Source organism: Pinus tabuliformis, chromosome 6 (assembly GCF_031772625.1).
Source record: "Pinus tabuliformis cultivar Carrire ecotype Pingquan chromosome 6, CPIR1, whole genome shotgun sequence".
NCBI lineage: Eukaryota > Viridiplantae > Streptophyta > Pinopsida > Pinales > Pinaceae > Pinus > Pinus tabuliformis.
The window spans coordinates 2039268909-2039340997 of record NC_142292.1 but is presented as its reverse complement, the minus strand read 5'-3'; the positions used below and the strand labels follow the sequence as shown (position 1 = coordinate 2039340997).

General features: G+C 38.4%; 1 protein-coding gene across 3 annotated transcripts; it reads right to left on the bottom strand.

Annotated features, from left to right (window-relative positions):
• Positions 1-33111: 33111 nt before the first annotated feature.
• LOC149267433 (uncharacterized) lies at positions 33112-66241 on the bottom strand. Of its 3 annotated transcripts, none has more exons than XM_089432707.1 (6): positions 65893-66241; positions 65692-65787; positions 65427-65585; positions 62801-63061; positions 61457-62392; positions 33112-33765 (listed from the first exon to the last, which is right to left on the bottom strand). In XM_089432707.1, the coding sequence occupies exons 2-6, from the start codon at positions 65770-65772 to the stop codon at positions 33676-33678; spliced, it is 1527 nt and encodes a 508-aa protein (XP_089288833.1). In that variant the 5' UTR covers positions 65773-65787; positions 65893-66241; the 3' UTR covers positions 33112-33675. The 3 variants fall into 3 exon arrangements, with proteins under 3 accessions (XP_089288833.1, XP_089288828.1, XP_089288819.1); XM_089432702.1 differs by having other exon boundaries at positions 65921-66240; XM_089432693.1 differs by having other exon boundaries at positions 65692-66241.
• Positions 66242-72089: the final 5848 nt, after the last annotated feature.

The following is a 72089-nucleotide window of genomic DNA, read 5'->3' as shown; positions in this document are numbered from 1 at the left end:
GTTTATTTAGATTTTTTTTATTACCGGATCTATACCTTTCATTTCTGCGTATGCTCTTTGCCCTACGACTCTGTGAGATCTGGGCAAATCATAAACAGAAAGGAAGGATTTTTCTCATGCGTATGCTCTTTTCCGCTATGCCTTAGTGTGATCTCGAAAACTCAGAAACATTGAGGAAAATATTTAGTTTCCGGCTAAAGCTAACTTCGAGCCGCAAGGTTCGTTTTTGAAAATATTTAGTTTCCGGGTAAAGCTAATTTTGAGCCGCAAGGTTCGTTCTTTTTTGTATGTCCGTGTTGGGTTTTGTGTTTTTTGTTTTGTAGGGAAAAAGAGCTTTCTCAAAGCAAGCACGCAACCCAAAGCATCAACCCCCCCCCCCGCTCTCTCTCTCTCTCTCAAAATTTTTGTATAGCTCACTTGGTGCAAAGATAATTTATGAGAGTAGAGGTCTTGGGTTCAAGTCTCCATTTTGTGGGGCGGATTTTTTCATTTCCGCACATTCCCGCACTTCGTCGGCGACTTCATCAAATATTCTTCAAAAAGCCATAACTTCTTCATCCGGAAGCCGTTTTCAGAACCGTTTTTTTTTAAACAGCCTAATTTTTCGAGATCTTTCCATTGCAACACTTAGTTTCAGCATCTATAGCTTCAGTTTTTTTTTTAAACGGAAAGTCCATGCCAAGTTATTCTTGACAGCACCAACTACTTCCAATGGTGGTCCTACATTGTGGATTTACTTAGAAGTAATGGTCTTTACAGAATAGCCACAGGCCAAGAGACCAAACCAAAAGATGAAAACAAGGCAGCTAAATGGGAAAATAGACAAGACCAAGCACATGGGTTGATAGGGATGTCTATTTCTCCAGATCTTAGATTCCATATTGCAGAACTTGATACTCCTGATGAAGTAATGAAACAGATTACTAAAGTCTTTGGAATTAAAAATGAACTTAAAGCCCATCAACTTGAAAATGAATTGCTTACATTGGACCCCAATAATTTTTCTTGCATTTGTCCAATTTCAAGACCCTTAGACTTCTCTTGAAGGTGTTAAGGTTAAGAAAGAAGATAGTAGCCTTATCTACTCCATTCTTACTAAGTTGGGATCAGCCTATTCTGTGTTTGTTTCCACCTTCCATTCTACAAGAGAAGCCTTCATTTCTCAAGGACAAACCTACAAGTCCCCTTCCTTTGATTCCTTTTGTGATTCTTTAATAAGAGAACAAGAAAAACTCTTACACCTTGGTCTTCTTCATCTTGGAAACTCTTCTAAGAAAGCGTTAGCCGCCCAGCAGCAACCAAATCCAAAGAATCCTAAGAAGTTGTATCCTAAAAAGAATGGTCCTAAACCAAACAGGGGTCCTAAGCAATTTCAGCCTCAAAATGAAAAATCATTTCAACAAAATGATAAGACAAATAAAAACAAAGGGAAGAAGACTGATAGACATTGCAACTTTTGTAATCGAGATGGCCACTTAGAATCCAAATGCTTTAAGAAGATGGAAGCCTTGGAAGCAGCAATGAATAAGCATAACATCCATTTGGAGCACTCTTCAACTTCAACTTCATCTTCAAGAATGGCACTTTCTACATGTGGTTGTCAAGCATATCGGTCTGGCTATGCACTAAATGTATCTTCTTCTTCTCATTCTCATGAGTGGATCATTGATTCTGGAGCTTCTTATCACATGGCCAAAAACAAAGCCATGTTTTCTTCTTTAAATGATTGTAACACCAAAAATATATATGTTGGTGATGATAGATCTCTTAGTGTTGTAGGGAATGGAACTGTTCATATAGACAATGGTCAGTTTAATGATGTATTATGTGTTCCAACCTTATCCTGCAACCTTCTATCTGTATATCAGATAACTCATTCAGGTGAAGGTAAAATCGTTGAATTTTCACCTCACGATGTTGTAATTAAGGATCTAAGAGATCCTAGACAGATTTTAGCTACTGGCATTGTTGATGATTCTACAAGGTTGTATAAGTTTCACAACTTTGGGTCATCAAATCTTCCCTCAGTATTTGTTGCTCATAATGATGAAGTAAGCAAACTTTGGCATGAGCGATTTGGTCACTTAAACTATCGCTCTCTTCAGAATCTATGTAAAGAAAATATGGTGACACGTCTTCCAATGGTATCTTGCAGAGATGGTGTTTGTTCCGGATGTGTACTCGGAAAACATCATCGGGACAGTTTTGAAAAATGTGCCTCTTGGCACGCCTCAGCCCCTTTACAGCTCGTGCATAGTGATTTATGTGGTCCACTTCCAGTTGCTTCATTCTCTGGCTACAAGTATTTCTTAACTTTCATTGATGATTTCTCCAGACACACTTGGGTATACTTCTTAAAACTCAAGAGTGAAATATTTAACATGTTCTTGGCCTTTAAGGCCTTTGTTGAAAAACAATCTGGACATCAAATTCTTAAGCTAAGATCTGATAATGGCGGAGAATATGTTAAAAACACATTCATCAACTTTTGCACTGAGAATGGAATTTAAATGCAACATATTGTTCCATATACTCCACAACAAAATGGTGTAGCTGAAAGGAAGAATCGCACCTTAAAGGAAATGGCTAATTGTATGCTTCAATCTAAAGGACTTAGTCTTAATTATTGGGCAGAAGCAATTAACTGTGCAAATTACATAATAAATCGCACTCCTACTAAGGTTTTAAAGAATATCACTCCAGAAGAAGCATGGAGCTCAATCAAATTAGATGTAAGTCACTTTCGTGTTTTTGGAAGTGAAGCATGGGCCCATATTCCAGATGAGAAACATAAAGCTTTAGAACCTAAGAGTGAAAAATGTGTTTTTGTTGGATATTCTGAAGATGTCAAAGGATATATACTTATTCCACTTAAGTCCAAAAATGTTATCATTAGAAGAGATGTAAAGTTTGCTGAAAATATATCGGCCTGCGAGCCTAGTTCGGCGGATGTGCCACCTCTCCCTATCTCTTCTACTTTTGAAAATATTTCTTCTTCAGATGATGAAAGCAAGGATGAAAATCCTCCCCCACCTTCTCAGGATCCTTCTTCAGCTCCTCAGCTTCCAAAATGGGTCAGTGCTACTCGGGATGCAGCACGTGACCTTGCCAGTGATCCTACAGATCAGCGACGTACACGTTCTCAGTTCGAGAGAGCCTCTTCTTTACTGGCTCAAGCTTCAGTGAATTATGATCCTGACACCTTTGCAGAAGCTTCAGGCCATCCAGATTGGGAAGCAGCTATGAATGAAGAATATCATTCATTATTGGCAAATGATACATGGGATCTTGTTCCTCTACCAAAGGGACGAAATCTTGTTAGATGCAAATGGGTTTACAGAACCAAGTATGGACCAGATGGGAAAGTTGATAAACATAAAGCTCGCCTTGTTGCTAAGGGTTTTTCACAAGTTGAAGGCATTGACTATACTGAAACCTTCTCCCCTGTTGCCAAAATGAACTCTATCCGCCTTGTTCTTTCCCTTGCTGCCTCTTTCAAATGGGAAGTCCATCAGATGGATGTTAAATCCGCCTTCTTGCATGGGGACTTGCATGAAGAAATATATATGGAACAACCTATTGGCTTTATACAAACAGACTCCAGCCTTGTATGTCGGCTTAAGAAATCCCTTTATGGTCTCAAGCAAGCTCCTCGAGCTTGGTATGCCAAAATGGATAACTTTCTTTTAGAAAATGGCTTTTCTAGGTGTCATTCTGACAATACTGTCTACACCAAGAAAGTGGGCAAGTCTCTTATCATTCTTGTTCTTTATGTTGATGATCTTATCCTGACTGGTAGTGATCCCAACCTTATAAACCATGTGAAGTCTAGCCTTAAAAGGAAGTTTGAAATGACAGACTTAGGACACTTACATTATTTTCTTGGTCTTCAAGTCTTGCAATCCAAGGAAGGTATTTCCCATTCCCAATCTAAGTATGCCTGTGATATTCTATGCCATTTTCACATGGAAGACTGTAAGCCAGCCCCTTCTCCCTTTCAGTCTGGAGTTAAACTTTCAGTCACTTGTACTTCTCCTGAAGTTGATGCTACCTTATACCGTCAACTTGTAGGAAAACTTTTGTATCTAACCCATACTCGTCCTAACCTTTCCTTTGTTGTTGGCCTTGTTGCTCGGTTTATGAAAAACCCACGTGAAAGTAATTGGAAAGCAGCTAAAAGAATACTTCGTTATGTTCGACATATAGTTCAGTTTGGGATTCATTACAGTGCCGAAGCAGCTCCTCTATTGGTTGGTTTCACTGATTTCGATTGGGCTGGTGACCCTGATGATCGGAAGTCTACTGCAAGTTATGTGTTCACTCTTGGTTCAGGACCTATTACATGGGCTTGCAAGAAACAAGGTGCCATTTCTCTTTCTTCAGCAGAAGCAGAGTATCGTGGTGCCTATTGTGGCCACCAACAACCCCCCTACTTCTTTTCAGTATTAGCAATAACGCTAAAGAAGTGGGGACCCTTAGTAATAAAAAATCCAAAAAAGATTTTATAAAAAAAAAAAATTGTATTATAGTCCTCAAAGATACATCGCACGGAGAAGAGTCAAGCATTCCTTGATGAGCACATTAAAGCAACTGCGAAGAAGCGGCGTGAAATTCATCACATCGCATACATTGAGAAGCGCCCATAAATGACTAATCTTAAGAAAATCTCTGATGGGCGATATGCGATATCGCCTATCACAGCGTCGCATAAGCAGCACATGAATAACTTGACAAATTGCAGCAATCTGCGATCTGCGATGCCGCGACACTGCGATAACTACGATCAATGCGATCTGCAATCTGCGAGTCGCAGAAATCACCCATCGCAAATTTCCTCGGCTCAGCACCCGAGAAAAGCTGTCCCTAAACCAAAAATTGAGCGCACGGCTTAAAGAAAATTAATGAATGTACGCCAAGATATTCATGGAGAACAGTTTTGTGTTTTTCAAAGAGTCAGTTCACTGTGGGTGTCATAATTTTACACATTCGTAGAACTTGAATCTTTCATGTCAAAATTTATTATCATTACTTTTTCCTTTGCGTGAACTGCAGGAAACATCTAAGGAAAAAGGGGAAAGCGTCAATGCTCGGAGAACAGAGAAGAGATGCTCTCATACACGGGGTCCGCATACAACAGAAACGCAGATTTCAAAGCGTTACTGAACAGATATTGATATCAATAGGCGATTCGACACTCAAGGTCAAGAAACTCACAAAATCAGCATGTTTACAAAATTCTGAAGCTCATGCCCAGTAAAGGAAAAAGTGCTAAACACGGAAAACGCACCAGAAAGGCCCGGATCAAAGAACGGAGGCAGTTTTTGATGCGCGATTAGCGCCTAGTGCTAATCGCGCATCGCTAAGAAAATTGTTCAAAAAGCAAAGTCCCTAACTTGCTTAGTCATCCACGAGTCCGGAAAACCTAAATAGCAAAAGCAGAGGCAGCTAAGAGGAATCTGGTTTGTTACCAAGCATACACGCAGTAAATTCGCTCAGCCAGGAGATAATTCTCAAAAAATATCTTCCAGTTTATTAAAAAGAGGTTCCAGCGCTTGTCATTTCTATTTTCGTAGCTCAAACAAAAGCAGAAGACGACCAGCCGACTCTTCCCAGGCAAATGTTGCATACTCACAGCACTAAGGAGCGAATGCAGAAAGAGTTAGAAATTAGATTCAATTTTTAGAAATAAGTTTACTTAGATAAAGGGCGGTCATTTTGAACCGTATCCGAAATTCATGTAATTAAGTTATTTAGTTAGCAGTATTTAAACCCTTCTCATGCATTTGGAGAAGGGTCCAGAAATTTGTCAAAAACTTGTCCTCAGAACATGCACTTCTGCACCCTCAGAGGAGGTTTTGATGAATGGATGGATCGAGGTTTATTAATGTTTGCATTTGATGTCTGCTACTGATGTTGCACTTTTGTACTCTTAGTAGATGTTAGAACAAGTAGAGATAAATCATTTTTGCTTGAAGCTTATGAGTAGGACCAGTCATAAATGGTACTTTTATCTCTTGGCCATTTCTGCTTATATTCTTGAAGTGATATACAGTTTTTAGTTGTTTATATGTTATTGCATGAATGTGTGAGTTACCATTTGGCACTTTTGTACAGTGGAGTCATTTATTTATGTTTGATATATGAATAACTTATTATGCGATATGTTGTTCACAACTGTTTTGCCTAACTTTTTATGCAAAGTGGTTCATCTTAATTGATTTCCATTCTTATGATGACTGAATGATCTTTATTACCAGTTATTGTTTGAAATATCTTTAGATCGCATAATAGAAGAAATACACCCGGGTTAGCATAGATTAGATGTGTTGTTTTCATTAGATTACAATAGCATAGAATTAGATTAAAGTAGCTTAGATCAGAACTCTTAGATCAGCATAATCCAACTCTGCACACACACACCCTTAGATTGGGAAACTGGTCCCATTATCCCCAGTCAGACCCGCTATACCAAACGGATAAGGAGCTGCCAACCAAGGTCCGGACCGGGTGGTTATCCCCCTTGTTGTCGACCCGATTTTCGGGGCCTCAACATATTTGGCACTAGAAGTAGGGCCTGAACTATGAATGGCACTTAAATCAAAATCTAAATACCATTCTGAGAGTAAATCGCCCTTATCATCTCCCCCAACTTCTCCAGTATATTTAAATCCAGAGTCGAAAGTCACTCGAACATCAATCGTTGCTGCACACCTTGATATTTCAGACCAATTTACCATAAAACCTCCCGAAGTCGAATCTCTGATTCACAAACTTCAGGGATTTTCCATTTCTCCTCAGAGGTCTGATAAATCTCAAAGCAGTGTGACTTCGTAATACAATCCTGCTCATCCCCTAACCAGATTGAAAAGCGAAAAATTTGGCATCCAGCCAACTGAGTTGCCTCTTCCCACCAGGAAAAGAGCGAGGAAATCACCACAAGAGTCTGACAGTGAGACTCTTTCGTCTACATCACCCATTTCAACTACTCCACTGCGAAGTCAACCACCCACACCTCCATTCCCAACCATCATTCATCCGTCTACCATAATCCTTGTTCAATCATCCACGATCATAGTATCCTCATCTTCCCAATCACAGAGATCATCTCCTGCACTTTTCTCTACTAGCAGCTCAACAATGGCCCAATCTCCATGGAACAACCCTGGGGCAGTCTTGATGCCTGCACCCTTGAGCCCAATACCGGCCCATCCTGAGAAATGGCTGCCTAAATTCAATCCAGAAACAGGCATGCTAGCAGAAGAACACATAAACAATTTCATGCTTTCTATCAATCTCAACGGAGTTACTAATGAAGATGTTGTCGTTGGGCTTTTCCCCTACACACTGCAAGGAGCAGCCGGGTCATGGTATTTTTCATTACCTTCCGGGTCTATCACAAGTTGGGATATCTTCCACAATCAATTCCTTATCAAGTTTGGTGATGACAGATCAACAGCAACATTAATCAATGACTTATCCAATCTCAAGGCCCAAGCTAAAGAACCTATCAAAGATTTCGATTTACGGTTCAATAAAATTATCAACAAAATTCCTACTGCTTCCCAACCCAGCGAAGAAGTACGATGTGAATGGTATATTACTGTTTTACCATCAAACATAGCAATCTTCGTGGATAAAGCAAATAAAATAACTTTAGTTGAAAACATGACAGAGGAAATAGCAGTAGAGAAACGCATAATAGCCCTGGAAAAGAGATCCGCGATAGAGGAACGAAAGTCTAAAAAGGTCACCTTCAAGGAAGATCCCAAGAAGAAACAAACAAAAGACCCTTTCGATTTGAGAAGGATTGCAGAAAGTATTAAAGACCATGTCTAATGAGATGATTGACATACAAAAAACAAGTAGCAGAAACTTCTTTAAAAAAGCCCTACAGAACTTTTAAAAGAGGTCCTTCAACGAATACAAAACCACCCAATACCATCTCCAATGCTGAAACTGAGGAAGAGGAAGAAGAAGAAAGTGCCACTGAAGGGCAAACCGATGACGAAGAAGTTGTGGAATTACAAGGAATGTGGGATTTCATCCTCCCACAAGAAGAGGATCAAGAAATATTTCCGGTTAGCACACGAAGCAAAAATCAGCTTGATCCTCCCCAAACTACCCCTAAGCAGAAGGGCGCAAGCCCTACAACAAAAGATAAAGTCGCAACAAAGAAAGCAACAACTAAAGCGACGCAGCCTAGCCCAGTCCGAGCATATCAAACAACTCCATCAAAAACACTGATAGTGTCAGATGAAATGGAGTACAATATTGTTGATGACATGAAAAATACTAGGGCTAATATTACCCTTTATGAATTGAGCAAATTGAAGCATCAACAGAAGATAATGATGAAAGAATTACACGCTATGCCTATTGTACCTTTGCCTGCCGATGTACTATCTCAAGCTTCCCATAACATGGGAAGACCTCCAACTAACGCGATCAATAAGATTGATCCAAATGATATCGCCTTAATTGGAGGAAGATAAAGATCTCACACTCCCCCGTTTCTTCTTACTTACGAGATTTTCAACAAAAATGTGCACAATTGTTTGGTAGATTCCGGTGCTTTTTCGAATATTTTACCCAGATCAATATGTGCTAAGCTAAATGTTCAACCACAAAAATCCGCAGTGCGTATAGTTCAGCTTGATCGATCTCAAGTCGAAGTGATTGGTGAAATTAATCAAGTAACCATAAGATTGTCATCTAACCCGAAGGTATGTCAGGTTATTGACATTCTAGTGGCCGATATCTCAGAATTCTATGGATTAATTCTTAGCAGGGATTGGTCCGAGAAACTCCATGGATACTTTGCAACCGACTGGTCGCACATGTGGTTACCCTATAGCGGTAAACTGAATCAGATAAAGGTTGAACAAGAATTACACCAGAAGTACATAGTAACGGAATTAGAGGGAGAAAATGAAGCAGTATCATATAACAGCAGTATCATAGGCAATTACTCGGTAGCTTCTTTTCTCGGTAATTTCAATGCTCACCCATCACCTTACTTAGAAAATTCAGTTTTGTCCCAAGTCGAAAATTTTTCCCAAACTGATAGTTCAAAGTGTGTTAATTTTGTAGATGAACCTGTAAATACATATTTGTTTTGGAAATTATATTTCATGGTTGTCAGGCGAAGGGATTCGGACCCGTGTTTTCTAATTCACGATTCAGAGTAAAGCGGATCTATATTTTACGGTCGATTGCGGGATGGAGCCCGTGTTTGTTGGTTAGTTGGTGGAACCAACCGAAGAACTGTCTAACGCCCACTACGTTCGTCGGTGAAACCAACGATGATGTATGAGCAACCTCACAAACTTAATATCAATGAAAGAACCATCCCTTACTATCAAACTTATATGTCGCTCAGGGCTGCTTGGAAGAGAGAAGGAAAAGAAAGGCCCTACAGCGCTTCTAGGGGGTGGGGGTTAGGGGGGGTTTACATACAATCGCAACCGAGGAGCAAAGTGGTTTATGATTTCGTCTCAGAGAGGAGTAGATAAAGGGTGAGGTCTCGCTAACGCTTCAGACTGGGCTCCTATTGGAGAGTAAGACTGGGTGTTCCTTATCTGTACGAATACGAAGTCTTGCCTTACTTTACAAACTCTTAGCTAAGGCTTTCCTTACCAGTCAAAGCTCAAGGATATTGAGATGCGGATCTAGTCACCAAGCGCGAATATTTAGTTTCATGCCCAGATTCATATGCAAAGGTGAAGATACCTCGTTTTTATGGAGTTTCCGAGCGCTAGCTCGGGAGGGCTTTTATAACACCCGCTTTGAGAATGCCTGTTCGTTTCACCCGATCCGCTTGCTTTGATGGGATAGAATTTCCTGTTCCCCTGCCCTGCAATTGAATTTTGCTAAGGGTCAAAATGGTGCCTTGACAGCGTTGCTTGGCCTAGTGAATGTCAAGAGCCTAAATGGGCGTTAATGAATGTGCTTCGTTCCATTGAATGTCAGAGGTGAGTTAGATGATGGGGACGGGCTTCAGATTGATAGGATATGATGTCCAAACAGCCAGGAGACGCCTTTTATAACTAATACTTTCCTTTAGGAATCTGCCGGAGGTATGGCATCTATATGAATGCACTTAGTTAGTCGGGAATGCTATTAACTCTTTACTGCCTTGCCTTATCAATTCTTCCGGGTACCACTCTTCTTCTGGGTATAATGTTCCCACCGACGGAGCGATGGCGGCCTTTTAGTTCTTCGAGTTTCATTTTACTTATTGGGTGGCCCCTATCAAATAAGTAACTAAAAAAGTCACTAACGTACCTCTCCTCTCCTCTCCTCTCCTTATCAGTCGAGCCCCGTTGCCGGTCCTTATCAGTCGAGCCTGCTTACGCATCCTTTCAGACGAGATTCCACTCTCGATGCATGCCTCTGGAAAACTACCGCAACATAGGCTGGCTAAAGAGAGATAGATCGAGTAAGTGAATCGGTCTACATTGAATTATATATGTCATTACGATCTGAATCTCTATTTTATGAAGCCGCAACTACCATATGCTCATATATAACTACCACCATTTCACCATCAATTAGGCGGTTTATAGGTACGATTCGCTCGAATCGATGGCTCTAAATCTAACGAAGGAGGAGGAGCAGGATGCGTTCTGATTAGTCCAGAAGGAAACAAGACCATGCTTACATGCAGGCTCGAATTCAATTGCACAAACAACACAGCAGAATATGAGGCCTTGGTGCAAGGCCTATACAAAGCAATTGGGTTAAACGTCAAGTATCTTCAGGTCTTTGGGGACTCTGAGATTATCGTCAAACAGGTATGTAACACTATACATTGCCTATCAGGTCATTTAAAACACTATCAATCTTTAGTACAAGATCTGACTGAGCATTTCATAGCATTTAATATCTCTTCAATCCCGAGACTCCAAAACGCGAGTGCAGACCTTTTGGCTAACGTAGCCTCTAGGCTTATTCCCTTCGAAGATTTTAGTCCAGCTAGATTCTCAATAGAATTAATCTTTAGACCATCCATCCCTGACAACATTACAAATTGGAGAGTATTCAATGATGATCCTGATATTGTAAATTTCCTCACTTCTGAAGGATCCTACTCCAATCAGATAATTGACGAAGACCATCACGATCGACAAACACAACAAAATAGCACTGATAATGTTATACCTAAATCGGTGGTTAAGTTAGAAGACTTGTACGATTTGAAAAATCGGTTTAAAAGGTCTACCAATTCAAAGCTCTACAGTTCAACTCTGAACTACGAATTAGTAAACCTAGGAACCAATGATAAACCACAAAACATTAATCTAGGCATAGGCCTGGCCCCTGAAGAAAAACTAGCGTATATTCATCTTTTGAGACAATATAAAAATGTTTTTTCCTGGAATTACGATGAGCTGAAGACATACGACACTTCTATCATTCAACACACTATTCCTATGATTGACAACGAAAAACCTGTCCAACAGAAACTGAGGAAGATCCACCCCAATTTAGAAAATCAGATAAAGACTGAGCTAAATAAGTTATTAAAAGCCAGAATAATTTTCCCCGTCAGACATTCCAAATGGGTCTCCAATATGGTACCTGTTAGAAAGAAAAATGGAGATATCAGAATCTGTATCGATTTTCGGAATCTTAACAAAGCCTGTCAAAAAGACAATTTTCCTCTTCCACCTATGGAACAGATATTACAGGCAGTAGCAGACTCAGAACTAATGTCTTTCTTGGATGGATTTTCAGGATATAATCAAGTGCTGGTGCATCCCAATGATCAGTTGAAAACCAAATTCAGAACTAAATGGGGCACATACGCATATCGGAAAATGCCATTTGGTTTGATTAATGCCGGCGCTACATTTCAAAGAGCCATGGACATCGCATTTAAGGGTTTAGTCAACAAATCTGTAGTGATTTATTTGGACGATGTAACAGTGTATTCCAAGAAGCGAAGCGACCATCTCCGAGATTTAAAGCAAATTTTTCAACGATGTTTAAGGTATGGGATTTCACTTAACCCGAAGAAATCTTTTTTCGCATTAAGTGAAGGAAAACTTCTAGGATTCATAGTGTCAAAGTCTGGTAGTCACATTGATCCTGACAGAATCAAAGAAATCTCAGAAATATCCCTACCTCATAATAAAAAATCCATGCAATCTTTCATTGGTCAAATCAATTTTGTAAAAAGATTTGTCACAGATTTTTCACGAATTGTGTCTCCTTTGCAAACCATGATTAAAAAGAATTCAGCTTTCAAATGGGGTCAAGATGAACATGAAGCATTCAACCTGATCAAACAAGCTATTATTAATGCTCCATCTTTAGCAACCCCGAATTTTTCAAAATCTTTTGTTTTATACACATTTGCCATAGAAAAATCATATGTTGCGATTCTAACCCAAGCCAATCAAGAAAAAACGGAAGCTCCAATTGCGTTTTTTAGCTCGAATCTATAAGGTGTTGAACTCAATTATTCAGACGTATAGAAACAGGCCTATGCTATTTTTAAAACAGTTAAATATTTCAGACCTTTCTTACTCAAAACCCATATTAAGATCATATTACCATTTCTAGCGGTAAGAAATCTTCTAGTACAGAAGGATATGGGTGAGAAAAGAGCGAATTGGATCACTGCTTTACAGGAATTTGATCTTGAGATCAAACCTGCAAAAATTGTAAGAGGTCAAGGCTTCTGCAAGATGTTAGCTGGAGCATCGCAAATCCCTGAAATGCCATCCGAAGAGGTACAAATGTATGAGATAAGCCTGAACGATGCAGAACCATTGTATGCTGATATCATTTATTATCTTAAGAACGGGTATGCTCCATCACACCTGGATCACACTAAGAAAAGAGCTCTGAGATTGAAAGCTAAACAATATCAGCTCATAAATGATATTCTCTTTAGAAAGAATTATGATTTTGTTCTTCTTAGATGTCTTGAAAAAACTGAAGCTGAAAAAGTTTTGCAGGAACTCCACGATGGACCAACAGGCCGACACTATGCTGGAGATGCTACTGCACATAAAATTTTATGTGCAGGATATTACTGGCCTACGTTGTTCAAATATTCACACGGTTACGTGAGGAAATGTCAAGTCTACCAAACTACTGCTGGAAAACAAAAGAAGTCGTCCCTGCCACTACAACCGGTAAACATCGAGCAACCATTCAGCCAGTGGGGCTTGGACATAATAGGTGAGATCGTTCCTCACTCTTCTAAGCAGCATAGGTACATCCTCACGGCAACAAATTATTTTACTAAATGGGTAGAGGCAGTTCCTCTCAAGACAACTAATTCTGAAAATATTATCGAATTCATAGATCAATTTATAATCACTAGGTTTGGATTACCAACGGCTTTAATATTTGATAATGCATCATACTTTTCTGGAAATGCAATGACTAAGTTCGCACTTAAAAGGGGATTCAAACTAAAATATTCGGCCAATTATTATCCGCAAGGTAATGGGTTAGCTGAATCAACAAATAAAAACCTAATCAGGATTATTAAAAGAACAGTTGACCAGAACCAAAAGAATTGGCATAAAGCTTTAATAAACGCTTTATGGGCAAATAGAATAACAAAAAAAGCTTCGATCTGCACTTCCCCCTTTAATTTAGTTTATGGGAAAGAAGCGGTTCTTCCAACTCACTTAGTCATTCCCTCTTTGTCTTTAATACAGTACATTGATGAAGTACCTACTTCATACAGCTAAGACAAATGGAAATAATCAAATTAGAAGAACAGCGAGAACAAGCTAAAAGAACCCATGCTCATCATCAAGCGCTAATAAAATCCTCTTTTAATTCAAACAAAATGACCAGAAAAAATTTTCAGATGGGAGATTTAGTTTTAAAATGGGATAAAGCTCATGAAGAAAATGGCAAACATACAAAATTTCAAAAGATGTGGCTTGGTCCTTTTCAGATTGTTGAAGTCATAGGTCCATCAACGTTTGTCTTACAGGATCTAGCAGGTAGAAGGGATTCTTTGCCTGTGAATGGTCAAATCCTTAAAATATATTTTCCATAGAAGATTATTCTTCTATTTTGTAGAATAGTTTTATTTTTTTTTCTTTCCTTCATAATAAAACCGGCTGTTAATGGTTACTATCGGTATTTGCGAAAAAGGCACCAATTCTCTTTCAGATTTTGAGCTTTTCGCTTGTATAAAAAAAAAAAAAAAAAAAATTGAAAATCTGATCTTCATTATTGACAGACACAGTTAAAAAAACTTTAGCCTAGATATGATATTAGTTTCAACTTCAAAAAATTCGATGAAAGCAACCTTTAGCAAAGGAATTGTTTTATATCAACACAATGAAAGGTATCAATAACAAAATAAAGATTCTCTGTAAAACTGCTATTTGCAAACTCTATTGTTGTCGTCCGGAGCTTTCTTAAGGAAAACAATGATATCCTCCCTGTTAAAGAAAATCGCAGCATTCAGAGGGACAATCCAAGAAACACTATATCTTAAAGAATAAGAGGTCTCATCACGAGCCGGCTTATCATGATCACAGATATTATAGCTTTGCTGACTTTGCCAAACATTGTCCATCAAAACAGGGCAATGACTCAAGATTATTGAAAATCAAAAGACAAGGGGTCTCATCACGAGCCAGCTTGTTCAGCAAAAGTGTAAATCAAGTGAATGACTGTGTCATAATTTGGCTACCAAACCAAGACATTGTTCTTTAAGAATAAAAAGGAAAAAGTGTCAAAATGGATTTTCATTTGAGGGTTGTAGGTAACCTTAAACAGGATAAAGGACCATTGTTGGGTAACAGGTAACCCTGTCGAGGATATGGACGTCTGCTGGCAGCAGAGGCTCTACCTACGGCAAACGAGCATATTTTAAGGCTAGCACACAGAGAAAACTTTATTTTATTTTTTTTTACATGACCAAGTAATGGCTGATGTAGATACAAGGACAAGACTGAGGAAGCAAACAATTAGAAAAGAAAGAAGTTGAAACAAAATATCATTGATAGAATAAGGCATAATGTACTCTGTCTGTCCATAACAAAGTTTAGGTTTATGAAAAATTTTCTGTTTTGGAAGTTTAAAGAATTCAATAGAAAGGAGAGATAATTGGTTCTTCCAAGTGAATCGCCATTGTTGTGGCCACCAATAACCCCCCTACTTCTTTTCAGTATTAGCAATAATGCTAAATAAGTGGGGACCCTTAGTAATAAAAAATCCAAAAAAGATTTTATAAAAAAAAAATTGTATTATACTCCTCAAAGATACATCGCACGGAGAAGAGTCAAGCATTCCTTGATGAGCACATTAAAGAAACTGTGAAGAAGCGGTGCGAAATTCATCACATCGCATACATTGAGAAGCGCCCATAAATAACTAATCTTAAGAAAATCTCCGATGGCCGATATGCGATATCGCATATCGCAGCGTCGCATAAGCAGCACACGAATAACTTGACAAATTGCAGCAATCTGCTATCTGCGATGCCGCGACACTGCGATAAATGCGATCAATGCGATCTGTGAGTCGCAGAAATCACCCATCGCAAATTTCCTCGGCTCAGCACCCAAGAAAAGTTGTCCCTAAACCAAAAATTGAGCGCACGGCTTAAAGAAAATTAATGAATGTACGCCAAGATATTCATGGAGAACAGTTTTGTGTTTTTCAAAGAGTCAGTTCACTGTGGGTGTTATAATTTTACACATTCGTAGAACTTGAAGCTTTCATGTCAAAATTTATTATCATTTATTTTTCTTTTGCGTGAACTACAGGAAACATTTAAGGAAAAAGGGGAAGCGCCAATGCTCGGAGAACAGAGAAGAGATGCTCTCATACACGGATGTCGCATACAACAGAAACGGAGATTTCAGAGTGTTACTGAACAGATACTGATATCAATAGGCGATTCGACACTCAAGGTCAAGAAACTCACAAAAGAAGCATGTTTACAAAATTCTGAAGCTCATGCCCAGTAAAGGAAAAAGCGCTAAAGATGGAAAACGCACCAGAAAGGCCCGGATCAAAGAACGGAGGCAGTTTTTGATGCGTTAATCGCGCATCGCTAAGAAAATTGTTCAGAAAGCAAAGTCCCTAACTTGCTTAGTCATCCACGAGTCCGGAAAACCTAAATAGCAAAAGCAGAGGCAGCGAAGAGGAATCTGGTTTGTTACCAAGCATACACGCAGTAAATTCGCTCAGCCAGGAGATAATTCTCAAAAAATATCTTCCAGTTTATTAAAAAGAGGTGCCAGATCTTGTCATTTCTATTTTCGTAGCTCAAACAAAAGCAGAAGACGACCAGCCGACTCTTCCCAGGCAAATGTTGCATACTCACAGCACTAAGGAGCGAATGCAGAAAGAGTTAGAAATTAGATTCAATTTTTAGAAATAAGTTTACTTAGATAAAGGGCGGTCATTTTGAACCGTATCCGAAATTCATGTAATTAAGTTATTTAGTTAGAAGTATTTAAACCCTTCTCATGCATTTGGAGAAGGGTCCAGAAATTTGTCAAAAACGTGTCCTCAGAACATGCACTTCTGCACTCTCAGAGGAGGTTTTGATTAATCGATGGATCGAGGTTTATTAATGTTTGCATTTGATGTCTGCTACTGATGTTGCACTTTTGTACTCTTAGTAGATGTTAGAACAAGTAGAGATAAATCATTTTTGCTTGAAGCTTATGAGTAGGACCAGTCATAAATGGTACTTTTATCTCTTGGCCATTTCTGCTTATATTCTTGAAGTGATATACAGTTTTTAGTTGTTTATATGTTATTGCATGAATGTGTGAGTTACCATTTGGCACTTTTGTACGGTAGAGTCATTTATTTATGTTTGATATATGAATAACTTATTATGCGATATGCTGTTCACAACTGTTTTGCCTAACTTTTTATGCAAAGTGGTTCATCTTAATTGATTTCCATGCTTATGATGACTGAATGATCTTTATTACCAGTTATTGTTTGAAATCTCTTTAGATCGCATAATAGAAGAAATACACCCCGGGTTAGCATAGATTAGATGTGTTGTTTTCATTAGATTATAATAGCATAGAATTAGATTAAAGTAGCTTAGATCAGAACTCTTAGATCAGCATAATCCAACTCTGCACACACACACCCTTAGATTGGGAAACTGGTCCCATTATCCCCAGTCGGACCCGCTATACCAAACGGATAAGGAGCTGCCAACCAAGGTCCGGACCGGGTGTGTATCCCCCTTGTTGTCGACCCGATTTTCGGGGCCTCAACAGTGCCGTAGAAGCTAGTAAGGAAGCCTTGTGGCTTCGTCAGATCCTGTCAGAGTTTGGATTTCAACAGCAGCATCTGACTACACTTTGGTGTGATAATCAAAGTGCCATTCAGCTATGCAAAGATCCATTCCAACATCAGCGCAGCAAACACATTGAACTACACATGCACTTCATCAGAAAGCTCATTCACGACCATGTTCTTGAAGTGCAATATTTTTCAACAGATGATCAAGTTGCAAACATCTTTATAAAGGCTCTCACAGAGGCGAAGTTCACTAAACTTCGATTTATGGTTGGAGTTCAGGAAGTTGTCACTAAGGGGGGATAGCCTCTAGTGCCTCCTTCCTTCTCCTATTGTGTCATATTTGTAAATCCTTCAATCCTATCCCAAGTTGTTCTTAAGGGGGGATGTTAGGATATTCCGACACATAGGAAATAGTTAAGTACAACTTGGTCTAGTATAGAGTTAGGTATAGAGTTAGGTAAAGTGTGTTTCTTTACCATGTACATTTTGTAACTTACAATCCGACGGTCATGATATGTAGTGATCCGACGGTTCATTCTCTCCTCGTTATTACCGACACTTGATCTAGGCTTAACACCCAATTGGTCCATGATCTCCATTTAAAGAGCATGGAGGGTCATTTGTAGGGCAATCCGTCTATGAGAGAAGCATATGTAAATTTTCATTCTTTTATTAATAAATTGCCTGAAGTGGCCGCGTTGGCTCAGGCCGTGGATTGTTTCCCTCTTTGAGGGTTTTAACCGCGTCAAAAGTATTGGTGTATTGATCTACGATTTGTTTGTGAGCGGTGTCCTTTGGTGTTCTGTCTGAGGAACTTACCCTGAAAGAAGAAGTCCTAGATCTTCCACCTAGAAGGAAAGAGTGCAAATACAAGACTCAAAAACAACTCTACAGGAGGCAAAAATTGTTCTACAAGAGACCCTAACTAAGCTACAAGAGACCGAAAAACTTGAGAAAAGCGCAGAAGAACAGCCAAAGGGGAAGGAGGAAACAGCAAAGGCACAAGAACCTAACCGCCAACCTAGTTTGGGCTCTTACTACAATCTTCTTGAGGAGGGGAAATCATTCCACAAAAATTTGCAGTCCCACTTTTCTTTGAGTTAGAGAAAGAAAGGATAAGGAGCCATAGATGGATGCAAATCGCCAAATCCAAGGGGGTAGAGGATATTGGCCACATGGAGAACAAGCTTAGAGAAATGGGCAGGGAGTTAAGTGTTGTAAGACATAGAGAGGCAATCACAAGAACTCACTTGGAAATAGAAAATGAGTTGCTAAAAAGACAGCTACAAGAAAAGGAGAGACAATTGGCATGCATGACCAGCTGGTCTATGGAGGCACTATAGTGCAGAATACCAGCAAAATCACATGGATTATACCTCAAGGACCAGTGGCTGCAGTTTCAAATCAAGACTTTGGCACAGAAATGCATAATGCCTTCCCAGGATTCTAGACAGTTCATGGACCTATGTGACCAAATCTCTTCAGAAGACAAGGCAAAAATAGCAGAGTTCTATTTGCATAACATGGCCCTCACAGACATGAACATGTGGGACCCCAATGCTAGGCTAGGGGACCTGCAGCTAATGGCCATGGCCTCATGGATGAATCATGAGGAGAAAAGGGCAACATAAATCAAAAAGTTGATGGCAAAAGAGAAAAATGAACCCTTAATGATCAGAGTTGAGCCATCAAACCCCATGGCTCTCATCAGCACACACCAGCTGCTTGCAAATAATCCTCAAAGTGCCCCTAAGTATATCAATGATCAGGGTCAGGCCATTGCACATTTTGAGGATATGGAAAGATTACTTGGGGAAGACTGTATTCATGCTTGTATGAGGAGGTGGAACACTCTACCACATAGTCTGAAAATCAGGGAGTATCACTCCCCAACAAGGATGAAAGAAGCATTAAGGAGAGTGCCATTGTACAAGCGCTCTATGCAGAATTTGAAGGTCAATTGGATTGGCCTCAAATTGAGTCCCCCACTACTGCTAGGCCTGCTGGAAGGTAGAAAAGAGGAAGAAGAACAACAGCAGTGGGAAGAGGTGGACAAAAAGGCAGGATTCCATGACAAAGAAGAGGACCTCACATCAAAAGCATGGGATGTCAGGGAGGCCATCAGGGCCATCAAAGATGACGAGATGGATTGAGTTGCTCAGAGGATGAGCAACATCTTCAGTAGCGGGTGATGATGAGCCCTATAAATGGGTAATTATATGGGCTCACTTTGCCTCCTAACTTAGCTTAATCCACCATTCTCATTAATTTATTGCATGTTTTTCGATTATATTTATGCTAATAGAGTGAGTTGGGTTGGTCATTATGCCATGGAGTCTAATGTGTTTAATGCAGGTTTTTGGTCAATTTTGGAGATAAAGTCAAAGATTTAATGGACAATTGGCATCAATAATTTGAAGTAGACAAGGGAGAGGATTTATAGGAGGGTATCCCCCTTATTTATGACTCCCCACTTCGAATTCTCCATCATGCAGCTCGGAGCACAAGCAGCCACATCAATGCACCAAAGAGGTAGTCAAGCAAGTGGAGGATAACTTCTATTTATCTCAAGTTTTGGGAGCCAAACCTCCCTGATTTTAAGGAAGTTGTTGGGAGCTTCAGTTGTATAGGTAGAGAGGCCTAGGGCCTCATTAGTTTGTTGGAAAGTTAGTCAAATTTTCAAATTTTTGTTGCGGCTTTGCTCTGCTCAACTTCAAACTTACTTTTGTTGATAGTTTCATGTAATCCTATTATTATTTTGATAATTAAGATGAGATATTGTTCGAGCTAGCACTGAGTTACCTCAGAGGGCTGAAGCTCTTGGGTTAGGGCCCGATCCAAGTAGCCAAGCTCCTCTTTTTTTGTATTTATATGCTTTGCTTCAGTTTGAGAATTAGTTGCAATTAGATAGATTTCTTGCTTGGTTAAGAATAGGTTGTTTTTGGTGATTTAGAATGATGTTTCCATTTCAGTGTGTTGTAGCAGGTTAAATAGTGATAGGAAAAAGATACAAAAAGGCCATCAACATAACCTTTGCCTCCTTTCCTCCCTCTGGGACCATGAACTGAGGCCAAGACCCTTTTGCTGCCACAAAAACACAGGTTTGTCTTTTCCATAGGGTTTTTGGTGTTGCAGTTTGTTAGAAGGTTAATGCTTTGCTGTAGATCTATTTCACCATGCTCATTTCTGTCTTTGCAATAAATTTCCTTCCATGCTTTCTTTCCATATAGAATTTTTCAGCATTTACTTTCCTAGATCAGAATTTAGACTAGCTTGATGCAAAGTTCTGTTTTTTGATGTAGCTAGTTTCCTTGCTTGCTTAATCTCATGATGTGAGTTTTAGTTCTCTTGCAGCAATCCTCTTCTCACAATAAGTCAGCCAACTATCCATCACCATTTCTCTTTGATCTATGTTCCACAGGTCACCCAAAGTCCCTCACAAATCTGCCTTAGCTTTCTGCACTTTTCTCATAAACTTTCCTCTCTTTCCTTGAACAAGTCCAACCACCTTTCTCTTTCCTGATCCTTCTTAATGAACCCTAGACACCTTAACACATCACCCTAGCCTTTAGCTACCCTTTCCACCCGCTTTCCCACCTTCAAAACCTCCAAAACTGCTCTCGGCATCCTTCTGTAGACCTCCTGTAGATCCCCTACAATCTCCTGTAGATTTTCCTATAGGTGTCTTTTTGAAGTCCGATTGCAAGAAAAGCCTCCAGAAGGCCACCTGGAACCTCCTATGACCCATCCACACCTTCCTACACCTCTTCAAACTCCAAATTCGCCCTCCATCGCCACCTAATTGCTACCACATTCACAAACAAATAAATTACATGCGTAACAACTTCACCTGAAAATACATAAAAATCCAAAAAGATGTTTTTTCTTATTTCTTTCTAGAAATCGTTTGAGTAGATCTTGTTTACTTCCTAAGTATGTAATGGCATTCATTTTATGGTTTTTCATCTCTCTTTCTGCAAAAGTAATATTAGTTGGTTAATTAGGGTTTGCTAGGTTTACTTCACATTTAAGTCTTCTTTTCATTTCTGCAAGTAGAGTAGCCTCTGTAGAGTAAGCTTTCCTTTCTTTCATCACATATAGAGCTTCTTTTAGAATCCATAGAAGTTGGATCGAGCTCCTAGTGATCTTTCACTAGCTGACCAAGTGACAGCTTGTAGTAAGAACTAGTACTTGTGCATACAGCACCGTCGCTTCCAAGTTTGTTACGAACTACCGGGTTGATAAAAGTAAAGTAGGAAGCCCAGGAGTTGCAGTGTTGTTGCTACAATACTAGTGCTCACCAACTACTGAGCATCTTTCTTTCTTTCTCCTACAGTCTCCTATTTATACTTTTTGCAACTCCATTTTGTTAAGGTGTGTATGGAGTAATATTTTGTCTTGCTATACCACACTTCCAACAGAAATTTCCACTATTATCTATCCTCTACACATCAATTTTATCTTATCTTAGATTTCGTGCAAAGGCCTCAAACTCTTTGAATTTGCCAGACTTTAGGTTTTTTCCTAAAAAAACCAATACAAGTATTTCTTGAGAAGTCATCTATGAATAAGACATGGTACACATGTTTACCTACTACACATATCCAAACGCATCAGTATGCACCAACTATAATATTCCCTCCACCCTCATAGCACCAAAGAAGAATCTTACCTGATTCTATTTCCCATATAATCAACATTCACAAAAATATAAATCCAGAGAGTAATTGGACATGCCTTCTACCATACCATTACTATTTAGTATTTATAAGCCCTTCCCTCGAATATGCCCCAATGTTTAATGCCACAATATAGTCTTTTCTCTAGAGACTATAGGAACTTTTCCTTCTTCAACTCCACTCCTAGGAATAATGAAACTATTGCATCCATCACTAAAACTTACACATAGTTTCAATCAAAACACCACTCAACAATACCATTGCTCCTCGAACCATCGTATAGATATCATTTTCAAACATTGTTTTTACATCTGCATTTCTCATATTGCTTACAAAAATCAAATTTCTAGCCTATCTTGGGATTTGTAGAACACCAAGGAGTATTCTAATCCTTCCACCCATGAGCTTTAACTTTACGTTTCATCATCCTATGATTCTAGTTGTCATCTCCTATGAAAAAGCATTGCCATCATATCTTTCAAGCTTACAAAACCATTATGTGTGAGGAGTCACATGAAAGGATGCCCCTGAGTCAATCATCCATGCCTCATGTTCTACATGTGTACTTCAACAAGCCAAGTACAAATTGTCTTTCTTTTGTGAAGGTTTTGCTTCTACAAAAGGAGCATAATCAAATGATTCAAATCCCTTCTCTTTCTCAACAATTTTGAATCTATAGTCTTTCTTATAATACCCTTTTATTCCACATCTCCAACATAGATTTACAAATTTTCCTAGGGATTTAGATCTTCCTTTAGATTTGGATCTCCTACTTGAGGACTTATTTTTATTTCTATTATGGGACTATCTTATAAATGAGGCATCTATTTTCTACATTTTCCATTTTTCTCATCTCATCTCCTCCAATAAAGAGGATAAGACTATTTCATCAAAACTTGAAGTAGTTGCATTATTACATATGGCAACAACCAAACTATCCCACGAGTCTGGTAAAAAACACAACAAATTAATACACTTATTTTCATATGAAATCTTAATATCAACATATAATAGCTAACTTACAACAATATTGAAGGTGTTTATATGCTCTATCACAAAGTCTCCACCATTAATCCTTTGTTATACAACTTTTTCTATAGAAACAATTTGTTCACTGGAAACATAGACTAATACAAAGTCCCTAACTGTTCCACAATGCCTTCACTATATCTTCCCCTAAATCATTCGATAAGACTGAATCTGACACAACCAAAATGCACTCCTCATCTTTCTATCCAACTTGGTTTGGTCTTCTATCGACATCCTTGATGCAGTATTGGATCCACAGTGATCCACTAATATTTGTCCACCAATAGATCTTTCATTTTGAGCTCCCACACCTCAAAATTTTGCCCACTGAATTTCTCGATATTTATCTTTGAACTACTCACCATTTCCTTCAACTACAAGAATCAATTCTGCAAATCACCCATTGTAAGAGTCTACCACGGGCCTGAGCCAAACCCTTTAACCACAAAAGCATCCCCTTGAAATCAAAATTGCACTAATACCAACTGTAGATTTTAACCTTGTACAACTAATTGTTGTGAATAAATTCTTATATATATATATATATATATATATATATATATATATATATATATATATATATTCTCATATATATATATATATATATATATATATATATATAGATATATATATATATGTATCACAAATCCATTTACACTAGATTAAAATATGATTGTAGTTTCTTAACTGGAATTAGAAAACCATAATATAAACAACCATGTGCCACAAAATCATCACCCCTTGTGACTCCCCACCCTCTCCCCCATTGTGTCTGTCGCAACATATATCACATGGGGGTAGTTGTGCAAAGAATATAACTGTTAAAATTGGAAATTAGGGCCAAACTCCATGTGGATCACCTTATTTATGGCTTATGATATTTTTCCTAGATTCCTCACATCGAGAGGTGTAGGATTGATCTAAATATCATCCGATTCCGATACGTATTTATGGAGATATGAATTTATTTTGATTATGGACAAATTGTCAAGGTCGGCCAGCGAACTTATGTGAGCTCAGAAGCCCAACAGTGACGTATATTCAACCTTAATGTTTGCATATAAATACAAGGAGCATTCTCCTCATTTGGACAATTCAATTCACTCATCTTCTCTCTCTCTCTCCTACGCATAAAAGGAGCCTTTCTCTCTCTCACACGTGTGGCTAAAAGGAAGACGTCCTAGGGCAAGGAAGACATAGAAAGAAGGATGTTAGGGCAGCAGGTCATCTCTTTGACCAACGTTAACCTTCCAAAAGTGTGGATTGGGTGTGGTTGCCTCTCCTACGCAGGCTGCAATTTTTGGCACAAAAGCCAAGGTGATCTGACCTCCGGTTTGACCGGTGTTGACTGCCCTAGTTTAGGGTTGTAGTTGACTTCAAAAATTTACAAATTGATTGTACTTTTGGGGCTATTCAAGGGCTATTTCTTCAGGTTGTTCGAGGACAATTTGACGGAAATTAACCAAACATTTTAGAAGACAATTTCAGCTAGTTTGACCAAGTTTGACTTTGTTGATCTAGGGTTCGCTGCTGTTGATATAAAATTACAGAATTCAAATTTTGTACTCCCTCTGCCGAACTATTGAAGATAAAAGAAAATTTGATCAAAGGGTTTCCCCGCATTGGGGTTTGTCCCTAGCTAGCTGCCACATTGTGTGTCTCTTGTCTTGGCTTGTTTTCTGTTGATCATTTTAATGTTCTATCTGCACTTCACTTAATGTATATGTGATTGCTAATATCTGGCTAATAAGAAGAAGAAAAAAAAGTAAACTGCTCTAAGCATAGAACATACCATAATTGAACATGGTATCAGAGCTAAAGTGAAGACAAAGCCCAAGCAAAAGCTAGAGCAAGAGCAATCACCAAAGAGAAGGTTGGCACGGCTATCCTAAAGAAATCATGGGGTCCTCAACACACTTCCTTGCTAAAGACAAACTCTGTGAGAAGTCTGACTATCACGGATGGAAGATGTCTCTCAGTCTAACCTTAGAAGAGCAGGAAGTGTTGGACCATGTGAGAGGTGGGATTGTTAAGCCTCCATCAAATGCCTCCGCTGCTGCTAGGAACAAATGGACCAAGGGAGAAGTCAAAGCAAGGAAGATCATTCAGGACTCTATCGATAAGCGCTTGGTGGCCTATGTTTCCGCGCTGAACACCTCCAAGGAAATCTACGATAGACTGGGGAGTTTATTTAAAGTTAATGATGCAAATCAAGTCTTGTTTCTTAGAAATAAGCTTAAGGAAATTAAGAAGGAAAAAGATGAGAGTATGCAAGCATATTTTTTAAGGATCACCAAGATCAAGAACGATCTCCTATCTATTGGGGAAGTAATTCCTGACATGGAAATGACACTCACAATTCTTGGAGCACTGCCATCTGAATGGTATATATTCAAGACTACTCTTCTCAAAAATAACGTAATTCCTGGATTTGATGAATTAATGGCCAGATGCATTCAAGAATAAACAAGGATGGAAGAGCAAGAAATGCCCATACTTAAAGGTCATCCCTCTGCCTTTTTTTCTCATATTAAAAGAAGAAACAATTCCGGGGCTAAATTCAAAGGAAAGGCTGGACAAAAGGGTGGAAGAAAAGGACGATGTTACAATTGCAATAAAACGGGTCACTATGCAAGGGAGTGCCCTGATAAAAGGGACTCACACCGGGACGATGATCAAAATCCCTCCCAAGGCAATCAAAGGAATGGCAGGTCAAATGGAAGAGGTAAAAGAAGTGTCGGAAATCAAGAAAGAGGACAACCATTCAAGAAGGCAAGAAATTCCAGGTATGAATCTAACACTGTTAACAATAAGCAAGATGAATATTATCTACCAGTGGCTCTCTTTACTACTACTCCCCTAGACTCGCTGGGAAATTGGCTTATTGATAGTGGTGCCTCAAGGCAATTCACTAGTTACAAAGAATCTCTCTATAATATGATAAAGAAGGAAACCAACCTAGAAATTGTTCTTGGAGATAATTCAAAATATCTCATGAAAGGCGTAGGAAATGTCACTCTTCAATTGAATTAGGGAAATACAATCCATTTACAAGATGTACTATATGTACCTGATCTCAAAAAGAACCTGGTGTCCATTTCGGCGATGGAAGAGAAAGGCTACAAGGTGGCCTTCAGCGATGGCAAGGTACGTGTATGGAAAAATAATTTTAAAGATGCTTTTACTCTTGGGTTTCGAGTTGATTCATTATATCAGGTCGAAGGAAGTCCTCTGGGTGTCATGTCTTGTTACACATCTCTTCAGTCCGAATTATGGCATCGGAGGTTTGCTCACCTTCATTATAAAGCTCTACCCAATGTAAGAAAAATGGTGACCGAGATGCCCGAGTTCAGATTAGAGCAAGAAGGTGTATGTCCAAGATGTGCCGAAGGAAAGCTCAAAAGGGGACCATTCCCCTCGAGCCAAAGGAAGACCTCTGATATATTACGGTTGGTTCACTCAGACATATCCGGTATGATGCCTGTGAATTCCTTGGGAGGATATTTATATTACCTCACTTTTACAAATGATTATTCTCACAAGACTTGGATATACTTCTTGAAAAAGAAGGATGAAGTGTTCTCCTGGTTTCGGCACTTCAAAGCCTTAATCGACAATCAAATTGAAAGGAAGATCAAGACCTTAAGTATTGATAATGGGACTAAATATGAATCCAATGAGTTTCATGACTTTTGCAAAGAGGCTGGCATTAAGAGGGAGACTACTACACCATATACTCCTGCACAGAATGGTGTGGCGGAAAGGAAAAATCGTACAATTGTGGAAATTGTTCGTGCTATGCTCCTTGATCAAAAACTTCTAAAATTTCTATGGGCCAAAGCTGCAAATACCACCGTATATGTACAAAACCAATGCCCTCATCAAGCATTGGGTTCCAAGACTCCTGATGAAATGTTCACCAGTAAGAAACCTAATGTATCTCATTTTAGAATTTTTGGAAGCCCTGTATATTTCATGTGCCTAAAGTGAAAAGGAATAAATTGGGTGCATCTAGAAAGAAAATAATCTTCGTGGGCTATAGCGAAAATACTAAGGGCTATAGAATCTATGTAGCTGGTCAAAGGGAAGTCGAGTCATGATGCCACCTTTAACGAATATATGGCTCTTAGCAAAGTAGACAATCTTCCTACTTTAAGGGGATCTAAAGACGTTGACACCAGGGAACCGAAGGAAAACGAAGATGAGACGATGCCCGATGTGGAAGAACCTATGGATCCTATTGATCCTCCTCCGCAAGAGCCTTCCTCTTCTAGGAAGAGGCCTTCATGGCTTAGGGGGACACTTGATGATGCTGAAGGACACATTGCACCCAGAGGAACCTTCCGTGAAAGTAAGACGCCGAACAAGTATCAAGGAAACCTGACCATCATGAGCACGATCATCCAAAATGAACCTTCGTCATTCATAGATGTTGTCAAGCATCAAGTATGGAAGGATGATATGACCGAGGAATATGAGTCCATTATGAAAAACGATGTTTGGGATGTGGTCCCCAAACCCCAGGACAAAGCAATTGTCACTTCAAAATGGCTTTACAAGATAAAGCATGCAGTTGATGGAAATGCGGAAAAGTATAAGGCTCGTTTTGTCGCTCGTGGCTTCTCCCAAAAGGAAGGTATAGACCATGACAAAATATTTGCACCTGTCACCCGATATACCACCATCTGCTCGATCGTAGCCCTTGTTGCTTCGCAAGGATGGAACCTACATCAGATAGATGTCAAGACTACGTTCTTACATGGTTCGATCAAAGAGGAGGTCTATGTGGAGAAACCCAAAGGATTTGAGATTTATGATCGAGAATCTCATGTGTGCGGGTTGACAAAGGCTCTCCATGGGCTAAAGAAAGTACCCTGAGCATGGTATGGGAGGATCAATAGCTACTTGATGAAGCTGGGATTCACTAGGAGTGAAGCCGACCCTAATCTTTAATTTAAGGTTATAGACGACAAGCCTCTCATACTGGTGCTATATGTTGACGACCTCTTTCTAACAGGTGCAGACCCTTTCATTCATGAATGTAAGAGGGAGCTGGCTTCTGAGTTCAAGAAGAAAGACCTGGGACTTATGCATTATTTCCTAGGACTGCAAGTCTGGCAAAACCAGGGGAGGTTTTCTTATCTTAAGGAAAATATGTGGTGAAGATATTGGAGAGATTCGGCATGGTGGACTGCAAGCCCGTAACTACCACGATGGAGCTTGACTTCAAGAAGTTAAGCGGTAGTGTTGTCGAACCTATTTTACGAAATGCTATCGAGTATCGTCAACTTGTCGGAGCATTAATGTTCTTGGTGAACTCTTGTCCGGATATATGCTTTGCAGTCAACACATTGAGTCAACAAATGGTTGAGCCTCACCACTCACATTGGATTGGTGCCAAGAATATGTTGAAATATCTTCGTGGCACAATCACTCATGGCTTGAGATACACTGCCAGAGATGTGAAACTACTTGGGTATACTAACGCTGATTGGGCAGGCAGTGTGGTGGACCGAAAGAGCACTTCTGGGTGTTGTTTCTCTTTGGGATCTGCCTCGATATCATGGATGAGCAAGAAGCAGAAGTCGGTGGCTTTGATCACCATCGAGGCAGAATACATTGCCTGCTGTGAGGCAGTCTGGTTTCGAAAGCTCTTCAATGAGCTGTTTGGATTTACATTGGATACCACCATGATCTTGTGTGACAACTAGAGCGGGATCCATTTATCAGAGAATCTCGTATTTCATTATCGCTCCAAGCATATCGATATCAGGGACCACTATATTCGAGATATTGTGCAGCGAGGAGCAATAAGGCTCCAACATATCGGTACAGATGAACAGGGCGTCGACATCTTGACAAACCCCTAGGAAAGATCAAATTCCTGACTTTCCGAGAACGAGTTGGTGTCGTTCAAAGACCCACTTATGAGGGTCGAGTATGATGTATTGAGCTCTGGGAGCTCCAGGGGGCACCAAGTACTTCTTGGAGTGACATGTGACCACAGGGTGACTCACCATCCCCTGGTGGTGCACTATGTACAGGGTAAAGGTTCAACCTTCCCCTGTGACACCCCGTGGCCACTATGGAACAGGATGATTAGTTCTCTTGTGGGCCAGAATGATTCGTTCTCCGTGGCCACTGTGGAATAGGATGATTAGTTCTCCTGTAGGTCAGGATGATTAGTTCTCCGTGGCATCCACTAGAAAAGATGATTCGTTCTCCTGTGGACAGCATGATTAGTTCTCATGTCAAGGCATCCTACCCATGCAGTGTGGGACTCATGGGAAGTACCTCTCCTCTAATCAATGAGCAGGGAAATGAGGATAGGGACCATAGTAGTACCACCGATGGACGCATCGTTGTATCTACCGTACTCCCTATGCTAGAATGACCTCCATTGATCTGGGATCAAGCAGATTGGGGTCACGCTGTACAGGACAGTGCATTTGATGGATGGATAGCAGCGACGGTCTAACGGATTGCAGATGAAGTTCTCCCTAGTTGAGAGGGAGTGTTAAAATTGGCAACTAGGGCCAAACTCCATGTGGATCACCTTATTTATGGCTTCTGATATTTTCCCTAGATTCCTCTCATAAAGAGGTGTAAGATTGATCTAAAGATCATTCGATTCCGATAAGCATTTATGGATATATGAATTTATTTTGATTATGGACAAATTGTCAAGGTCGACCAACAAACTTATGTAGGCTCAGAAGCCCAACAGTGACGTCTATTCAACCTCAACGTTTGCATATAAATACAAGGAGCATTCTCCTCATTTGGACAATTCAATTCACTCATCTTCTCTCTCTCTCTCTCTTACGCATAAAAGGAGCCCCTCTCTCTCTCACACGTGTGGCTGAAAAGAAGACGTCCCAGGGTAAGGAAGATGCAAAAAGGAAGACACTAGGGCAACAAGCCATCTCTTTGACCAGCGTTTACCAAGCGTTGACCTTCGAGAAGTGCAGATTGGGTGTGGTTGCCTCTCTTAGGCACGCCGCAATTTTTGGCACGAAAACCGAGTTGATCTGACCTCTAGTTTGACCAGTGTTGACTGCCCTAGTTTAGCGCTGCAATTGACTTCAGAAATCTACAAATTGACACTACTTTTGGGGTTGTTTATTCAAGCTGTTCGAACACAAGTTGACCGGAAATTGACCAAGCATTTTAGAGGTTAATTTTAGCTAGTTTTACCAAGTTTGACTTTGTTGATCTAATGTTCGTTGTTGCTCATATAAAATTACAGAATTCAAATTTTGTATTATTTCTCTCTACTGAACTATTGAAGATAAAAGAAGAATTGATCAAAAGGTTTACACGCATTAAGGTTTGTCCCTGGCTCGCTACCATATCTTGTGTCTCTTGTCTTGGCTTGTTTTCTATTGATCATTTTAATGTTCTATCTACACTTCACTTAATGTATATGTGATTGCTAATCTGTGGCTAATAAGAAGAAAAATAAGTAAACTGCTCTAAGCATAGAACATACCATAATTTAACAATAACAAATACCCAACACTTATAATCAGCATTCTTATATATTTTGCTTTTACACTACTACATGGTCCTTGTTTACTAGAAATAGCCTCCATACATAACAATCCATCTACTTATGGGATTAGAGGGTAGGATCGAACATTATATGCTTGAGAATCCCGCCCTAGGCGCAAAAACATAGTTGCATTGAAGTATACATTCTTATATTCTTGTATTTCCCTATGAATTGGATTGAAAAGAAATTAATTATTTGTTGTTGTAATTTATATTTTAGGTTTGGCCCCAATGTTGAAAATTCATATGAAATAGACCCGAGAAACATCAAGGTTGAGGAGAAATTTTGAATATGCATTTCTTAGATAAGAGAGGAATAACCTGTTAATGGAGTTTTAATTAACCCAACGTTTCAAAGTTCTAAGTGAGTCCATCTTCAGGGGATACACTAATAGTGTGAGAGAAGATTATGCATTTCTTATCATAGAATAGAAAATTTTGACTAGTATTAGAGCATTTCAACATGGTTCCCTATCTTAACTTAAACTATTCTATTAGTTAAGAGGAGGTAGGGTGTTTCAATGGTTCTATTCCTATAAGTGTTGCTTGACCTATTACAAGATTGGAATTGCAACTCTAGTGCACGGGGAGAAACCCTAGAAGCCCTCGAACAATATAGGGATGTTCTGCGTCATTTATGGTTGACACTAATGGAATGACACTCATAAGTAGGCTTCAAAAGTAAGTGGGGTCAATGAGAGGATTTGGGTGATGATGCACTTGTATTGTAAAAAAAAGGTAGGCTTCATTTCATTTGTAATGCCATCAAGGGATATTGTTGAGTTGGATAATGTTCTGTTTATTCCTAGTTTGAAGAAAATCTTCTCTCAATGTCTCGTATGAAAAATGTGCAATGTAAAGTTGTATTTGAAGGATAGTGGTGCACTATCAATGATTGTAGTCTAGCAAGTCCAAGGACTTTAGCCGGATATGTTCAAGATAATGGCCTTTAGAGGTTGATTGTTAATCATATGGCACTTGTACATGCTAATGGTATTTTGGGTGAGCCTTATAATTTTGAGCAAACATATATAAAGCATGTATGGTGAGATTCCATGGAGATAGGTTCAAAACCTATTATGAAATCAATCATTGTTTCCATGCTTGCCGCTATGAAATAGTGAAGGGTACAAGGACAAAGTTGTTGGATTCTCTCGAGAAGAGGGAATTGACCTTGATGAGAATCTTGCACTAATTACCACTGGTTTATATGCATGTTAGACTTTTCGCATTATTGTGCAAGTTCATATGGCAGCATTCCAAGCTCATACACACAACTTGAGTGGGCCTACCAATTAAGAACATGGGTTCTTCTCCTCATAGACCACACGTTCAATTCCAAAGGGGGTAGGATATTTACATGTAAGCAAGCTGTTATTGGTGGCTATTTGTGTGGTGTCGGAAAGATACCAACACTCTCACTCTCACTTTCAAGCTAAAAAGAGACATTATATTTGCCAAGTGCACCGCAATGTCCAAGATTAAGTCAATTGGATCTACCAGAGTAGTTGTGAGATGGAATGTTATCCTCCACACCTGAGTTCTATGCTTGTAAGTGACATGTTGAGCTCATAATGACTATATTGTTGAAACAGATTTGAATCTTGTTGTTAACCTGTACTATTCCCTGAGAATTTAAGGTTTTGCTTGACCACCATCATCACAATTAGGGTAAGTACCCAGGGATTTTCCCTGGAGAAAGGCATTCAAAACTTTCCTGTAAGTACATTTAAATTCAGGGTACACTGTCTAAAATAGATACATAAACCAATTTCCAATCAAAATTTCAGACCCGGCACACTGAAAAACCAGAAAAGTTGTCCAACATTTATCACCATAAACTGAAGGTATCTTTTTAGTTTTTCAATTAACTCCATAACATTTCATGAAAACTTTCGGATTTCTGCCGAGTAATACGTAAGGGTCATCGCATAACTAATTGAAGGGATAAAGTTTATACCCTACAATGATAGCAAGAACAAAACAAAAATAAAATAATAGTTCATATGGGTTGTCAAAACACAAATATCTAAGCATGTCTATAACCTTTGCAATCGAAGTTTTCAACTATATCAACTCAGTCAATAACAACATTATGTCCATCCATTATATATATCAGTTTAAAAAAGGGTGTTAAAAGAGTATTTAGCAAAGAGCTAAATCAACAGATTACAGAAGTCAATCCAGCACAACAGTAAGCGTATTCAATCAGTCTTGTGTGAAAATAATTATTGCTATTTTGTCAATATATGAAAGGTCTCTCCTGCAGCTATAAAATGAAACCCATCGCCCTTAAACCTATACCAAAGGGCTAACCCTATGATCTTTCCTGGCGTGGAGTACATGGAAATATTTCCCTTCAAAGATGCACAATTCCATGGAGGCTAGAGTTTTACTTTACATAAAGAACATAGACAAGCTATAATTTACAACAATATATGAAACATACTGTGTAGCAAACAAAGAGTCCTATAAGTTCTGACACAACACAATAAATAAGACGATCGTAAGTGTATATACACAGTACCTAACATTTTAGCAGAACCGTGCAACAATAACTTCCATTCTACCAAGCCAAGAAACTGTATGAAGAAACAAAAGACCTCTTCTATTTTTTTCATCAGGGTTGAAAGCAAACATATGAGAGTATATTTACAATACATAAGCGGAAGTGCAGATGTATTTTCCCAAAGCCGGAAGATAACGTCCACTTCATTAATGAAAAAAGTATATGTTTTCCAAGGAATTATTTTTCTGTGTACATGCTATGTCCGACTTATCTAAGGATGATCCAGGCACTAGAATCCCACACCACCAACCCATGTTGGACATACTGGACCAGTGACATAAAAAATACATACATTATATCACCCTTGAAGCTATTTAGAACTATATTACGAAGATTAGAGATATTTTAGTTATTAATTATTAAAGCCGATAAGATATGACTTCATGAAAAAGGGCACTATAGCAAAATAAGTAAACCCTATCATTGTACTGAGCATTCGCTGACAATAAATAAATATATCATCTTTTGAGATTATTTTCTGGCGGGTATGCCATTTCTTTCTTGTGAGCGTATATTGTCCATGTGTGCCCTTGTATGGTCGTGACAGAGACAGGTCAAAATTCTTTCAATGCCACCAGGGTATCAATCGAGACGACGTCTCTTCCGCTTAAGATTATCAAAAACCTCTCGAATGTCTTCACCTGTAACAACTTTTGACGTGTCTAAAGATTCCTGCAAAATGATTTACAACCAAAGTCATCAGCTCGCTCTCTCTCTCGCACAAACACAACACGAAATTGAAATATAACGCCCCTTGGTTTATTCATTGCTGAAAAAAATTAGATGAATTATTTTCATTGAAAAAATTACAGACTCTCCTGTGCAACAATCTCTCTATCTCACACAATACAGAATTGAATATAATATTATAATTTATAACCCTTGGAAATTTGAAGGTTTATTCATTGCTGAAAAAATTGGATGAATCAGTTTGATTGAAAATAAATTACAGACTCTCCTGTATAACAATCCATCCAAGGACTTACATGGATTGGCAAATATTGATAAAGTTCCTATTAAATTCTCTAAATCTCTATCCTGCTTGTATTCATAATACATATTGTTAACCTTGACGTCCAACAATAAAGGTTGGAGGAGTTTGGCAGAAGATGTATGATCCAGATCACTACACCCAGATGCGGATAAATTCTGCAACCAAGAGGTTCATGGCATCAGCCATTTACACAGGTGGTTTACAACAAACGTACGAGATATTTTTGTAAAATCCAATGTGTTGTGGATGAGCTGTGCGAGGTGATTGCTCCAGCAGCCTCGGATGGCCTGCTCAACTTATTTTGGGCTCATTGAAAGTTCCTTCTGACCTGTTCAAGAAGCCCCTCTGCTTATTTTTTGCTATGGTCAATTTGGGAAATTACATGGGAAATCCCTACCATTTTGCTGCAAACAGATATTTTCTTATTACACAATTTTGATGATGAGGTCAAACTATTTTTATCAATTTTAGACTGTTTTATCTTTCCTGATCTGTCTGGTCAAGCTCTGCTTTTCTCACATACCTCCTGCTTTGCCACAAAGTGAATATGAATCATCCTAATAATGTTTACCAGGCACTGCCAATAAGCACATCTCTAAATGGGTTTCCATTTTGGTGTATAGGGATATTAGACAACCCTTATCGAACATTATCATAATAGAAACCAGAATTGAACCAGTTGACCCCAAAATCATGAACCAGCTTGGAACAGGGAAAAAGATACAGAAAAAATACTACTCTCTCTCTCTCTCTCTCTCTCTCTCTCTCTCTCTATATATATATATATATCCAAACCATTAGACACAATCATGCAAAGTTTTCTTATGTAGATAGCATGTAAGAGTGAAAATAACTAAATGGCACTGAGTACAATACATATCTGAACCAAGATACATGAACATTGAGGCTTTAAATGAACCTCTAGAGTTCCACAATCAAAACATCTGAACCAAGATCCTTTGCATTCTCTGCATGAGTATCCCCGGAAGCACTTTGAATCAGCACAAGAACAGCACTGAATCAACATTCATTGTGGCATATGTCAAAGACTTCACAAGCTCAAAAATGAAGAAAGAGAGAGAAGGGTGAGGAAAATTCAGGAGGGGTATCATTAGATAAATGAAACTTAGGTTTTTTTAAATTAATTTTTCGTGTGTGGGGCCATGCTGATATGGAACAAGTCAAAACAATAGTTTTAAAAACCAGCTGGTTTGAACCAGAAATTTGTTAAACTGGCCAATTAGCTCACCTACAACAACTAACCAGCTGTGAACTCAGATTCAAAACCAGGTTCGTACCAGTGAGGTACCAAACCGGCCAGTTTGGTACTTGACTGGCCGGGTCCACAAAAAACTGGCCTGGTTCACTTAAGCATGCATGGAGCAAGGAGCTGCCAATAAGCACATAACACTGTAAACTGCTAGACAGAAAATGGGCAATGTTGACCATTCAAGTGTCAACTACCCCATGAGCAGAGTAAACATTCTATCATATTCAGAGCATTCAGAATTTATATTCAGGAGTCATCATCATCATACAGCTTCTGGTCATCATATCGTATTCCAAATTCTGCAACCCTATAAGGGTCATGATGTAAAAATGGTTCTAGTATGTTTATAAATTCTTGTAACACATCTAGGGAGTTTAAGATTTTTGCTAGAGAGTTTCACTCTAGGGAATTTTTTTTCCTTAGCTAATTATTTGTGTTTCTCAACACTAAATAATTGGTTAAGTTTTTCTCCCACACATCCCCCAAAGCTAGAGTGGGGCTTGATGATGAAGTCTTAGGTGAGTCCTACTGTATAGAGTCTATGTAAAGTGTCATACTAGATCATGTCTAAAGTTTCGCAAAATTTAGTTATGTCTACGGATCAGTTTTTTAATTGTCAAAATTCCCTTTCTGAACAGGATTTTTATGTAATATTTGATGTAAAGATGTAAAAAGTATTGTCTATAAAAGTTGTAGGGGGTTCGGGTACTTAAAATTACACCTGAACTCTTCAACTTTCTATTTAGAAACACTTTGAGGGTGGGAAAATATGTTAATACCCTTCTAGAGTCACACTTTCTATTTTCCGGCAAAAAATGGCAACATAATTAACCAGAAATTGGTCAGAAAATTAAAATGAGAGAACAATAAACAAACAAAAAATCTCTCCAACTAAAGGAAATTAAAAAAGGATGTGCACTTTCCCAAGAAAAAAATCTCCACAAATCAAGCAAGGAAAAATCGCAGGGAAAAATCATTGGTCCAGAAAAATCATTTTTTTGTGTGAGATTGTCCAAGGTGGTTAAGCTGAATGAGAATTTCAAAAAAAAATTGGAGAAAAATATTTTTGGACCGGGATCAAATACTTTGGGTCAATTCAGTTCCATCTGCAGGGAAATCAAATTTCATCAAGGGTCGGGATTATTTTGACGTGGATCAACGCCTCAACTAACCATTTTCTTCTGGCATCAAGTGAAATTTGTGCAACTCGTTGGTGGAGAGGGACCTAGATTTCTCATCTTTTCTATAAATTGAGCTCTAAGCTCCTCATTTGTAACATGAAAAACCAAGCTCTTGGCTACTGAAGCTCTAATACAGTGTTGTACTCGAAATATTTTATGAATAATAAAGAAGCCTTGGGGGGTCAATTTCATGGTGGTGTTCCTCTTCTATCTTTTATGGTAAATTCTTTATGAATTTTGTAAATTCTTTACAAGTTTTGTTCTTAATTCTCTACTGGTTTTAAAATTATTGTTATTTCACTAGCCAGTTGTAGATTTACTATTTGCACAGGTATTTTGCATTAGTATTTGATGTTAGAGAAACATTTTTGAAATTAATCAATCTAGCGAGTATCTCTAGATCTTTTGGTTCATTGTGTTATCTAACTCCTCGTGATATAACAATTTTTATCCTAAGTGTGTAGAGATCATTCTAATATTCAGATCTTGCGCGTTAGGGGACGTCTTTGGTTGGACAAGCTAACTCCAAGACATAAAAGTTGAAGAGCCTACTTTGGTTGCTACCAAAGACTTATATAACGATTTTGCAAGGGTTCCTTAGCCATTGCTTGCAACAAAAATTATTTATCTACTCTATTCTCTCTATCTTGTGCTTTAATTAGATAGCTCCGACTAATATAGAACTTATTATTTCTATCGATCAAGGAGCGGAGTTGTAATCATACTCCTTAGATCTAGTAAATCTGTAAATTTGTAAATAAATTTTGTATATAACCCTTGTAATATAGTTTTATTCATCTTGTATTTATGCTTTTTGGGGTTTTTCTTCATTATTTTCTTACAGATTTGAGGACGAGGACAAGGGTTTTAGTTTGGATCTTTGTTAAGTATTTTGCAAGTGGTTTTGCTTCAAGATCAAGAGAAAATCGAAGTCAGTTTGGGGCCAAACTCTCCACCGGCTTGGACGGCTAGGGTTTCCAAGAGGATAAACCATTTTGGAGATCGTATTCCATTTGAAGGCCTATATCTTCAAGCAGCAAGCAAAAGAGGACCCTCCCTTGCTTCTAAATCGAATTTCTTAAGGGTTTTCATTCACAAATTTAATAAAAAATCTTTTAATACATTTTCCCAAAATTCTTGAAGGATACCACTTGGGGTTTCATATTTTTGCAGATCTAACATTTGTTGGAGAAGCCGCGAGCCTAAGCGGCATTTTATAGCCACTGAAGCAAAGGGTTTTAAAGATTTTCTGGTCCATATAATTTTATTGGAAATTTTTGGCATGCCACAAGCCTTTTTGGTACTGATTCTCTCAGCCGCAAGCCCTTGGAGGCTTGAGCTTTCTCTTGGTGACAAATTAATTAACCCTTGAGTGTTTTGCAGGGTTTTCTTCATCAAACTTTGGAGGCTTTAGGGCTCGAATTTGGTAGAGAAACATTTGTTTGGGGGTTCACATTAATTCATAATAAAAAATAAAAAATAAATGGCAAAGGTCACAAGCATTTGTAGCCCTCTTTCCTTAACCGAAAGCCTAAAGAGGTTGTCATATTTCTCTAGTTTGAAAGCCCTTGCTAACTTGATGTCTTCCAGGGATAAACAAAAAAATTTTAAAGTCCCTATGCAGATCTTGAGGACAACAAGGGTTTTTCAAGTGGATTTGAAGAATTTTATGTTGGAAAGCTTGAAATAAATTCAGATCTAAAATCTTCTGGAAGTCGTCCACATTTTTCTTGGATATTTTTCCTTGGTCGTGAACCAAGAGGAACCTCCTCATTTTGATGCAAATTTTCTGAGACGTTTTCTTTGCAGCCAAGTCAAAACCCTTTTTGGGAATGAAACCGTAATAAATTTCTCAAGGAGAAATTCAAAATCGATTGGTTATTGTAGGCCTAGAAAAACTTCAGATCTATTATTTTGGTTAAAATCATCTTCTATTTTTGGAGCAAAATTGAATTCTTTGGTGAGTTGTCTTAATATTTTGAGCCTGCATGAAAATTCCTCTGATGTCCAGCAGTTTGAGTGAAAAAATCCTTTGCAAGAAAAATGAATATTTTTTTGTGAAAAGGAGCCAATCAAGTTTGGAATTTAACACTTAATTTCTTCTTAGTTGTGTTAAGAAATCTAAAGGGCAATGATTATAGATATTTCTCTCTACTTGATAACTGCTTGTGATGCCTTTTTACTTATTAGCTTTGTTACTTATTATTATATGTGTATCATCAAATAGCTACCAGAACAAGAAGAACAAGAACACAAAATATAGGTTGCAAGAAAGGGTCAAAACCTCTCCACTTGAGAGGAAAACCCACAAATCTCCTCTTCCTTATAGATTCTTCAATTGATGAATTCCAAGACCTTAAGACTGACTTCAAAACCCTCCAAGACCAAGACCAACCTCTCTAGATGATGTGCTAACCTTGATCCTGTCAAACCCAGTCAAATCTCTTCCAGTAGCACTTCTTCGACCTCCAGCTGCAGAAATTTTGACCTCCACTGCAAATCTGAAATTTCAGCCCCCCAGCAGTTGCTACTGCCACACGTGTGAGCTTTGATCTGCCTTCTGAGCCCTCCTTTGACCTTTGCTTGACTTTCCCTCACTTTAGGAGCATGAGGATTACCCTTGGTGACCTTCGCTTGACCTACTTGTCTCCTTTTCTCCAAGATCGAACTTGAAGATAGAAACCCTAGGTCTTGTTGCAGAAACCCTAGTTCTCCTTAGCACGTGTGAGAGAGAAATAACCCAAACAAAGATCTTCTTCGTCCTCTTCCTTCTTCACTACCTTCTTCTTGCTTCTTCTTCGCTAGAATGAGAGATGAGTGAATGTGTCTCAAGGAGGACGAGTTCCCTCCTATATATAGGCTCTTCAAGGTGGACGTGGCTCTTCCTTTTAGGCCGACTTGCCAGCTGCTAGGCCGACTTGGTCTTAGAGGGTATCTAGACACCTTTCAAGACTTAAATATTTTTCTTTACAAGTTACAATGTGCATGATGGGGTCTTCAACTTATGACAATGACTCTTTTGACTTCTTAACATAGGACAAACCCTAGAAGCACTCAATGGGTGCTTGACCTATAAAATAAAAGACCTTGAGCATAAAACCCATGCTCCAAAATAATAATAATAATTTTTCTTTCATTTTACATTTTACAAGAATCAAAAGTACATTTCATCTATATGAAGACTGAACCTAGTTACACATTTTTCAACACTCCCTCTTAACTAGGGAGGTATTCATATATGGTACATGGACATTCTCAATCTGAAGAGATCTCATAAAAAGAGTCGGATTGGTAACCCATCCGTAATAGCATCATACCAACCAGCATTGTCACATAGCAAGGCCTTGACTAACAGTTCTATCTCTCCACAAGATCATAGCACAATGTTGGTGAGGCCAATGTTTTATAGACACCATCATCATTCTCTCTCAAGGTACATACTCCACCCGGGTGTTCACAGAGTATGACATTCTTTGGACTATTATTCTTATCTTGGATAACCAGTCCTCAAAGAATATCGGTCCACGACTACTCTCATCTTGGATGCCCTACCACATCCCCAGAGAGTATCGGATGCCAAATGTTTACCCAATCCTCCATTATGTCTTCCCAAGTGAAGACAGGAATGATGTGCCTATCTCTCCCTCTCAACTAGGGAGGATATATCAACTAAACCAAGCTTATCTCTCAAATACACAAGCTTCTTATTAGGAAGAGATTTTGTCAATATGTTAGCTACCTGTTCATCAGTGGAGATATATTGTAGTTGTAATACACCATCTTGTACTGCTTCCGAATATAGTGATACTTGTTGATATGCTTTGTCTTTCCATGAAATACAGGGTCTTAAGACAATTGTATAAAATTGATGTTATCACAATGAATCATTGTAGGGTCCATAGGTCCAGCAAATAGGTCAGATAACAACTTCCTTAACTAGATCGCTTCTCTACTTATTTCACAGGTTGCAATAGACTCAGCCTCAGCACCACTCAAAGCAACTGTATCTTGCTTTTTGCTTATCCATGAGACCATGGAGGATCCCAAACTAAAACATCCTCCTGTAGTGTTCTTTCCATCTTGCTCACTACCTCCCCAGTGGGAATTTGTATATCCAATTAGTTGGACATCATTCCTTCTATCATACTTTAGGCAATAGTGGATAGTTTCTCACAAATATCTCAGAATATGTTTTGCTACTATCTAATGATCATGCTTCAGCTCCACTTGGAATTGACTGAGAACATTTACTGCAAAGCATATGTCTGGTCGAGTATTCACCAAGTACATTAGTGAGCCAATCAGTGGTCTATACTTAGAAGGATCTATCGGGCTCGATTCATAACTCCTTAGTATTTTCAAGTTTGTGATCATCGGAGTTGTCATTGGTTTGCAATCCATCATGTCAAACCTCTTCAACATCTTGATCACATACTTCCATTGACCCAGATAAATCTCATCAAGTCCTTCATGTCAAATTTTGTTGCTAATTGCTTCTTACATTCTTCAATTCGACCTTCTACACCTGTCAAGAGAAGATCATCTACATACAGAAGAATGATTATCAATTCACCCTTCACAACCTTAATATAAAGGTTCAGATCAGCAAAACTCTTCGTGAAGCCTAACCTTTAAAGGTATGCATCCATTCTAGCATACCATGCCCTTGATGCTTGTTTGAGGCCATATAATGCTTTCTTCAATCTACAAGCATATGCCTTTATGTCATTAACTTCAAATCCCAAGGGTTGCTCTATATAGACTTCCTCATCAATTGTGCCATTCAGAAATGCAGTCTTGACATCCATTTGGTGGATGTTCCATCCCATTGTTGTTGCCAAAGAGACCAGCTAACATATAGTTGTATACCTTGTTGTCGAAGCAAATGTCTCTTCATAGTCGATGCCTTCAAGTTGAGAGAAATCCTTGGCCACAAATCTTGCCTTATACTTGTCAATACTTCCATTTGCTGCATGTTTGATCTTATAAATCCATTTGGAAGTTACCACAGATTTGTCATCGGGCCTAGGCACGATCTCCCACACTCCATTCTTCATTATAGATTGATATTCTTCATTCATGGCATCCTTCCATTCTTGATGGTTGACAACTTCTTCAAAAGTGGATGGCTCTGCTTCTATTAGTTTTGTCATGTAGGCTGCATACCCAAAATATTGCTTGGGCTTCATGCTTTCCCTGAATGAGCCCTAAGTTGCTCCATGACCTTCTGCATCAAGTAGTGTTGACTTCAACCAATTAGGTCTCTTTCTTGATTCAAGGATGACCACAAGTTGAATAGGTTCACTAGGACCTTCATCTTCATGGTGAGATTCTTCTTCTTCCCTGTCAACTTCCTCTTCAAACACTGGAAGTTCTTCATCGTCAAAGTCCATGGGAAGTTCCTTTGATTTCTTGAATGCAATACTTTCATCAAATATGACGTCTCGACTAACTTCTATACAGTGTCCTTCCTTTATGTAGATTTTGTTGGCCTTAGAGGAGTTATTGTAGCAAACAAATGTTCCTCTCATGACTGATGGATCCAGCCTCTTTCTTTTGTCCTTCGACAGGACAACTAAAGATTCAGAGATGATCTACAGTTGGTTTCTTCCCAGTGAATACTTCTTCGGGAGTTTTGTTATCCAATGACCTGTGGGGACTTCGATTTTGAATATATACAATTGTATTTGTGGCTTCTCCCCACAAAAACTTCGGTAGATCTTGATCATGCAACATTGCTTTTACACTTTCTTCAATGGATCGGTTCTTTCGCTCTGCAACTCCACTTTGTTCTGGATTGTATGGGACTATCAACTCCCTCTTAATCTCAGATTCCTTACAAAAAGCTATAATTTCCTTGGATGTATACTCTCCTCCACATTGGATCTTAGTATCTTGATTTTCCTTTCTGTAATGTTTTCTACTTCAACTTTGAATTATTGAAATTTTGCAAATACTTCGTCCTTGGATTTCATCAAGTAAACCCAATTTTTCCTTGAACGATCAGCTATAAATTTTCGCTCCTCTTTTGGCTGCATCTACAAGAAATTTCACTCCTCTTTCTTAGATTAGATCAGATCAAAAAATTCGCTTGCTTGGTGTGTGTACAAATGAGGATGAGTTCTCTATTTTTATAAGCATCTTGAGGGGAACATTAGGCCTCTTCTAGGTCAACTTGAGGAGTTGGCCAACTTATCACTTTGGAGGCTTCTAGACTTAACTTGTACATTGACTATTGACTCTTTGACTTTGCACAAGACCCTAGTGCACACAAAGGGTTCTTTGACCTAGGACAATAAACCAATGGGCAAGAAACCCATTTACATAAATAATTTTGTTTTACAAAATACATTTTTCTTTTCTTTTTCTTTTGATAAGTACATCAATAATTACAATGTGACTCATTTAAAATTATGAAGACCAACATTAGTTACATTTCAGCACTCCCTCTTAACTAGGGAGGTATTCATAATTGACCAGAGGTACAAGGATAGTACTTCCATTGAATTATTCTCATAACAAGCGTTGGATTGGTAAGCCATCTCATAAGTTATATTTTCAGCTTATATCAATGTATCTCATCATATTGACCAACATTGTCATATAGCAAAGCCTTGACTAACAACTCTATCTCTCCACTAAATTAGATCACAATGTTGGGGAGACAATGATTTATAGACACCTTCATCATTGCCTCTCAAGGCACATACCCCATCGGATGTTCACAAGGTATGTCCTTTTAGGACCATTCCTATCTTGGATCTACACATCCTCAAGGAATCTCCTCAACTACTCTTGCCTATTGGACGTCCTACCTCATCCTTATAGAGTATCATCAGTATCGATCTCAGATGCTTACCCAATCCTCCATTCTTTCTTCACGATGTGAAGACAAGAATGATGTGTCTATCTCTCCCTCTTAACCAAGGAGGATTTACCCATTCCTTTACACGTGAAAGGAATATATCCAAGCTCCCTCTTAAATAGGGACTTGTTTCCAATATCAGTTGTCTATTCTTCCGTGGAGATCATGGTACCATCAACTGCTTGTAGGCTTCTTTCTTCTGCGTCACCAACTTCTATGCACATCGTGGAGCCATCTCCTTTCACAACTTCTTGTAGGGACAAGTCATCACTTTCCATATCATCAATATTTATATGCTACATATTCACGAAGCAGTGACTATGGCATTTGAACATAGCTCCTTTTTAGCATAAGGAAAGTGATCTACGAAGACATGATTATCGAACCTACTATCACATTTGTCATCGTGGTGTACATCAGTTCCTATAAACCAAGTGCCAAGGCAATAACCCAATGGAATCACATCATGTATGTCTTCATATTCTTCATATAGCAGGATTGTGCAAAGTATCATGTCATCATCAACATCATGGTCTTCATTCAGTCATCATCAGAGTCTTCAACGGAATATCATCTTCATCGAATCTCAGCCAGTAATTTAGTGTCTTCAAAATGGAATCACATGCTGCAACTGAACCAACAAGCTCCTAAGAAGCCTACTCCAAAAATGTAGACATCACTAAGGAGGATCCTTGAATGATCCTTTTATAGTAATTATCATCTTGCAGCAAGATCCTTATATCAGCTAGATCACTGCTATATCAGGTTTATGAATCCTTTTGTATGTTGCTATTAATTCTTCCCTTTCATCAATCAAATCCTTATGAAGACTTTCTCACCCAGGCATCCATAATCGCACGACCATACCATGAATTTTTCTTTATGCATCAGAGTGCCCAAGGATCCAACCACTTTCAAGATCTTTACAGTTCCCTCCTTCCATCATGTTGCTCATCCTTCTTTCTTTACTTCATGTACCTGCATTATTCATTGACAAGTACACCCAAGAAAAGTATACAATAGCAAAGCATGATGTCAATCTATAAATCTAGGGTTACTATGGAAACTTAGAGGATGGACTTCTTGGGTTTTCAAGTGCCAAACCTAGATCAAAGGACTCATACAAGTTATCATCCTCATCCATTCATATTTGTCATGAGCCCTAAATTGCACACGAACCCTACAGACCAAGGGGGTTAGGGTTTCTATGAGGGAACAAACGAAACAAGGTTAGGGTTTTTCATGTGCCATCAAAAGTTTTAGATATTAGTACCAATATCAACAATTTTCAACAAACACCAGAACCATACAATCGACCAATCTTACAACATTTCATGTTGGACCCTTAATAAAAGATGCCATACATACCTCAAGATTACATGCCTTTAACCTATACAGGTACACAATCTTCAACTTGGTGAAGATGCTCGATCTGACAAGCATGATGAGGTTGATGATAACTCCAATGAAATGATTGGAAGCCAGGAAAAGATTCTCCTCTGTCAAAATCTAAGATAAACAAAAAAATATAAAAAATAAAAAACTAATCTCCTAGAGGAAGCATGAATAAAAGAGATCTCCCTAAGATTAAGATGGAGTCCGGATAAAGAGGTGCTTCATGGTTGAAAGGGAGTAACAGATATGGTTCTCTGTTTCATGTGTCATGCACTAGACCAAGGCTAAAAATCATAAGTTTGAGTGAAGGCCATGAGCAAGAAAAAGGAAATCAGAGAATGCATTTTGTTGCTGAAAGAAGAAAAAGCAGGATCCAATCGCAGAATATGTTACAACATGTGAAGTTAGCCAGGAAACAGTTTGGTTAAGGAAGTTGTTGTCTACCTTATTTGAAGGACCGATGAACCCTACAGTGATAGGTTGTGATAACACGAGTTGTATTCATTTGTCTGAGGACCCAGTGTTTCATGGGAAGACAAAGCATATCAATAACAAGGATCATTATATACAAGAGCTAGTGCAAAATGGTGTGGTGCAGCTACAGTATATCTTCACTGATGAGAGAATAACTGACATATTGACAAAATCACTTCCAAACAAGAAGCTTGTATACTTAAGGGACGAGTTGGGTTTGGTGGACTTGTCCTCTCGGATTGAGAGGGAGGGATAGACACAGCATTCTTGTCTTCACTTGGCAAGAAAGAATGGAGGGTTGGGTAACCATCTGGCATTCGATACTCTTTGAGAATGTGGTAGGGCATTCACGACAAGAGTAGTCGTGGACCGATATTCTTTGAGGATTAGCTACCCAAGATAAGAATAGTCCAACGAGAGGTCATACTCTGGGAACACCTAAGTAGGCTATGTACTTTGGAGAGACAATGATGATGGTGTCTACACATCATTGATATCGCCAGCATTGTGCTTTGATCTTGTGGAGAGATAGAGTTTAGTCAAGGCCTTGCTATATAACAATGATGGTTATTATGGTGCTCGACAAATGGGTTACCAATCCAACTCTTCTTATGAGATCTCTTCAAATTGAGAATGACCATGTACCTTCTATGAATACCTCCCTAATTAAGAGGGAGTGTTCAAAAATGTGTAACTAGGTTCGGTCTTCATTAGTATGAAATGTATTCTTGTATATAAAATGAAAAAGAAATTATTATTATTATTGGAGCATGGGTTTCATGCTCAAGTTCTTTTATTTTATAGGTCAAGCACCCATTGAATGCTTCTAGGGTTTTCCTTATGTATAAGAGTCATTGTCATATATGGAAGACCCTACAGGGACATTGTAAATTGTAAAAGATAAATTATTTTGTCTTGAAAATCTCAACATACCTCCAAGATCAAGTCGGCCTACATGAGCTATCAAGTAGGCCTAAGTAAAGAGACATGTCCACCCTTGAAGGAAGCCTATATATAAGAGGAACTCGTCCTCCATTTGGATCATTCATTCACTCATCTCTCATACGAAATCTAGGTAGCAATTTCATCTGGGCAACGGAATCTTCTAGGGCAATACGAAATCTGGGCAACAGTTCCTTTTGGGGCAGTACGAAATATGGGCAGCAGAACCTTCTAGGGCAATATGAAATCTAGGCAGCAAAATCTTCTGGGGTAGTGCAAAGTTTGAGCAACAAATTCTTCTAGAAGTACGAAGTTAGGGTTTCTGCACTGGGAAGTCTAAGGTTCGATTTTAGAAGCAAGAAGGCAAGCAAAGGTCCCTTAGGGTTTCCTACTAGCCCTAGGACTCGAATAAAGGCAAGCGAAGTCAAGGGAAGAGCAGTTAGAGGGAGATCGAAGTCTCCTAGAGAAGAAGCAACAGTTGCTAGGCAGCAGAATTTTAGATTTACTAGGAAGTCGAAGATATTGCAGCTAGAGGTCGAGGAAGACTTGATCTTGGAGGGTATTTGTCTGAGTCTAGGTCATGGTATTCGTCAATTGAAAGATCTAAAAGATAAGAAGAGATTTTCGAGATTTTCCCCTCAAGAGGAGGGGTTTTGGCCCTAGCTTGTAGCCTATATATTGTGTCACTATTCTTACTATTTTGGTAGTTGTTTGATGTATTGCACATTGGAATAATAAAGATCAAAGCTAATAAGTAAAAAGGTAACACAAACAGTTATCAAGTTAAGAGAATTAACATATACATTTCCCTATTGAATTCTCAACAAAGGTCGAGTTTCATTGGGTTTGACCGAGCTACATTGTGGACTATTTGCTGCAACGTTGACTTTTTGCTTAGGGTTGTTGACTACTACTATCTGGAAGTAGTAAAATCACAGATTGTCTGGCCTATTTTGGATAGTGGTTTTGGTTTTGATCATTTATTAGCAAGTATATATTGACTTTATTGTACTCTCTCTCTATTGAACATTTGATATAATAATAGGAATAATTGATCAAAAGGTTTTCCCCATCTTGGGATTTTTCCCTGCATTCCCCAAACAATGGTGTTCTCTTGTCTTGGCTTGTCTTCTGGTTTTATTGTTCATGTTCTATCTATAGTTTTTGTCAATGTGATGATTAATGTGATTGCTATTGAAAATTGCAATGTTCCACCAAGTCTCCGGGACGGGGAGACGCGGGTGCGGGGAGACGCACAAAGGGGACGTGTGGGAGAACCCTGAAATTTTAGGGAAATTTAGGGGAGACGGGGAGACGTCGAGGTATATATAATATAATTTTTAATTATATATATTATATATATGTATATAATTTTGAAATTTTCATGTTCATATTCATTGTTCAATAATGCTAATTCATCAAGATTCAATAATAAAATTCAATATGAAATACAATGTACATTGATCCATATCATTCATCAATCATCATTCTATAATTTACTGTTATATTGAATCATTGAGCTAAAAATTAAATTGAAAATTTTGAATTCATCATTCATCATTCTAGTCTTCTAGATTCTAAATTGAACACTAAATTCAAATTTTCAATTTATATAACTCAAAGTTTCAAACTTAAAAATAGTTCAGAGTGAAGAGTCGGTCATCAATATCTAGTGTCACAACTCAAATGTTGAAAGTTAAAACTTAAAAGTAAAAATGGAAAATCAAAATGAACACTGAAAATAAAATCAACTTCAAGGACTCAATCTCAATGATTGGTCCTCTACATCCATCTGCTGCATGAAGTCATCAGGAACATCAATGGGAATGTCGTTATCCGAGTCAGAGTCACTCTCTTGAGTAACCAATGGAACTCCAACCAAACCATGCTGCAACTCATCTGGTCCATCCTCATCATCTATCTGTGCACTATCCTCTGGATCCACATCCCATCGTGTTGCTAGTCCCCTCCGATACTCTGGTGTCTTCCTATGTGCAAGACGTAGAGAACTATGCACTGCAACTAGCTTCTCTGCTCTCCTAGAGGAAAGTCTATTCCTCTTGATAGAGTGGATGAAGCTATATGTGGACCAATTCCTCTCTGCTGCAGAGGAACTAGCAATCTGAGACAATAAGCGAATAGCAAGATGTTGGATCTCTGGAGCCTCATCCCCATGCATGGTCCACCAACCAATGGGGTCAGTCTGGCCTAAATCATTGCGATCTTCCCTGGCATCCGGCTTGTTGAAGGGACCACTGGGACTTGCAAATTGCATCCACTGTCTCCTAATGGATCTCCCTTCTTCTGAACTATACATCTTTGTAATGGCTGCTCGAAATCCCTTTTTGACCTCTGGATCTTCAATGGGAAGAATTCTACCACTTCTTGCCACATACCATTTTGGGTTGAGTGCATATGCCGCCATGTGCAAGGTGTATTCATTCAATCCCACCTACGATGAATATTGGGTCGAATCTGAGTCGTATAGAACTCTACGGAAGGATCTTTCTGACGAATGGCCACCCTTACTTGATCCAACATACTATCAAAAGTCTCAGATTTCTCCAAGACTAGGAGAATCTGTGTCAGTGTAGCGAATGACCTCAACTACAGGACGTAAGAGTGACACCAAATAACCACAATCTGTCCACCAATCATTATCCAATATCTGAATCCTGATTTTCTTCCCTTCCTCTGTCTTGGATTCTGCCCATCTGTTCCAATCTGGAGTCACAACCATGGCCTGCAATGCTGATTGCACCTCCAACATCCTCTCTAATAAAAGAAAATAACTAGCATATCTGGTATCAGTAGGCTTGAGGAATTCCTTCCTCGCATGAGACCTGTACATGGCTAAGGATGTGTGGTGATTGCAAATAAACATTTGCACATTTCTTGCAGCTGTCACCAAGTTAGATACCCACTCAATTTTGCCAATGTCTTTCAATGCATTATTGAGTGCATGCACACAACAAGGGGTCCAAAAAATATGTCTGTATTTACTCTGAATCATTAATCCTGCTGATCTACACACTGTCGCTGCATCTGTCACAACCTGTACAACATTTGTAGAGCCAACCTCCTCTATAGCATCACGAAGAAGCTCAAATTGGAAAGCTGCATCTTTGCGCTTTCCAGAACAATCAATAGCTCTAAGAAAGAAAGGCCCCTCTCGGCAAGTGACTATGATGTTGATGAGTGGATGTTTGGCAATGTCTGTCCACCCATCCATAACAATAGAACAACCTTCCCTCACCCATGTCTACCTAAAAGTTTCCTTTTGCACATTAATATTGGCCACTTGCCTTTCTAATATCACTGTCCTCAACTTATGTTCACCTGGGGGCACATATGAGGGTCCTGCTGTTGCAATTGCCTTGACCATCTCCTTGTAGTAAGGAGAACGACTAACATGGAAAGGAATTCCATTGGCAAAAAGAAATTTGCCAATGGCATCATCTGTATCATCACGGTTCAACTTACTGTACATCCCTGCAAGAGTTGGTCCCACTGCACAAGAGCGGGAACCCTTAGTCCCAATATGAGATGGTGGAGGCATATCTTTCTTTGATTTTCTTCTTGAGCTTGTGGCTTCATTAGAATTTTCTTGAGGCTGGGCCATGACATTTTTGCTTGAGAACATGCCCTTTGCATCTGCTGCCATTTGCATTCTCAAGAGCTCTGATTTTTGCAGCAGTGTTAAATGTGAACATATGCTAACCCCTTTGCCACCTACACCCAAAAGATGCATCCTGAGATGACTATAACTCCCAGCCCAAGAATGGGCACAAATGTTGCATTTCCAATGGCGTGTCCCACCTCTTGTGCTTCCCGGTTTTGGTTGGGTTGAAGGGCCAGTGATTTTGGTAGCATATAGCAAAAGAGGTTTGCTTGGATTGAATGTCCCCTTTGCATATTCTGCCAATGACTTTGATGGGGTTGCCGTTGGAGTCGTTGAAATGACATTAGCACTAGCTGTACTACTGAAATGGGTTTCATTCCTTGTTGGTTGCGTTTCAGTTTGAAGAGGACTCCTTGTTTCCGTTTGAGAATCATATTCATTTTCAGTTTGACTATCACTGCCACTTTGGTCGCTGTCACTCATTTTGCAAATAGTTTATTTTGCAGATTTTGTATTATTTAATGCCTTGCAAGAAGGGTTTGCTTTAAAAAAAAAAAAAAATTAAACGGTGAATTTAACAAACAATTTAAATTTTACAGTTCTGAGTTAACAAAAAAAAAAAAAAAAAATTAACAGTGAATTTGACAAACAATTGAATTTACAGTTCTGAGTTTTTTAATTTTTAATGCCATGTAAATGAAAAAACTTCAAAACTTTAACACTAAAACAGTGAAAAATGAAAAAAAAAATTAAAAAAATTGCAGTCAAACTCACTGTGTACAGTCTGGAGCAGTTGCGTTGAAGTTTGGACTTTGGAGTAGCTGCGTTGCGTTACACTTTACACTGTACAGGCTTACAGTTACAGCAAAGATGCCGGCTGGGTGGAGGACGATGGTATAGCAGCAATGCTGCCTGCGTGGAGGGTTTGGCACAAGTTAAAACAATTTAATAATTAATAATAACATTAAAATTTAAATAATAAATGGCCCGATTAGTGAAGGCTGAGAAGCCCAACGAAACCACCTCAGAGACAGCAAAAAATCCACAAAATTACTTCACAAAATCACCTCAGAAACGAGTTTTCTTGTTTGAATACGCTGCTGCCTGCCGCCTGGGTGGGAGGATGCCACTGCAAATTTGCTGAATCTTTGAATCAAAATCTTGATACGTTGCCCCTTGATGCCACTGCTGTTGAACTTGAAGTTGAAACTTGATACGCTGCGGATGCTGCCCAGTGTCTGCCGCTGTTGTCACAGAAATTATATGGGAATTCCTCCGAACGTCCTCTGTTCAGTGTTAAAACTTAATCCGTTGCGTGGGACTGTGGGAGAATGCCGCTGCCGGCGTGGGAGAATGCCGCTGCCGCGTGGGAGGATGCCGCTGCCGCTGTGGGAGGATGTGTTCAGTGTTAAAACTTAATCCGCAGCCGGCGTGGGACTGTGGGAGAATGCCGCTGTCGGCGTGGGAGAATGTCGCTGCCGCGTGGGAGAATGTCGCTGCCGGGTGGGAGAATGCCGTTGCCGCTGTGGGAGGATGTCGCTGCGGCTGTGGGAGGATGTCGCTGCGTGGGAGGATGTCGCTGCGTGGGAGGATGTCGCTGTGTTAATCAGTGATTCCTTGCTGCCTGCCGCCTGCCTGGAGCAAGAACCTAACAGCAAGCCGCTGCCTGGACTGCGTGGACTGGGAGGATGCGCTGAAGGTTTGAAGAGAACTCAGAAAATGGAAGAGAAAAAATGCGTTGAAGGGTAAACCGTAAGCATAATGATTCATGAATGGCGGCAAGTGAAAACTAAAAACTAGAATTAAGTTTTAACCCTAACTTTTCAATATTAATGTAATTTTTTATTTGTAGTTATTAATTTAGTTTATTTTTATTTTTTATGTTTTTTTAATAAATTAATTTTCATTTTTTTTTTTTTTTCGTTTATAAAGGGTAATTAGACAAAAATGAAGGGGGACGCCCAGAAGAACCCCATTTTCGAGGGGACGCCCAGAAGAACCCCATTTTCGAGGGGACGCCCAGAAGAACCCCATTTTTGGGGGGGACGCCTAGAAGTACCCCTTTCGGGGAGTCGAGTCTCCCACACTGGGGAAACGCACCCCCTTGCGTCTCCCCGAGTCTCCCCAAAAGGGGGACGTGGGGAAACGCACCCCCGAGAGTCTCCCCGTCCCGGGTGCGTGGGGTGCGTGCACCCCACCCTGGGGGACGCGTCCCCGTGGAACACTGGAAAATTGTCATTGGACTAGCTAAAGGATATTGACGAAATTGTTACAAGCACAAATCATACCATTGTTAACTAAAATTAACATGGTTTCAGAGCCCAAGTGAAGACAAAGCCCAAGCAAGAGAGAGAAAAGCAGTCATTAAGAGAGATCTGTGGACAAGACAATTGGACAAGTCTTCATGGCATCTACATCTCACTTCAAGACTGAGGACAAGCTTAATGACAAATCTGGCTATCATGCATGGAAGATGACTTTGGACTTGACTTTGGAGGAGCATGAAGTATTGGACTGTGTGCAGGGAAAAGTAGTGGAGCCTCCTTCAAATGCATCCATTGCTGCTAAGACGAAGTATAGAAAAGGTGAGGTCAGCAAAGAAAATTTTGATGGACTCCACTCAAAAGCATTTGGTTGCCTATATTTCTAATTTGGGAACTTCTAAGGAAATATATGATAAGCTAGTTGGGATGTTCAAAGTGAGCAATGCAAATCAAATCCTCTTTCTCAAAAACAAGTTGAAGGATATCAAGATGGATAAAGGGGAGTCTATCAAATCCTACTTCATGAGAATAACTCAAATCAAGAATGACCTACTATCTATTGGAGAAGTTATTGCTGACAGGGAACTCATTCTCATTGCACTTGGAGGTCTTTTAAGACCATTGGATGTATTTACCACCACCATTCTCAACAATGACAAGTTAGCTGGTTTCAGTGAATTATTGGCTAGATGCACTCGAGAGGAGACAAGGATGATGGAGAGAGATAAGCCCTCCAACGGAAATGAGCCTACTTCCTTCTCCACTCATGCAAAAAGGAAGAATAATGTTGGTCCAATGAGATAAGGTCAAGGATGAAGGAAGGGATTCAAAGAAGGAAGGAAAGGAAGATGCTACAATTGTAACAAGTTTGGTCATTATGCTAGAGAGTGTCCTCACAAGAAGAATCCTCCAAGGGATGACAACAACAACAACAACAATTTCAAAGGCAATGGCAATCAAAGAAACAACAGGTCCAACAACAAAGGAAAGAGGAATGCTCCTGTTGCTCGACATGGAAATGGTCGACCTCCCAAAAGGACAAGAAATGCCAAGTATGATGAAAGTAATGTTGTAAAAAACACAAAATGAGCTTTTATCTTATTTCCGCTCTATCTACTATCACTCCTCCAAATACTTTGGATCATTGGTTGATTGATAGTGGAGCCTTAAGGCACTTCATTAGATACAAGGAGGCCCTCTCAAAATTGATTGAGAAGAAAACTAATCCAAAGATTATACTTGGAGATAATGCCACCTACCCCGTGAAAGGGATAGGTATTGTCACTATTCACTTGAATTAAGGTCAAACCATACATCTACAAGAAGTGTTGTATGTACACGATTTGAAGAAGAATTTGGTCTCTATTTTTGCAATGGAAAATAAAGGTTTCAAAGTAGCATTCGTTGATGGAAAGGTACGTATTTGGCATAGAAACCTTAAAAATGCATTTACTCTTAGATTTAGGGTTGAAGGTCTCTATCAAGTTGGTCGAAGTCCTTTGGGAGCTTTGGCGAGTAATACTTCTCTTCAATGTGAATTATGGCACCGAAGATTTGTCCACTTACATTAAAAAGCCTTACTTGGGGCAAGGAAGATGGTCACAGGTATGCCCGAGTATAACATGAATCATAAAGGGGTTTGTCAGGGTTGTGCATTCGGGAAACATATAAAGGGACCATTCCCTTCTAGTGGAAGCAAGACTACCGATATTCTTCAATTGGTCCATTCTGAACTGTCTGGTATCTTGCCCGTAACTTCATTAGGAGGCTACCTATACTATGCAATCTTTGTGGATGACTTCTCACGCAAAACGTGGATCTATTTCTTGAAGAGGAAAGATGAAGTGTTCAAATGGTTTTGTTCTTTCAAAGGATTGGTGGAGAATCAAACAGGGAAGAAGACCAAGATATTGAGGGCCGCTAATGGAACAAAATATGAATCAAATGAATTCAATGACTTTTGCAGAGAAGTTGGCATTAAGAGAGAGACAATTGTTCCATACACTCCTTAGCAGAATGGATTTGCCAAAAGGAAGAATCGAACAATCATGGAAGCCACCCATGCCATGCTCCATGATCAAGGTCTACCAAAATTCTTGTGGGGAAAAGTTGCCAACGTTGTTGTATATGTTCAAAATAGGAGCTCTCATCAAGCATTGTATTTCAAGGCACCCGAAGAAGTCTTCACAAGTAAACCTGATGTTTCTCATTTTAGAATCTTTGGTTGTCCGGTATATTTTCATGTGCCTAAACAAAAAAGAAATAAGTTGGAAGCTTCTAGGAAGAAAGGTATATTCATTGGCTACAGTGAAAATTCAAAGGCTTATAGAATCTCTGTGTCTGGTCAAAGTGAAGTGGACGTAAGTCATGATGTCACCTTTGATGAAGACATTGCCCTTGGGAAAGCCAAAGATCTCCCCATCTCAAGAAAGGACGATGATGATGCTATCGAAAAACAAGATGAACCTCCAACAAATGAGCCTATTTCCGATATTGATGGTCCGATGGATCCTACTGATCCACCTCCTGGCAATCCCTCTACCTCAAGGAAAAGACCACTATGGCTCAAAGATACTCTTGAAGATGTTGAAAGGCATATTGTACCAAGAGAGGCATTTCGTGAAAGTAAGAAGCCGAACAAGTATAAAGGGTACTTGGCCGCCATGAGTACTATTGTTCAAGCTGACCATGCACATTCGAAGTGTTGAAGAAAAGTGTAACTAGGTTCGGTATTTGTCAACGTAATTTTGATCTTTGTACTTGTCAAGAAAAAGAAATATTATTTTTGTAAATTATATGAATAAGTTTCTTGCTCATTCCATAGGTCTACGAAAGTCAAAGAGTCAAAATCGTGTTAAGGAGCTCTTCTTGAGCATTTATGTAATGTCCGTGGGTCAACCTAGTGTCAAGTAGCCCTCCAAGACAAGCGCCATCCTCCAAAGAAAAAGTATGCCTGCAAAAATGATGAGAAAGACAGTCAAGTCAAAGTATATAAAAAGATGACATGTCGGCTCAACAAAAGGACGCAAAGTTTCACTGGCTCATGTCGACTTGCATATATGGTCAACGAACTATATATATATGCAACTAGAATAATCAACGAACATGAATCTTTGGATCACTCTGAAACTTCATAAGATACAGAAAGGGATAACATCTCGGTGACATATCCAATGCATGATCTCAGTAATACGAAAATGACACACAAAATCTCGATGTACGATCTCATGAAAGCTTTGTCTCGGGGCTTGCTCTCATCATGCAGATGAAGGAATTACTCTCGACATCTATGTGATGAAGAAGAATCACGTAACACAGTCTATGGGCAACTCACTCTAGAGATTCAATGCAGTCAGATAAACGATGTCGCTATGATATATACTCTCGGCATACTTATGGATGGAAGGATACAGTCTCGGCCTACTCTGAAGCAGCACTACTATAATGACAGTCTCATGATGATGATCTCGGTTCTTAAGGGAATGCATACTCGTGAATGAAAAGGCTACACTCTCGACATATCATTGCAGTAACACGTTTGGATATGACCCCACAACAACACGTCATGACTTGTCATGATCTCGATCTTTGTCATGAGCTTGATAATAACATAGTCATGAAGTCTTGATCATGATAAAGGTTATCAATGCAACTCTCATGGATCTATGTGCATATAGATCTCATCGGTATGATGATGAATTCAATGAAGACACAAAAGATGATCTCAAGGATGTAGCTACGATCTCAGTGAAGGGTGTAGCAGATCTCAGTAAATGAACAGTCATTGTTTCAGTGATGATGTTGCTATCATGTCCTTAGTGATACAATAGTATTGACCCTGGTATAGCATAAGTGATGAAGATAAACACAACAGTCAAGAGTCATGGTCTTGGTGTTCATCAATAGGAATCTCTATAAGAAGAAGTTTGTGCGGGTTTTCCTCTCCAAGAGGGAGAGGTTTTGGCCCTGGCAAGAATGCCATATCTTGTGCTATTGTCTCTTTGCTTTGATAGCTATTTGTTGAAAGAAGAAACACACACACTAATGATAATAAGCAAAAGATTGTGCTAATAATCTAAAGACAAAATACATCACAAATAGTTGTCATGGAAGAAGAATCTCATTAATTACATTAGCTCTAGATTCTTCAACACGAAGAAGTTGTAAAACACCAAGTATGAAAACATGTGATGAATAAGGATTTGAGGAATATCAATCCTTCATGAAGAATGATGTTCGGGATGTGGTGCTTACACTAAGGACAAGTTCGTGGTCACCTCAAAATTGCTTTACAAAATTAAACATGGAGCTAATGGGAGTGTTGAAAAATATAAGCGCAGGTTCGTTGCTCATTGCTTCTCTCAAAAGGAAGGAGTGGACTATGACGAGATATTTGCACTAGTTGTTCGATATACCACTATTTGATCTATTATTGCTCTCGTTGTCAATCAAGGATGGAGCCTACATCAAATTGAGGTCAAAATAGATTTCTTGCATGGCTTGCTTAAGGAGGAACTCTACTTGGAACAACCTCAGGGACTTGAGGTTCAGGATCGAAGGACACATGTATGCAAGCCAAAGAGAGCCCTGTATGGGTTGAAGCAAGCCCCTAGGGCTTGGTATGAGAGGACTGACAGTTATCTCGTGAAGCTGGGATTTACAAGGAGCTATGTTGATCCTAACCTATACTTCAAGGTTGAAAAGGACATGCCACTTATTTTGGTGCAGACCCTCTCATTTATCAATGCAAGAGGGAGTTAACTTCTAAGTTCGGGATGAAGGACCTAGGACTGATGCATTACTTCCTAGGCCTGGAGGTCTCACAAAAACTAGGCGAGATTTCCCTTTCTCAAGGAAAATACATTGTGAAGCTGCTAGAGAGATGTGGGATGGTGGATTGCAAGTCTATGTCTACTCTGATGGAACTCAACTTCAAGAAATTATGTGGAACTGTTGTTGGGCCCGAATTGGCAAACCCTTATGAATATAGACAACTTGTGGGGGCCTTGATGCTCTTGGTAAACTCCCGACCAAACATATGCTTCACTATATATACTTTGAAACAAGTTATGGTTGAGCCTCATCACATACATTAGATTGTCGCTAATCAACTATGGGTTGAGATACAATGTCGAGAATTTGAGGCTACTTGGATATTTTGATGTTGATTAGGTTGGCAGTGTGGTGGATAGAAAGAGAACGGCTGGATGTTGCTTCTCATTGGGATCTGCTTCGATCTCTTGGATGAGCAGGAAGCGAAAATCGATTGCTCTAAGCACCGTTGAGGCCGAATATATTGCAGCAAGTATGGCCTATTGTGAAGTTGTTTGGTTGAGGAAGCTCCTCAGTAAGTTATTTGAGCACGTGTTGGATACCACCATGATCTATCGCGATAACCAGAGTGGGATTTGCCTTTCAGGGAATCTCATGTTCCACGACCGCTCCAAGCACATTGATATCAAGTACCACTTTATCCGGGATATGGTACAACGGGGAGAAATAAGGCCCCAACACATCAACACTGATGAGCAAGTTGCTAACATGTCATGAAGCCCTTGGGGAAGGTCAAATTCTTAGCCTTCCAAGAGAGACTTGGAGTCGTGGAAGGACCCTCCCATGAGGGTCCCACTTGAGTTGGACATTGAGCTCTGGGAGTTCCTGGGGGCTTGGGGTACTTCTTGGAGCTATGTGTGACCATAGGGTGAGTGGTTTACATTCTCCTATAGGTTCGTTGTGTACAGGGTGAGTGGTTCACCTTCCCCTATGATACCCCATGATGATATATGAGAGCATAGGGTGAGTGGTTCACCTTCCCCTATAGTTGATGATATATGCATAGGATGAGTGGTTCAGCTTCTACTATGGCAAATGAGCAAGATGAGTGGTTCACCTTCTCCTGTAGATGCCCCAGCATACATCCTACCAATGTAGTCCAAGACGCATGGGAAGTACCTCTCATCTGTCCATGAATTGGGAAAAGGGGATAAGGACCATAGCACTACAAATGGATACATCATGTATTGTCGTACTCCCTACGTCTAGGATGCATGGTGTTCAACAACTTGATCTGCGATCAAATCCGATTGGGGTTCTACCCCCAGACTGACTTTTGTCAATGGAGAGTGGCAAGGTCTTGTAACTCACTCTCGATTGATTCTTCTTCATTATTACATCAGTGTTCAGCAGAGTTGAGATGAAATATATAGATGGTACAAGATGACAGGATGGCATGATGATGGATGGACTGGCAAGTGGAATTCTCCTTAGCTGAGAGGGAGTGTTAAAGTTGGCAACTAGGGCCAAATTCCACTTTGGACAGCTCATTTGATGGATATTATTATTGCATTAAATTCCTCTTTTCGAGAGGACCAAAATCGACCTAAAGATCATCAAGTTTGGATAAGGAAAAATATGTTTTTGAAGTCAAGACTCAAGCCAACACGTGCAAATTGTCAAGGTCAGCGACATCATCATGTAGGCACATGAAGCCCAATGGACATGTCTCTTGACCCTTAACGACTTGTATAAATAAGAGAGACCTCCAACCTCATTTGGCATCAACAACTCATCATTTCTCTCTCCTCCTCTTCTCTCACACGTGTGGCTGAAAGAGGACGAATTTTAGGAGGCCAAATTCCAAGTTTTGTTGCAGGGTTTGACTAGCATTTACGAAGGCTATTTTGACATCCTTTGACTGCATTTTTTGTGCCATAATTTCTATTTTGGAGGGCCACATTAATTGGCACAAAAATCAAGGTTTTCTGGGCTTGTTGATTAGGTTGACCGCAGGACAAAAGTGCAAACTTTGACCAAGTTTGACCACTATTTTATTGACTGTTTTGAGCTGACTTTGACCAGTAAAGAAGGTCAAGTTTGACTGGGTTTGACCGAGCTACATTGTGGACAATTTGTTGTTGCATTGACCAGTGTGCACTTTCTAGTTAGGGTTGTTGACTATCGTTATGTGGAAGCAGGAAAATCACAGCTTCTCTAAGCTATTTTGGACAGTGGTTTTGATCATCTATTGACAAGTCTATATTGAATTTATTGTACTCTCTCTCTCTATTAAACATTTGATATAATAATAAGAAGAATTGATCAAAGGGTTTTCCCCATCTTGGGATTTTTCCCTGGCATTCGCCAAATACTGGTGTTCTCTTGTCTTGACTTGTCTTCTGCTTCTATTGTTCATGTTCTATCTACAGTTTTTGTCAATGTGATGATTAATGTGATTGTTATTGGAAGTTAAATTGAAAGTTGACATTGGGCTAGCTAAAGGACATTGAAGAAATTGTTGCAAGCATAGAACATACCATTGTTAACTAAAATTAACACTAGCCCATTTGAAGAGCGAGTTGGTCTATTACTACACTATGGTCTCCTCTTGGTCTCCTCAAAATTTAAACAAATTTCCATGGCTAGATTTGGAAATATCCCAAGCCCTAGCTCCAACATCATATCTAACCCTAGGTTCCTTTGGTTAGTGGCTTTCTATAGGTCAACTATACTTGAAAACTCATTGGAAGTTAACCATTCATTAACCTATCTTACCCTTGCTTGTCTTAGGGCATCCTACTCCCCGTTAACCTTTGAAACCCTAAGCCTTGTTTGGGCACCCACTAGGTCTCTCATGTGGTCCCAATCATTGTATGATAGCCATTTCACAAGACCCTAAGGGAGGTCCTTCTCCTTCTTTAGGAAACCTTGATCTAGGCATATCTACCATATTGATTTATCCTTTTACCTAGGTCTTAGCCTCCTACCAATAAGCCTTTCTTGGAGAGCCCTTCTCTTGCTTTTGAAGCAAGCAAGCCTTCATCTAAGCCTCTCCTTTGAATGGGTTTTGGAAATCACATCATTTTTAATCATTACCCTTATCTTTCTAGTGATTTCCCTCATACCAGGACTCCTCCCATCAGTGAAAGTCTGTAAAGAGCAGGGGACATCGACTGAGGTGACAATAGGTCCTTGTCCTGTTGTTGCCATTTGGTCTAGTAGTTGTCTTTTAGGTACCCCTGCTAGATAATAGATTGTGTGTTAACAGGGACTACAATACAGACTCCTCAATGGAGTCATCAATAACTGTGAAAGGGCTAACCACTGTTGAACGATATCCTCTAAGTGATTTTGCCCTGAGATGGATTGGTTACAAGATCATGAGGAGGACACAAGAGTGATGAAGCACAACTCCCCTTTAATCAAAGGTTGTGTGGAAGAAACTCTCATAATACTCATTGGGAAATTATTGACGACCAGACATGATTGCATTATGGCTCGCAAATTGCCAATCTTGGGATTGTAGAGTGCATATTTGGTGAGAAAAAAAGGATTGCGACCAACCTACTTATACAATTTGTGCAACTTACAGCATTTGTGGAGTAATGGCCTTGAGCATGAGGATTATCGTAGACTTGGCCTGCAATTCAACTCCATTCCAATTTTGGGACTCTTCTAAATTCTTTGCCCCTTGCCCAAATGAATACCAGAAATTGTATATCTTATTGTTTGTTTCCATGTCCTTGATGATAGTACACTGACAGGTATTTAGCCAGATCCAAGATATACATCTAATTGATTTTGTTTATTAAATGCATATTGTCACCATAGTAAAGCCATAGGAAAATATGCATCAAGATTATTTTTTAATCGGAAAGCATTGAGGACATGAACATAGTAGGGTCCATACAGATCATATGGACACCTAGCTAGTGGAAAAGGTGCCTACTTGGTTTTATGAACATGTTTTCCACCAAAAACACTAGGTAATTGCCAAAGTTACATGTATGTAGCATATACATTGGATATAGTTACATTACCCATAACAGCAAATGCCGTGGTAATGAAAATTCCAAAGTCAATGGAAGTGTCATGCTGATGAGAATGGCACTATATTTTCTTACACATTGCAGCAAGGGGCTCTGAAGCACTAATGCTGACATCTTTTACCCATAGTTATATGTTGAAGAGCAGAGTCAAATGCAAGCCATGTTCCTTTATATAGGGTATAATGATGACCATTGGAGACTTGGCTCGATCGAATGTTTGTTTGGCCATATTGCTTTCCCTTTAGGAAAGAGGGCTGTCCACTGCAGAAACAATGCTTAAATTGGCCATTGGAAACCAACAGTTGCTTGAGACAGTAATCAAGTTGGAAGTTGGACTGCTGCTAAAAATGACAACTGTGTTCTCTTGGTTCATTAGAACATCAAAGAAGACCTATGTCATTACATCTATCATCAATTGTTGAATTGATGTAAACAGGATGTAAACAGGATTTAGACAAGTCTTGGAATATTTTTCTTCTCATTTTCTTAAATATTATAGAAAATAAAAGAGAAATATACAGTTTGACTTACAAGAAAAGAACGTAGTTCATTTTTCATGTCGTTAATGCCAGTCATCAGCTCAATTTGTTGAACATGACCAAGATTCTGAAGGAACGCCGCCTGAACCCCTTCCTGCTGTTGCAATTTCTCTTCTCTCCTCTTCTGAGCAATCTTCTCATACTCATCAAGTGTATCACTTTTATCAAGCAAGAAAGCAACCCCCTTATCTCTAAATAGATCAGAACAACATTTACACCTACAGAGACGCTCCCTCCAATTTGTGCCCATAAATAAAGGTTTTTTGGTATCCATTCTATGTAAAGGAATGTCTCCCTTGCTCCTAAGCTTGCAAAGCGGCTCCTGATCTCCAGAGTTTTCTCCACTAATGACCAGATCTGATGGAAAAGTGGAACTGAAAATCGACTGCCCAGGAAAACTAATCTCTTTGGCAGTTGGCCTTTCTGCTTCTGAACATGTTGCCATCTCATTGACAATGCCAGAGCCTCCTGATGAGTTGATATCAGATGCACAAGACACAGGGGGGAGAGACTCTCCTGAATCTGCTATTGGATTTGCAGCACCAGGACTAGAATGGTTCCTTTCGTGAACTGCACAAGTTTGCTGTTTTAAATGATCGCCAACATAATCATTATCACTGATGAGAGTAGTGGTTTTATTTAACTGATTGTCATCCTTAGCAATATCAATGCTGGGATTGGGCAGCTGAGAATTAACTATCTCCTCAGCATTAAGAACTATTTCTAAACACCCTTTTTCAGCATCATTCTCAATACAATTCTCTTCCTGCAAATACTGCTTGGTGTGTTCAATGTTAGTAGATGTTCCACCGTTTGCTGATGGTAAAATAAAACTCTCTTGGTAAAAGTACAAGAAGGAACATCGACTAGCACAGTTTTGGCAAATAAAATCCTCGTACATGGGTTCCCCGTCATCATCTTTTGGTATCTGCAAAAAAATAGTCAACTAAAATGTTAAAACACAATAAAAACAAAGGAAGTTTTGTCTGATAATATTTTGAAACTTTTTAATCACAGACAAATAGAGCACACTCCAGAAAATAAGAGAAAACTCAAGCAAGCTAATCACTTATAGCTAGTAACATGAAAGGCAAAAATTCAACCCTCAAGGCAATCCAACTGGAAAGTACATGAAGTTGTCCCTAATGTAACTCCACTGCAATCCACAATTATAATTGTCCTAAAGAATGTTTATAAGTCGTCATTTTCCTCTTTAATATTCAAAAACAAAAGCCCTAAACTCAACCCCTTTCCACATTCCTTGATAAAGACACGGGAATCTACTTTACCCTAAAAGTTTAACACTCACACTTTATGGTAGTAATTTTAATCTTACCTGCTCTCTTGCTTGGAAACCAAGATGTTTCTCATGAAACCAGTCCTCACAAATACAGCACTGAATCATCTCTCCTTGGGTTTCCCCATTAGGGTCAGGATATGGTCGGTGACAAGTACAGTACAAGCCCTTGTAGTTCTGATTGTAAGAATTGTTATGATTTTCAGAATCTTTGTCTGGAATAAGCTTACAGGAGATACTGCCAAACTTTGAATTCCCACAGTCACATCTAAATCGCCTTCTCGTCCACAACTCTACCACCTTGCGCAAGACAAAATGAGTGATTACGGCCAAAACGAATATAGAATGAATTGCAGCAGAAAATCATACTAAAGAGCCAGATAATATTTTAGGTTCATTATATGTTGTACTAATAATCAACATACTGAAGTTTATAAACATTTATGCCTGTCAGTGTAAAATAAATTATGAAGAAATAAAACATAAAAACATGTCACAAGATAACAACAATACATGAAATTCAAAATATCCGCGCAAAATTACACAAAATTCAAAATTGAGAACAAAAACAGATGCAGAACACAAATTCCTAGATATACAAATCTAGGATTAAAACTCATACAAACTTCAGGATATATAACAACCACATCAAGATCTTTTGATTAACCTCAGAAAGATCTGCTTCACCCTGTATCCAATTTGTCATTAGATAGGAACATTTACCTTTGAATACTATAAGTCACTAAAAGACAACTCTAGCAATGTGTAAGTATAGTGCTGGATACCACATTTGAAATTATGCAAAGAACGTTTAAAAGAACAGTGATAAGCAAATTATCTGCTAAGAAATGAAATAACATGAGTAGCAATTAACAGAAACAAAAAGAAAAATGGTTCACAAAGGCCATTATCAACAAAAAATAATTATCTCACACGGTCAAAAACACATCAGAGGAATCTGCTCAGTATATCAAGATTCCCAAAAATAAATACCATGACCAAGAGAGAAGAATTTCTTCGATGCAAGAGAAGTAATATAACAAACATGCAAACAATGGAGAAGCATGTCATGCAAGAGTACCATATTTACATATCTTCAATATACGAGAGGAACCATGGAAAGTCCACACCCTGTAAAGATAGACAGATCAGCATCTTTCTGGAGTTTAGTATAATCTCCACTAGAGTAAATGCCGCCATTTGTATGGCATAACATGGGAAAGATCATCCCTTCTTTCAGTTCCAAGAACAAGTGCAGGACTGCCCCTTGCCATTGGTACATTCCATAACAATATCCATGTTGAAAAATATGACAATAAGCATACGAGATCACTTGATGGTTCCCACTCTTACAAACCCTGACATTCTCTATCAACACACACATCTATTGTTGTGTTTCTATTACATACAAATGTTGGTGACAATTTCCAACGAAAAAGCATGGTCAGCTCTTTTGCAACACTTCTCTCCTATTATCTATTTTGCACCCCAATGATGAGTTAAGTGTTCACTTTAAATGTAATGAAACAAAAAAAATTGTGCAGTGAATCCAAAACCCTAAATGATCTAAATGACAATATGTCTAAGCAAGTAACAGGCTTACTATTAAAATCTCACTAAACCAAATGGAAGAGGTTGTATTATTGTATCCATGCCATCCACTGTAGCTTGGTAGGAAGCCCGCTCAATTAAGCATGTAGAGATATGCCCTCTGTAAAAACATTCCTCCTAAGAGGAGCAGTGAGCTTGCTTTCCCAAATCGGAAATTTCTTCAGTTAAGCTCCAACTTAATGAAAAGACACCGATTCCCACGAAAGAACTATACCCTTATCTCTCTCTGACCCATTAGGGAAGCAGGAAGACAAATTGTGATATTAAAATGAACAATGATTAGTATCAGGCCTTCATTGTCTAGGGAGAAACATGACATAAACGCAAGTGCCATAATTGATGCGAACGAAGTTATCCCTATATATTTTCATATAATCAATGTGGCCAAAGCCTGGCAGTTGTATTTAGACAGTTTCAGAGGAACTATAAAAATTGTGGACGATCATGGATTGTCTGCATAAGTGATTTGGACTTCAGCGACAGAAAAAGGGCAACTTGGATTTTTATGGAAGAAGTAGATACTAGAAAGTCTTCAAGTTGGAGGCAAATCAAATATTCGATGATCTTTCATAGTATCTCATACTGATAAATTGCCTTTCTAATCATAAACCCTTGAAAAATGTTAAGAGGAAACATCAAAACCGGGTCAGCAAACTCTATTTACATACAAACCCCATAAAAATTAGCAGTGCATAGACATATTTTAAAACACAAAAATTCCTGCCATTCAACGGCCAATAAAGAAAAAAACCTAGCTGGATATACTTCGTCCAAATTTTTCCCCAAGATTGGCAAGCACACTAAGTGATAATTAATTATAAATCTTTCCATAATATTCTAACCCACAAAAACCAAAATCAACAAAGAAATTCATCACCGAGGTAATGAAGTACAGAAGCAGGACCTTGAAAACACAAAACCCTTGACCCCCTATCAAATTCCTATTAAATTCATTTTCCAAATTAAATTCTGGGAGGAAATATTCTATAGTCCAGCAAGGTCTCAAAGGACCTTAAAATGTAAGCATAGACATAAGTAAGGGATAGAGAGATACTTCATGGCCTTCGTGACAAGTTAAAGAGCAGGCTGTACATACGCCAGCATTGCCTGGGGGGACGCATGTCAGGCATGAGAAAACAGCCTGTCTGTTCATATACCCCTTTGGATACGTGCATTCTTTCCCCTCATCTCCTCCCAATACCAAATCGGCTTCCTGCACAGACGCAGATCATACAATAACCTTACTTCATTAAACCCTAGTTCATAAAATGGGTTTCTTCCCCAAGCTTCACACTCCGAATCTCTGTCTAGAAATTTACCAATTCTTGGGCATCCACGCTCTCTATGTACTCGTCAATGGTGAGTGCGGTCTCATTTTCATCCTCAAATATATCACCCATTTTGTTGAATAATATCTGCAACCGCCATGCAACAAAATGAGTGTCTCTGATATTGTGTATGCGAGAACCAAAGTACCTATCAGAAAATGGCAAGACGGATAGAGATTTGAGCATTCAAACCGCCGAAGCAATGAGGCTTTCTACATACAGAATCCTGCCAACTTCACGGTGACTCTCCAATCAAACGAAATTGGATCTCTGCAAAAGTGCTTCTGCTATGTGGGTCGATTTCTCTTCTCGCAGTAATTTTCGCTTAAACACTTGGAGCATGTAGCGAACGCTTCAAACAAAGTTGGCAATCAAAGCAGCAGGATGCTCCAACTTCAAATGTTGTATTTAAATGTGAGACATCCTGTTATCAAAAAAAAATTGTGAATGATACTTTTTTTCAATTTAATTAATGGCATTTTTTTCACCCGTGGACAACGGCCTCGGCGGCAGCGTAGGGTAATGACCGGGGTTGGAATTTTACGGACAAATGCCCATTGCAGGGCATTTTGGCCATATTTGATGTTTAAAAATTTCGCATAACCATCTTCAAATTTTGCATTTTACACCATGTATTTTCGATGGGTTTTTATTTTTGGAAAACGTTATTAACACTGTATATCAAGTTGTGTTTTATTTGGACTCAGGTCTCTCATAGTGTCATATCCATCCATTTATTCACCAAGTATGGAGTAAGATTGTGAATAGGCATACATCAATGTTGTTCTCTCGTCTACTAAAATATATGATGGAAATTATTTTGACACATTACATTGCAGAATTTATGATCTTCAACTATTGTATCAATGGAGTATTGTTACTGAAATTCACTCATTTATTTCCAAATCATGCTTGCATGTGCCCAACTTTGTAATATTCTTTAAAAAATGCGTAGGGACAACTTACAGTGACTCCACATGGAGAGCACCAGATCATGGATGGGACGTGCAATTGAAGAATCACTCAGTTATTTCCAAATCATGCTTGAATGTGCCCAACTCTGTAATATTCTTTAAAAAAATGCATAAGGACAACTTACAGTGACTCCACAGGGAGAGCACTAGATCATGGATGGGACATGCAATTGAAGAATCAGGGGTATACCAAACTTTTGGTGCCTTGTAAAATCAAGCCCTGCTCCATCTATCTGTGATAAGCTAATTATTGCACTCCATGTGAGCTTACTTGTTTGGTTGTGCAACCTTGGAAGCTTTCTCCTCCATTTTAGCATGGCCTTAATACCTTCGTGGTTGGATTTGTTTTCAAGCCCTGCTCCATCTATTTGTGCTAAGCTAATCATTGCACTCCATGTGAGCTTACTTGTTTGGTTGCCCAACCTTGGAAGCTTTCTCCTCCATTTCAGCATGGCCTTAATACCTTCGTGGTTGGATGAAGCTTTCTCCTCCATTTCAGCATGGCCTTAATACCTTCGTGGTTGGATTTGTTTTCAAGCCCTGCTCCATCTATTTGTGCTAAGCTAATCATTGCACTCCATGTGAGCTTACTTGTTTGGTTGCGCAACGTTGGAAGCTTTCTCCTCCATTTCAACATGGCCTTAATACCTTCGTGGTTGGATTTGTTTGGTTGCGCAATCTTGGAAGCTTTCTCCTCCGTTTCAGCATGGCCTTAATACCTTCGTAGTTGGATGGAGACCATTAAACCATTCAAACACGTGCTTAGTTTTCTTTGTGTATTCTTTTTTGTCTGTTAAAATTACTTTGCGTTTTTTTTTCTCTGTTAAAATTATGTAGAGCGTTAAAGCTAATAGGTTTTAATCAATTTTACATTTTTATTTTGAAAATTTTATGGGGAATAATCTCACATAAACATGTAAACGTTAACGTAAATGTAAATGTAAACATTTAACATTTTTAATCTATGGAGATAGATCTCACATAAACATGTAATGTCTAACATTTAACATTTTTAATTTAATGTGAACCCTATTTAGAAACCAATCTAATTATTATTATGTATAAACACAATATAAATTTAAAATATAAAGAGATTTATGAACACTAAAAAAATAGGTATGGTAAATATTTAAAGATATAAATAAACTAGAGATCTTTTTATGCTTACTCCATAGGTATGGTAAATAAATAAAATAATAAATAAACTATAGGTAGGGCAAATAAATAAAACATCTTTCTATATTTAGTTCATAAAATCAATCTAATTATTATTATGTATAAACACAATATAAATTTAAAATATAAAGAAATTTATGAACACTAAAAAAATAGGTATGGTAAATAAATAAAAATATAAATAAACTAGAGATCTTTTTATATTTACTCCAAAGGTATGATAAATAAATAAAAATATAAATAAAGTACAGGTATGGTAAATAAATAAAACCTCTTTTTATATTTATTTCATAAACCTTTTTAAAAACTCAAAAAAAATGTTTATTTAAGTGAAACCTATGGGCCAAATACCATTTTAATACCATGACCTAAATTCCATGGGCCAAATACCATATTTATAACAGAAATATGGTAAATTAATAAAAATATAAATAAACAAGAGGTATGGTAAATAAATAAAACATTTATTTTATATTTATTCCATAATTCTTTAAAAACACTCAAAAATGAAGTTTTATTTAGGTGAAGCTTATGGGCCAAATACCATGGGCCAAGTTATTATTAATACCGTGCAAAAAAACATTATTAACCCTAATATTAATATTAATAAAATAAAGATGGCACACGGTACTGATTCATGGTATTGAGAACCAATGGTATTGACCCATGGCATTCACGTGAAATGTAGCATATTTAAAGGGGGAATTAAACCAACATAGATCTAGAGAGTTAAAGCTAATGGGTTTTAATCAATTTTACATTTTCTATTTTTAAAATTCTATAATGTTGGCTCACTTTGCAACCTTTACAAAATGGCTAGTGGAAAATAACTCACACGCTAATGAATTTGCCAGAGAAAACTTAGGTACTCACTTCATTTTTTTTGTAGTGTGTGTAGTTAATTTTCACGAGCTTGTGAGTTATTTTCCACGGGTCACTATCATTCTACAACAAATCAATATATAATATAAATATTGTTTTTACTTTGTTTTATGACAATGTAAAATTATCCACTACCATTCAATTTTAATCTTAATTTGATTGTGAATTTGGTTATTCTCAAATTTTGATATAAAATATATATATTTTAGAAGATAACCTATATTATCATTATTAATTATAAAGGAATAATAAGATTTAGGGTTCAATAAATCATTTGTGTGTGTGTGTTTTTTATGATAAATATGTGAAAATTTTTAATATAATTGTATTATTGAAAGATAAGTTTTTATTCAAAATCTTATTGGTGAAAGGTTTATTTGTTATCAAAACGTTATTCTTGAATGGCAAAATTTTAAACATAAAGTTTCTTGAGGGGAAGTATAAAGATCCAAAAAGTAAAAAAAAATTGTATGAGTAAAGAGGAATCCAAATTCCAACCCTAGTAATGACTGCACACTGTCTAAAAAAATAGATCAAACTAGCCAACAAATTGCATCTTTTCTTGGATTTAGTTCCTAGAGTTGAGTACAAAATATAGTGATCAATTAAAATAAGTTAATTAAGTGGTCTATTGGTTAATTGTTAGAGTTGTGTGTAAGAGGTTGTGAGTTCAAGTTTTGGTAAAGGCATTTATTTTTATTTTTAGATATGTGAAATTAATCCTGAGTTATCAAATCAATTTGAAATATGTGGAATTTTTTAAATTTAAATAATTAAATTTAAGGGTGACACATAATTAAAATAGAAACTATAATATTTATGAGCTAGATATACTAGGATATACTAAGAATTTATGACTTGACAAGAGTCCATACTCCACAAGAGTGGGGGACATACTTCATGAGTGTTATCACAACGAGCCAAAGATGTCCACCATGGGATTTGAAACCAAATAGAGGGGATAACATCCCATTGTTCCAACCACTTGGTCGTCCCACAAGGAGACTTAATGTAAAGAAAGACTTGAACTTAAAACCTCTTATCTAATAAAATAGCTTTCAACCAATTGAATTAATGCATAATACTATGCACTATGAATATTACATATTGATTTAATCTTGTCAATTGGGACTAGCTTGAGTGCTTGTGGGATGGAGTGTTGTCCTCCCCATCTAAGTTATATTCTCATGAGTGACATGTTGACCTCATAATAAGTATATTTTTGTAATGGCTTTGAGCCCTATTATTGACTTGGCCTTATGCCCTAAAGAATTTAGGGTTTACCGCAAGTACTATCTTCAAAATGAGGGGAAGTACTTAAGGTTTTTTTGCATATTTTATAACCCAGGAAAAAGAATATTGATTTAATCTCAACATTTTTTTCACTAGTCTTGCAATGTGAAAAAATAAAATTATCAATTAAGTGAAAAAATGTAGGAGAAAAACATCCCCGATGAATTGCAACCTTTTCAATGTCTCCTTATAAAAGTATCAATTAAGTGAAAAAATGTAGGAGAAAAACATCCCCATTGAATTCAATGTCTCCTTATAAAAGTGTTTTACCAGATTTGGGGAGATTTCAACTTTTTGCATTATTAGAATAGTGAAATCAATTTGTTGAGACCAAGTCAAGTTGTGATATTCACAACTTCTATTTTAACTACTCTCTATGTGTTTTAGGTTGATTAGGCTCATTACATCAACCGATTTACATGTGTTTTAAGTTGGATTTTATTAGTCAAATTATAATGATGCCTCATTATAAAAGGTACAATCTATTGGCTTGTTACTCAACCTCCTTTCAAATGAATAAATTTCACCTTAGCCAACTCATACATGTGATCACCCTCTCCATCACCTTTGGATGTGTGTGTCGCCAATAACCCTATATACATAATAATTGTGAAACAAATATTATTGACACCAAAAAGTTTGTCAATTTTGAAGATGGCTCTAGGATGCAAGTTTTTAGGTTGATGAAATTGTGCCCTTCCTAACTCTATTATTTGGATTTATTATCTTACTTTGTAGACTAAAATTCACTCATGGCTACTCTTGTGTGTTTTTGTTGTTGTTGTGGTTACACTTAATTGCAAACACTGACTGCATTAATAACATATTTAAAGAGTCATGATTTACCTTCAAACACCCCCCACTGATGGCCTTTTGATTTTCAAAGAGGGGAGGAAAGGAGATTTTATAGTAGTTCTACCATTGTCATGGTCCACCACTAGATCACATCAATAACAAATTAGACTCTTGAATTACTTCCAAACACCCTCACTAATGTCCTTTTGATTTCAAAGAGATGAGGAAAGGAGATTGTATAATGGTAGAAGTTATTTTGAAGCACCATACAATAAGCATACCCAATTATTATTGATATTATCATTATTATCCACACACACATCGTAAATATAATAAGGAGAACATTACTTTTATCGACAAACGTAATGTAGAAAAATCATGATGTACAACATTTTCTAGGTTAATAAAGGGAACTATAGTGTAAACACATTCTATATACCAACAAAGAAAACTTTAGTACATCATGATATATGCCAATAAAGAGAACTTCCACACATTCAACCACAATGTAGAAAAATCATGATATACAACATTTTCTTTGATAATAAAGGGAACTTTATTACAAACACATTTTATATGTTAACAAAGAAAACTTTAGTACAAGCAAATTTTCTATTCCAATAAAGAGAACTTTCATAGAAACACATTTTACAAGGAATTTTTTTGTTAAATCTCTTAATACCAACCTAAATTTATTTTCTCATGACAATTATTTATTCCCAACAATTTATTTAATTAACAAAATAAATTTTGAATTACTGGAAAATAAAATCATTGGAATTTAAACATTAGAAATATATGTAGTGAAAATAAATCAGAGAGATCAATTCACACATTACAATAGGAATAATTCACCCATAACAATTCTCAATCATTTATTAATCTAGAAATCAGGATTTCAACCCATAGAGAATTTACAAAGAAAAATATAGTGACTGTAACCTGAAACTCGAACCCACTGGAATAATTCGACCCAAGGAAAATCGGTCAACTGAAAATCAACCTCTAAAGCAATTCAGCTTAAAGAATACCAGCCCACCTCTCACCATAAAATCAACCTTTGCGCCAAGCTCTCACTCAGCCTTTGCACACTCACAACTCGGCCCTAGCAAATCAACCTCCCCAACAATTGCACCTCTTTAGCACTTCAACAATTTGACCTCTCCAATTCCCAATAAATCGGCCTCTTATAAACACCCAAAAATTCTCCATGTATTCTTCTTCATTCTCCTCAGTTGAACTGAGCGTCATACTCCAGAAAATTCACTC

Coding starts and splice junctions, on each gene's coding strand:
- LOC149267433 (XM_089432693.1), bottom strand. CDS start 65,886: ATGCTCAAATCTCTATCCGTCTTGCCATTTTCTGATAGGTACTTTGGT. Junction 62,393..62,800: donor GTTTCCAAGCAAGAGAGCAG/GTAAGATTAAAA, acceptor ATTTTTTTGCAG/ATACCAAAAGATGATGACGG. Junction 33,766..61,456: donor ATGAACTACGTTCTTTTCTT/GTAAGTCAAACT, acceptor ATCATTTTGCAG/GAATCTTTAGACACGTCAAA.